At 37.6% G+C, this 60,948-nt stretch overlaps 2 protein-coding genes across 2 annotated transcripts; both read right to left on the bottom strand.

Moving 5' to 3' along the window:
- Positions 1–886: 886 nt before the first annotated feature.
- LOC145784630 (uncharacterized) lies at positions 887–8,876 on the bottom strand. The gene is made up of 5 exons (XM_082596499.1): positions 8,552–8,876; positions 6,983–7,155; positions 4,164–4,294; positions 3,512–3,849; positions 887–3,131 (listed from the first exon to the last, which is right to left on the bottom strand). The coding sequence occupies exons 1-4, from the start codon at positions 8,857–8,859 to the stop codon at positions 3,709–3,711; spliced, it is 753 nt and encodes a 250-aa protein (XP_082452625.1). The 5' UTR covers positions 8,860–8,876; the 3' UTR covers positions 887–3,131; positions 3,512–3,708.
- Positions 8,877–14,830: 5,954 nt separating this feature from the next.
- LOC145784084 (uncharacterized) lies at positions 14,831–33,946 on the bottom strand. Its single transcript, XM_082595836.1, has 9 exons — positions 33,678–33,946; positions 33,374–33,442; positions 30,834–30,875; positions 30,500–30,541; positions 30,168–30,209; positions 29,953–29,997; positions 23,289–23,457; positions 18,671–18,816; positions 14,831–15,032 (listed from the first exon to the last, which is right to left on the bottom strand). The coding sequence occupies exons 1-9, from the start codon at positions 33,907–33,909 to the stop codon at positions 15,010–15,012; spliced, it is 810 nt and encodes a 269-aa protein (XP_082451962.1). The 5' UTR covers positions 33,910–33,946; the 3' UTR covers positions 14,831–15,009.
- Positions 33,947–60,948: the final 27,002 nt, after the last annotated feature.

The raw sequence follows: 60,948 nt of genomic DNA, 5'->3' as shown, positions 1-60,948 counted from the left end.
CGTCTAACATCAACAGAAAACTCCAAAAGTTTAGTTTTTGATTGCGAACATGATATGACGCAATGGATCTCTAAGACTCCACGATCCGTCATTGCCATCCCAAGGAACAACGATAAAACATTCTACGATTCAAATTAACTGAATTGTATTTTACTAGCTCCAACAGGCTAGCGGAGAGAAAAAAAAGTCACCCATTTCCAAATTGGTAATCCAGGCATTGAAATCAAATATGATGAGTTGATGACGGTACTGCCATTTTGCATTCATCAAATGCTGGCATTTGCACAAAGGGTTGAAGATTTAGATGAATTTTTTCTTGTGCACATTTGTTCTTACAGCCATGAGTGTTGTAAATAGACATAACTTACTTTTCTTTGTGGGAATGTTTGGTTGCTTTATGAAACCGGATGTTGTTCTCACTTTGTCATCAATTGCTGCCTGCGTCGCCACAATACATCATTATGACCTTAGATTAATGTTGTCAGCCTCGCGGTGTACACGGTCGCTTACTTGTTAACGCCACCGCGCGGATCATACGTAACGTATAGGCTAGTCGTTTCCCCAGTTTCCATGTAGCCTACACTGACCAAAGCCTACACTAAAAAAGCTTGATCCAAGTCTCATTGGCCATCTTCGGAAACGAAGAGCGAACATCATCAGGCTACAGTTGTTTCCTCAGCTCTACAGAAGTTTCATTAAACTGTGATATCAAAGGTTTTGTAATTCTGCATTATAGGGTGTTATAACTTAACATTTCTTTCATTTCAACACAACCTGATTGCCATTGGTAGACCACCATATGTCAGTCTAACTGTCTAAGGATAAAGATTCAAAACCAAGCAACCAACCATGTTTAGTTATATTTGTTTGCTTTTGTCTAACCAGTACCATGCAAACCAATAAAGCAGAAACCAACAAAATGGAGTAGAAGTGACAAAACACGAGTAAGTTACTTGAAACCAAAATAATTAAGTTAAACAACTGACCAATTAATCCTCTTCATTCTGTGGTTCAAAGGACCAATCTTGAGGTTATACCAACAGCAATAAAAACATAAACAAATCTGAATCAATGTTTACATGAAGACGATCAATTTGTTGTTGATCTTTCTGAGAAAACAAAGTTTGTGTGAAACGAATTGATGAAAATACAGACGCTTTGCAATTAATTGCATTAAGTTTAATATTTTGTTTTGATATTTCTTAATCAGCTAATTTTATAGTAGACTAGATCAACTTTATATTTTCAAATAGCCTCAAAAGAATGTTGATTTTATTTGCTGATTTGTTTTGTACAAACTTATTAAGTTTTGAAATCCAACACTTTTGTTATCCAAGTAATTTATCATCTTGCAAAAGCATCTGCCTTTGATTAGTTTTCCTATTTTGAAGTAAGTTACTTTGTTTTTAAATAATGTTTATTTTATTTGTAAGCTCTTGTAGAAACGTTCGTTACTTGACACGACGCGCACTATGTTCTTATTTGAAGTTTGTTTTATTGTAAAGTTCTTGCTGACAGTATGAGCAATATTTCATCTTTATGTGAAGTTGATTGTTTTGTTATTTGAAACATATTCTTGTAGTACTCGTCTACACGATGAGCAATTTTAGTTACAAATATTATGTTTTGCTTCATATTATTGTACAGCACAACAGCATCTGTGTGAGGTCCATGAATGTGACCTTGCAGGTAATCGTGCATCGACAACGTGAAGGTTGGGAAAAAATCCAAGTTATATTTTTATTGAAGTAGCGACACTAATTTTTTTCAATGCGGCGGCAGCAGAGAAGGGTTACATTTCTTCCAGTTGCACTCCCGCTTTTTTCCAATTTAAGTGAAAAAAATAACTCGTTTTTGGAGATTTCTTATGGCAACAATGCGTGAAAAAATTAAGACAGAAATTACTCCACATTTGCAGGAAACATTTAGCCACGTTGATACCGACAAGAGTGGCACCAACACCAGTCACGGCTCGGAGGATGAATTATTTGGTCTGTTGGTGCCATCGCATGAAACGTAGCGACGGAAAGAAAAGTCAATTATGGAGGCTTTTTGTTATACAAAAACAATTCCTTGAGCTTTTCTAGTAGGCTATTCTATTTATAGTATTCATCTTATAGTATTCATATGTATAGTATGTAATTTATAGTATGTTATGTTATAACAAAAGTATGTTATAGTATATAATTCATATGTATAGTATTCGCTTTATGAAATGCAATACCCCCATGCCATTCCTTCCAGTGCTGCGGTGAGGAGACCTTTCTCCGTAGATGATGTTCTGAAGCCAAAGTGGGCAGGATTCAGCAACTAGCATTTTGAAATGCTCGTGTATTAGAAACAAGTGTAGCAATAAATTTCACTTGAAACGTGTTTTCTATAACGACGTTGAAAGCGAATGACATCCTGTGAGGACATTATTCGTTTTTAACGTCGTTTTGGCGTCACAAAGTGCTTCCTGTGTGAGTTTAAGAAAAAAGTAGCGGAAGAAGTAGCGGTAGCGAGAACTATTTTAGCCTGAACAGCCTAACAAAAGCTGATAGCGCACTACTTTTATCGATTGGTAGCGCGCTGCTTTTAAAGACGCCCGCTTTTGGAAGGTACAAGTATGAAACTAGCCAGAAGACTAAACGAGTTAAAAACAATTTATAACAAATCTATCGTCTTTCGCAGACAAGGAGCACCCCGTGTCAATGAAACTTCAAATCTACGTTAATTTGATAGAACTACAAAGCTCAATTATGACGTCATAAATGCTCTGAACTTGCTTGCAACACCGAAGTAGATGCAGGAGTCGCCAAGATTTCGGGTTAATCTGTGGTGCAAGAAGCCAACCGCCATAGGCGAGATACATCCGAGGTATGACGATGGGTATAACATAAAGGTATGCAGATTGCAGAGGCAGATATTATTTAAGATTAAAATGTTAAATTAGTATAAAAGTGTCTTTGATAAACGAAATGTGAACATGCGCTTGCAAACATCTTCTACATGATCGTCATCTACTAGTGCAGCGCTAGCACGTGCTTGGGTAGTCGGGGCAGCCATGAGCTGGCGATCATCTGGCCCTTCGGAGCATAACTTAGCGACTGTGTCAGAGACGTGGGTTTGATGCCCGACCACAATGAGACCTACAAGGAAATCAGATTCTATTCAACAATCAGTAAGTACTAAAGGAGAGCACGTTAATGTTCATGGGGTCCGTAATATCAAGAGTCAACCAAACCATCGAGTTCATTACCACAATTGTAATGCACCAGGTGATTGTGGAAGTTTCACTAACAACAACATAAAGTTTCCCTCATAGTTTATGTTCATCGTTGACTTGGAAAATTAAATCAATGCAGTTTAAAATCCACTCAGCCTTGTGCATAGAGCGGTTCCCTATCAAAGTCAATGAAACAGGAAGCAGTAACTTCAACCTCACAAAGTTGGCTGGTACATTTGGTACAAGACCCTAGGCTTTTGAAAGATTTGTCTAAATTTAGACAAATATTAAATAACGTCTCACCAACAATGCCCTCAAATTGACATCATCATCGATGCTCTTCCAACATCATGAGCTCCCTGGTGACGATGAAGGCTCCTCCAACATCATGAGCTTCCTGGCGATAATGGAAGCTCCTCCAACATCATAAGCCTCCTGGCGATGGTGGAGATTCCTCCAACATCATGAGCTTCCAGGCGATAATGGAAGCTCCTCCATCATCATAAGCCTCCAGGCGATAATGGAAGCTCTTCTAACATCATGAGTTCCCTGGCAACAATGGAGGCTCCTAAAGCAGGAAGGAAACCTCCGAACTCTTCCGTGCTGTGGAACTGAGTGATGTGACGTTGGTGAGAACTCGACTGAAAACAAAAAGTGGATGTAATAAATTCCCGGCAACACTTCACTCTGCCAATCCCGGTAACCGGGCCTGCATCTGTGGATAAAAGCCTCAACATTCTAGAAGTATGCGAAACTATACCAGTGGAATAAGCTATGAGAGGCCTTGTCAGTCTGAGGATAAAGATACAAAACTAACCAACAACAAACCACTATCGTTTATTTATCTCAACTTTAATGGGTGGGACCTAGCGTTTGTTCCCCCTGGCAGGGATACACCATACTAAGGACGACATTGATACCTTTATTGATTAAGTTTTGCAGAATTTTATCAGACCTGGGTGAATTTCTTGGGGCAGTGTGCGCATGCATACGGCTTCTCTCCTGAGTGCGCCACTAAGTGTTTGGTGAGAGAGGACTTTTCTCGAAAGCTCTTGTTGCAATGGATGCACTGGAAAGGTTTGATGCCTTTATAAAAATGGACAAATAAATAATAGCTTTGATAATTATTTTCCAATGATTAAACATACTATATCATAGTATATTATATAATACATTTTATGGAGAGATGTGTGCCTGGGAGGACATTGCGCCGTCCAGACACCGGTTTTGAACTTGATCTTTGTCTGGGATATCATCTTGTTGGAACACGGATACCCACACAAGCCTCCACACCACGACAAGGTGCCAGTTCACCCCGCACTGCTCAAACACTACATAGAAGAAGCACTTTGAGCAGCCGTGGATGCCCACTGCAAATCCAGCATCCAGGATGTAGGTCACCTTATCAAGGATTGCGAAGCACCAAAGACACTGTATATGAGATGTGCAGTTGTACAGTGTGCACATCAAATGATTCCACTACAGTACTACTATACCTAGAGCTCGACTGATATCACTTTTTCAGACCGATGCCGATATATTTCAACCGATATATATCAACTACGAAAAATTTGTTACCAACAAAGTTATTGAGCAACAAACCAGTCCAAGAAAGTCTATGCATTGGTTGCTGTAATGGAAAAATCATTCTTAACACTAATCACAAAAAAACACCAAACAAAAAAGAAACAACCAAATGCAATACTGTTTTGTCTTCAAAGTTTTGTGTTCAACAATCAAAGTTCAACAGTTTCAAATTGTAGTTCAAAAACATAGTTTCTCAGCATTCATGCCAAGAAGAGAACATCTTTTATCATCGTAAATCAGTCCAACACGACAGGAGTTTCTGCTAGGATTCGCACAAAGACCGGTGTCACCGCCACTAGCCCGATAAACAGAAGCACAACCAGGCAGCACCAATTGAATAGGCAGCTAGAAGAGCACAAAACAAGACAAGACATTCAAAAGCATACCCACTGGCGCCGACTTACGGGGTGGCCACGCCACCCCGTAACCGCTGTGGCGGGGTGGCAGCCACTCCGTTTAGGTTACATTACTTACTGCAAATAAATGTAATTTGAACGGACGTTTAAATCTTTTTTTGATCAATGGTTTTCGCTTCAAGTCAACGTAAAGCAAGAAGTGTACCAATATTATACAGTATTGCGAAGAAAATGATTGTTTTTGTCACAAGCATGATACTCGCGTAACATCAAGCAAGCTACGTGAAAATTACGCAACACGTGGCTACGAGTTTTTTCCTTGCTGTTGTTGCGATCGTTTTATTTGTTACTTGTCATAAGTCATTGTTACATTTGTTAGGTTTACAATGGGATTTATTAATCAATAAAATACGATCTTTCCATTGCCTCCCTCAAAAATCTTTTTTGAAAAATTTTAAACTGCTCATAATATCGCTATAAATTATGACAGCTATAAAATACTTGGAAATAAAATTATCTCGATGATTGATAGCTCCACCCCCTAAATGAATATCTATTTTCAAATTTCATTAAAAAAATACAATTTTTGAAACTTTTTGAGTTTTATTTAAAAAGTGCACTTAGTAAAGTAGCGGTTTTAACGTTCTGCAAATTTACACGTTTACATGATTCTATTCGAGGAAAGCTACACCCCCTGCCAATTCTCAACAATAAAAGCAACCTTTTTCAATTACTCAAGATTTTGCATTTTGAATTATTTTCCGATTTCAATTGGAGTGTACTGTCATCTACTTCATGCTTTAATTTCTACTTTGTTATCTACTTCATGCAGTAATATTGCGTGTCAATGCGTGACAAACTGTGAGGCGGGAATTTATTGGTCTGACATAGGAGTTGCTTGTTACATCATAAAAAAAATTACGAAAAGTTGTCCAGTAAAAGTTTTCGCCGACATTCCAGTTTTATTCAGCTTAAAGATGCCACCGAAAAAGCGTTTAAAATTGCAGCCCTCCATTGAGTCATTTTTTGTTGCGTCTAGTCAGAATTTCAGCCAGCATTAAAGTGACCAAACGCCTGAACGAAACGAAAGTGTGCCACTGCCAAAAGGCGTTAGCACGATCAGGGAGGTGGAAGAACCGAGCAGGATAATCGCTGTTGAAGGGAGAAGCTATCAAAAATCGTGGGAGAGCGAAATCCCGTGGCTTAAGTTTTTAGGTTGCCATATTGTGCTATCCGCCACCCCGTGCAAAAATAAAAGTCGTGCCTATGAGCATACCCACGACCACGTGCAAAAACGGCTTGTGTGCAGCCGCTTGCACGTAATTAAAAACGAGAGTTTAAATACGCGTTTGAACAACTTGTGTTTCTTCTAAGGGCATGTATGACTGGTTTTGGGTGTGCTTTTGCTGGCCGATGTTTATCGGCGAAAAATAGCCGATGCAATATATCGGCTACTTCTGATATCGGCCGATTAATATCGGCTGATCGATATATCGGTCGAGCTCTAACTATATGTATACATATACTATATATATTCACATACTTTTTTATGCCATATGAAACTCGAGCATGACTGTCTTGAATCATTTCTTGGGCACATATAGACATTAAACCAATATGCACTATCAGGATAAGTTTTGTTATTTTTCTAAGAGGTTAAATTAAAAACAAAAAATGGTTTGCAACCACCTAACTTGGTAGGCAGTTATTCAGGCGACTATAAAAAATCAGCACTGTGCATCTGTAAGCTAGGAAGCCATTGCAAGATTAAAGTAGTCTATAGTTCCATTGTTACAAAATGAATGGTCACCAACATTGAAACACTCTTTACCCAAGTGGATGTTTTCATGGTTTTTCAGGTTTTGCTTTGTCTGGAAACTTTTAGAGCAATGTCGACATGGAAAGGGCCGCTGGTTGCCAGGATTGTGAGACGAGCCATGGACTGACAATGCTTGCTTTGTCAAGAACGATTTTTGGCAAATTGAACACACATGAGATTTGACCCTAGAAAAAAAGTGGCTATGATTAATATAAATTTTAAATGTTTATAAAATGCGTTTCCACTGCAAACCAATGTTGCAGAATTGATGTTAAATTTTTGTAAATGACCTCTAATGACATCTCATAATTGCAAGAATTAAAATGGTGTCGGCAGCACCTAAAACTAAAGCTATTGATTGATTGAATCTTTATCCTCGGACTGGGAAAGCTTCTTGCAGAGCTTAATCCTGGCAGTTTCGCATACTTGTAGAGGCTTTGAATCACTGACGCAGGCCCGGTCACCGAGATTGACAGAGTTTCCAATTGTTGAAGTCATGTTGCCAGGGAATTATTCCATCCATTAGATGCTGCTGAATGGAGAGCAGTCCTTAACTTGTCCTGAATGGAGAGCAGTGATCATCATCGGTTCATCGCAGTTTAGTCTTTTATAAAAAAAACGTAGGCTATGCATCAAAATTTATAGAAAATTAATGGACTCCAACGAAAACAGCTAAATACAAATAAACAACAAGCAATCCAAGCTGCACAAACTGTCGCAACTATTGCATAGTTAACTTCAATGTATGTTAGTCTGCCAAACAGTGATCAACTAATCCATCACTATATTGTATGCCAGTAGCGTAGCCAGGAATTTTGAAAGGGGGGGGTTTTGACGACCTAACGGCGGGGGGTCTGGGGCTGTAAAACTGTACACATTCATTAGCGCACCCAGAAAAAAAGTTAGGGGGGGGGCTAATTCAGAAATGTTGGCCAAGTGATTTGCGATCCCTTTGATTGGTAATATTTAAAGGCACTCACAGCCAGTGGCGAAGCCAGGAATTTTGAAAAGGGGGGGGGGGTTGACGGCGTGTTAGCCTAAGACGACGCCCAGCAGCGAGAGGTCTGGGGGGCCTCCCCCAGAAAATTTTGAAAAGTTACTTTGAATTTGGTGCATTCTGAGAGCATTTTCAACAAAAATGTGGGTATGAATATTCCTGTAAAATGGTGTTGTCTGGTGGCATAGCAAAAGGATAAGATCATGTTTTCTTTGGCATTTTTCGGAAATAAAGCTAAGTCTCTATGTTTAACTTTTCTTGTTGCTAATTCCTGGCTGAGATGTTTGAATGTTTGGTATTGGCAAAACTCGCTCTTTTAATGCAGTTTTGTTTAAAATTAGGCAATTTTTTTTTAGACTGAAAGCATCATTCTCAAGTACAAAGAGACTGAAAGCATCATTCTCAATATTGTGACATCAAACGCGTGCCAAAGGGGGGGGGGTTGTAACCCTCAAAACCCCTTTTGCACTGTTTGCCACTGTTGTATGCAATAGCTGAGTTACATAATTGTAAAAAATTCCTCAATACGTTTAATTATATCTACAATACCACATCACAGCATCTACCTAGCTAGCACAACTCACCAATGTGTCTTTAGGTGGTATCGGTAGTTTGCCTTTTTAACAAAGACACGGTGACATGTAGAACATTCATAGGATCGTTTTGTTTCAGATGAACAAACAGAATCTTGGCATGTTTTTGATCGATCAATTATATCACAATTGTTTGACTCATGGCCGACATTGAGAAGTTTGTTTATCTGAGGTTGGAGATTAATAGAAAATTCAAAAAGTTGGTCAGCATCATAAACAGAATCTTCGCATCCCAGTGTCATCACTTTGCTAATGTCATTTGATGTTTGAACAGCACCAATACGGTGTGAGTCACTCATGCTCTGATCAGTAATGGCTTCACACACTACACGACTTGTGCCTAAAAAATAAGGAAGTGGCTATTTTTCCACACTTAATGTCATGGTTACAACCAGGTGTTGCCAGAGTTAGAATTAAAGTTAAGAAGGGTTAAGGTAAGGGTTAGATTAGTTAAGGTAAGGATAAGGTAAGGTAAAGATTAAGGTAAGGAATAAGATTAGGGTTTTGATCTTTGCCCAGGACTAAAAAAATTTCAAAATACAAGTTTTTGTTTTCAAGAACTTCAAACTTTTCTCAAATTATGGCAGAACTCCTTATCTGGCAACACTATTGAGACTATTATTACACTATACAGTGTAAATATAACCGCAGCCAAAAAATAAAGGAAGTGGCTATTTTTCCACACTTAATGCCATGGTTACAATTAGGTGTTGCCAGAGTTAGGATTAAAGTTAGGAAGGGTTAAGGTAAGGGTTAGAGTTAAGAATAAGATTTAGGGTTTTGATCTTTGCCCAGGACTAAAAAAAATTCCAAAATGCAAGTTTTTGTTTTCAATAGCTTTAAACTTTTCTCAAATTAGGGCGGAATTCCTTATCTGGCAACACTAATGAGGCTATTATTACACTATATAGTCTAGTGTAAATATAGCCACAGCCAAAAAAATAACTCCATTCAGCTAACACTTGTGAATGAAATTATTTGCATGCAATAACATCAAGAGCAAACTTCAGTCGCAAACACCACAGTCGCTTACGGTATTTTAGCACACAATCACATATTTTTAACGGTTGACATCTTTACCCTTGGATTTTCTTGTCTGAAAATGAAACTTTATACCAGTGGTTCTCAACGGGGGCGCTACCGCCCCCAGGGGGCGTTTTGATTTTACAGAGGGGCGGTATGATTACCTCAGATTAAGGGGGGCGTTTTGATTGTTAGGTGGCATTCTGGTTTAATTTAACCCATCTAGCCTACCGCCCAGCGTAACGATTTTGTCAAAGAGCTCGTATTTTCGTGGTAGCATTTCCTACCTCATACCTGGTGGAAAAGGGATTCAGCTATGTTGTTTTGCTACATAACTTTCCAAACAGCGAAGCCCAATTGACATAAGAGGTGATTCCTATGAGGTGATCTTCGAATGTTTCTCAGTGGCTTTACACCAGATGTGAAGAAACTGGCACTTTCTCACCAAGCCCAAGGTTCACACTGACTATCAGTAGGCCTACAGGCTACTGATATCATGCTCGCCAATATCTATTTGCTTTTATCAAATATAGTTACTAGTCTCTAAAACCCTTACAGCCTGTTTCACCCTAAAAGGGGGATCATAAAATGGTCCTTATTCTAATAGAAATAGAATTATATTTGAGTAATGACCTTCTGATTTCTATTTCTGCATTCTATTTCTATTAGAATAAGGACCTTTTGATGATACCCCTTTTAGGCTGAAACAGGCTGTAAGGGTTTTAGAGACTGGTAACTAGCCTATACTTGATGTAATTCGTTCTGCTTGGCTTTTTGCTTGGCATTGAGCACTTTTTGTTATTAATAATATTTATTGTTTTATATTCGCTTTTCGTAATTAATTGTTTTTGTTTAGAGGCGGTAAAAATTTGCCAGTTTATGACGGGGGCGTTGGGCCAAAAAAGCAGGGATATCTAAAGAAGGGGATATGAAGGCTTTTATTACGTCTGACAATAGAAGGGCTATTGTTTATCGTAAGCAATCTCTGTTTATCGTAAAATAACAATTGGCATCGATAGTAGTTTAATAAATCTTGTTATGTTAACCTGCATTGCGCTGTCAGCATCAGGCCTGGATACTCACTGCATGCTTATGGTTACTTGTTAATTCAACTACCCGTATACTTGCTGTACACTTAGTCCACCGCAAAGGCTTTGTTAAGAAAAACAGCTTTCTGGTAACTTTTCAACTTTCTTTCCAAAGAAGTATTCTTCAAATATGCTCTATGTTACATTTACTAATTGTCTTCTGTAGCTCACTGTATATACCAGTTGCACTACAAAACTTTCTGCAATTTTGAAAAGAACCGCATGTTTCACGCGCTGCAAACTACCGCCCTGGTAGTGTCACCAGAATAAGGCAATCGCTGTGAGCCTTCGTATCCCCTTCTCTAGATATCCCTGCAAAAAAGGTTGAGAAACATTGCTTTATACCAACAGCACTCAGCAGACTGTGCTTCTTAATCTCAGTGGCTTAACCCTTTTTGTTCATTCAAGTAGTGGGTTTGTTTTATGGTAATGACTGACCAAATGACCCGTTATAATCTTTTACTATTATCCTGATTATGCCATAATCTAACCAACAGCTCAGTTACACAATGCATTGTTTTGACAATTGCATTTACTCTGCTTGTTTGTTTATTGGCAGCGGCGCAGAGCAGAAGCTAATCTGACTATCTGAGGTAGTGTTGCCAGACTCCAGTTTTCTCACAACACCATTTCAACCTCCAAATTAAACCATTTCACCTAGAGTTACACCAACGCCCTAAATTTTCTCCGATAAATACAGAAGTGTTAGAAAAGTATTGCGAATAACAAAAATTGCATAGCAAAGAACAAAAATCACACAATGACATGTACAACACAGTATGATATTTAGGTGGAGAAACTTAAAATAAAAATAGTTTTTTAATAAATTAACATTCAATTGTTCTTCCAATAAACACAGTGCAAATGTGCAAGAGCCAAAAAGTCATGTCTAGGACCTTAACATTTTGCATAAAGAATTTTATAATTAATTAATTGGTTGGTTTTGAATCTTTATTCTCGGTGACCAGCCTTGATAGAGGCCCTAGTCTTGACGCAGGCCCGGTCACCGAGATTGAAAGAGTGAAGTTTACGATTGTTGAATTATTATTGCGAGGGAATTATTCCATCCATTAGGTGCCGCTGAATGAGAGCAGTCCTTACAATGCATTGCTCAAGCGCACACCCCGAGAGTCGAACCAGCGCCGCTTGATCTTGAAGCTTCTTCGTTCACGAAGTCACGCGTTAACTATCGGGGCGGACAACTGAGCTATCGGGACGGACTACTCATGGTGTAGCATATAAAATTACAGTAGAATTCGCCTATAACGGCTTCGTTTATAACGTCAATTCGCCTATTACGTCACATTTCGCTCGGTCCCGGCAGAATTCCTATCTTTTACGTACATTGTAGTTCGGCTACAACAGCATCGCTTATAACGTCAATTCGCATGTAACAGCACCCTTTATTGGTCCCCAGACGTCTTTTGTTCGTTTATAACGTCACTTTAAGCCATCACCTTCACCACGAACGGTCAGTCTTTTAATCCAGTTAGCGCTGCTGCTTGTAAAATGTCTTCCCTTTATTTTGCTACGTCGTTCGCAGCAGGGACTTTTAATTAACTGAATTAACTTTTTTCCCGCGTGAAAAACTATCACGTGTAAAAAGCAGCTCTACACCTGACCTTTAAACAACTCAAAGCAACAGTTGTACGTACAGTACTGTATAAACTAATTAACATTTTTTTCCCCGCGTGAAAAACTATCACGTGGCATAGTTTTTCACAATCTTACGCAATAAAGAAAAGATAATGTCTGAGTTTGAAGCAGGATGCAATCCAAAACTAAAAAGAAAGCGAAAGCACAACTTTGAAAATGTCGATGATTAATCAAAAGACAGTTTTGGAATAGTTTGCGGTAGTTCGTCTATAACGTCAATTCGGCTATAACGTCAGTTTTTGCAAATCCCCTAGAGGTGCCGTTATAGGCGAATTCTACTGTAGTTGATAAACGTAGTTCAGCAATAAACAAACACTCATAACTCAGCAAACAAGCAAGACACCAAGACTCAAAGCAACTGGGCAAAACAATTTAGCCTACCTTTTTGATGATCTGCTTGGTAATTTGTTTTATATCTCTTTTCTTGCACCTATCCAAAGAATTCTTGCCACCTTGCTGTATAAGTTTGAGTTCACATACACGGTCTCAGCACACTTGCTGTTTGGTGGAGGCTCATTTTCAGGATCAATGTTATGCAAATTGTCGTAGGCTCTTCGTGGCTTGCTTGAGCCAAAATGATGCATTTTACAAACATGTTCATTTTGATCGTTGAAATGTTCAACAACGTTAGATTTTCAATAAAGCCTTGCACCATAGGAGACAACAGATTACCAAAATGATCTATTTGGTTTGGTTGGTTTGGTTTTGAATGTTTATCCTCAGACTGACAATGCCTTGATTGGTTATTCCTGGTAATTCCGCATACTTGTAGAGGCTCTTGACCCAGGGCCGGTCACCGAGACTGGCAGGGTGAAGTTTTCCGATTGTTGAAGTGTTGTTGCCGGGAAATTATTCCATTCACTAGGTGCCGCTGAAAGGAGAGCAGTCCTGAAATGCGTTGCTCAAGCGCACACTCCGAGAGTTGAACTTGCGCCGCGTGATCTTGAGCCGAGCGCGTAACCACTGAGCTAACCGGAAGGACACTATTTGGCTGATTGAGATCAACTGCTTGCATTCGCCACTTGAAATTTTGTTGTTCACGTCAAATTCGCTAAAACGACATGACACATTTTTGCTTCTTAGCACTTATACCATTGACGTAATGTTGAGTGGATTGGTTCAATGCAGGAGTGGTAATTGTGAGGATTTTTTTATCTGCTTTTACTAGGCCTAGGCCTATATTGCAAATCTTAAGCATTATGCTTGCCCAGTGGCTATTTGACTTTTATTGGATAGCTTACTAAACTAGGCCTACCATATTTTCATCATTCAAATCTAGAAGACACCTTAATTAGGCACTCTCTCAGCATATATCCAGAACTGGCGACTGAAACTCAGCGAAACCAAAACTGTGGCAGCAGTTTTCCACCTCCTCTATAATCGGGAAGCTGATCGTTCGTGAACTACACGTCCAGAACAACGGAAAATCTCTGTCCTTCTGCACCGAACCAAGATATCTTGGGGTGACACTGGACAGATCGCTCACATACCGCCATCATTTGGTGTCACTGCGCAAGAAACTGACATCTCGCGCTGCGCTACTCAAGCGCCTGGCAGGCTCTAGCTGAGGGGCGAGGGATGACACTTTGCGTATAGCAGCCTTAGCTCTTGTCTACTCTTCAGCAGAGCACTGTGCACCTGTTTGGTGCCGCAGTGCTCACTGCCATAACATCGACACTGCCATAAACAGCGCCCTGTGCACAGTGACCGGATGCCTGCGTCCCACACCATTGGACAATCTCCCCATTCTCGCTGGCATCCAACCCGCTGAGCTTCGTCGCGAAAAAGCCTCTGTCGCTCGGTCGACGGGCACTGGAGCCTAACCACCTTCTTCACCACAAGATCTCTGCTCTCCCAAAGGAGCACCCCTGTCGACTGAAATCAGGACACTCATTCGTGCCAGTCGCTCAACTTCTTATCAACGAAGCTGATGTGCAAGACATCTCTGCGGCTACTTGGGCGGACCATAAATGGAGTTCTGAATGGAAGTCAACCGCCACCAGACTCTATTCGTTCATCCCCGACGCCGACACACGCCCCATCGGTCTAACACTACCAAGACAGGCATGGGTGCGCCTCAACCGTCTCAACCGCCTCAACCGTGTGTACCTTGTGCGCTGACTAAGCAGTTCGTTACAAACCCGATCAGTTGTGTGTTTAGTTCCCAGTCAGATGCTTAATTCTATTCTCAGTTATGTGCTTTATTTTCAGTAAATATTTGTGTTTTAGATGCTTCACTTCTAAGTTAATTAAAGATTTCAATAAAGTAAAAGTTCGTCACAGTTTCTAATTTGATCACTTTCTTAATTAGTCAGTTTCCCAGTAAAGACACAAAATCATTTGATTTCGAGTTATTCCTGTTTTAAATTTTATTTTTGTGTGAAATTTATTTCAAACAAGTTTTTCTGAGAACAATGATTTTTTTAGCTGGCAAGTGATGATATTTTTGTTTCGGCTACGTTTGGAGACGTTGAAACGATATAAATATTACATTTTAGCTGGCAAGATGGTTTGGCTTCCAATCCAGATGCCATTATAGCGACGTCCACGTACCAATCAACTCCTCAGGTAAAATCTTCCTAGAATAATCAAGCAAGGCGCGAGCACAATCAATTACGCCAAGAGCCAACAAGCAGCTCTGTGGCCCTGTGTGAAGACAAACGAGCCTTCGGAACAATGACGTCATGTGATGTTAGTATTGATGGCTGTCAAATAACAAAATATATTTAACAAAAGTCGCTATGGTATAATAACAAGGGCATTGTGAAATTGGTTGAAATAATAACAATAACCACATTTCTGCAGCCTTCTAAGGCAAACTTGGGTAGAGAGGTTAAAACAGACATAGCTCAGTAACAGCACGACATTTACCATTATAACACAGACATAAAGTTTGTGCTTCTGTGTGCTTCACTCTTTGGATTTTGTTTTTTTTCAATTATCTCGTTTTGTGCTTTCGTCCATCTTGCGCAATCTGCTTAGATACTTTTCCTCTGAACTTTTCCTCCATCAAATACTTGATCCGTTGTGTTGTGTAGTCAATTTGTGTGGGAGCAGGATAGGAAGTTTTTCAATGTTTAAATTAAATAATATTTTTGATGTTAGACTGTGTTTCTCTGGTACTTTTTTGTGTAATATATAATAATTTTTTTAAAACGTTTGATAAGAATTATACGTATAGCCAAAAACGTTCGCTTTACTTTTGTATTATAATTTTAAATCTCGTATTGTTTCTGAGCTGTGTCTGTTTTAAGAAAGTGATTTTCAAACTTCTTTGGACTACGGCACACCAAAGAACTTCGAAATCTACTGCGGCATATTCACTTACTACGGAACTGTCTTTTAACTTTTTGATGGAAGCTGAAAAACTATAGACAGACAATCGATAACAACTTAATAACATTGAATTGCATAATTCAAAATTAATACAGAAATGAAATAGATACATAATTTCGAACGTTTTCGGCAAAACTTTCTGCCCTCTTCAGGAAAATATCTTAATTCATCTAAACAAAACAATTATTCGTGAAATGTTAATAATAAATGACTGAAATTCAATAAAACTGCACTGACCTGCGTACAAGCAACAACTGACGAACAAACACAAAAGGTGGTAGCAATCTGTCATAATTATGCGGGAGTGTGGTCATGAGACGAGATAGTGAGCGGACAACATAACATAAAATAAACGTAAGCTAATACAAATTCAACAAAAAAATGCCCCTCCAGCGAATAATTGTTTGTTGAGCCTGGGGTTGTGCTGCTTTATTTGGAGTGCCTCATGAATTTTAGTTTCAAACTCCGATTGACAGTTGCGAATTATTTTGAATGAATCTAATGTAAATTTGATGTTGGAACAAATACTGCAGTCATAAATGTGGTCTTTGATTGCACTGTGCTTATTGATGTCTGTTAAATTTAGGTGTTCCGTTGCTCTTGTTACCAAGTGTCTTGTGGACATACCTATGTATGTCATGTTCGTGTCACACAAACAAGTGAATTTGTAGACAATGTTGGAACGAAGAGACTGCGGAACGGGAGATTTCAGCGAAAAATATCTACTGATTTTAAAGGTTTTGTACAGAGGAACAATGTCGATATCAAATTTACACTTAAAGAGTTTAGATAGTTTTTTAGCATATACGAGAGATTCCTTTCCTAAGAAAGGTATGGATATAGAGTTTTGGAAATTTATGACGTCAGTATTCGGTGAAGATACTGAATTGAAACGTTGTAGAACCTTATCAAAAAACTGCCCGGGATATCCATTCGCACATAACATAGATTTAATTTTGGCGATTTCTATTTCTATTTAATTTTGGCGATTAGATTTGATTTTGGCGATTTTTAGATGAATTAAGATATTTTCCTGAAGAGGGCAGAAAGTTTTGCCGAAAACGTTCGAAATTATGTATCTATTTCATTTCTGTATTAATTTTGAATTATGCAATTCAATGTTATTAAGCTGAAAAACTATAAAACAATTACTAGCGTACTTTACTCAGTGATAATAGAAATCCCGAGTGAAATATCATCGATTGTTACGTGAAATATTTGTTGATTAATTGTTACAAAATAATGGTTGTCAACAAATCTACTAACGAATGACAACGTTGAATATGGAACGTTAATTATTCAACGTTGTTATTCGTTATTAGATTTGTTGATAATTATTTCGTAACAATGAGTCCTCACACGACGACGACGAGTCGACAAATGTTTCACGTAACAATCGATGATATTCCACTTGGGATTTCTATTGTCATTTAGTAAACTTCCCTAGCAATTTTTTAACCCTTAGAAGGTTAGGTTTGGGCTCTTGGAGTCTTGCTCAGTTTGGGAGGGGAGGGCTGTCGATTCTTCTTAATTGTCACAATTAATGTGCAGAGCCTCGCGACGGGCTGCTTTGTATCTCGATCGAACGTGCTGTTTTGATTGTAAAATTCTTATGCGATATGTTATTATCGGTGACTGACCTGAAGTAACCTTGATTGCGAAACCTTTGTTATGTAACGTGCTTCCAGAGCATCTGTAACATGCAAATCTGGAACGTTCTGTTGTTTTTCACAATTGCCAAATGTCGCTTGTTATGTCGTCATAAGGATGTTTACCAGTGGATCTATGATTGCGAAATCTTTATTACGTGACGTGTTTTTAGAACATACTACCTTACGTGCGAATCTAAAAGCTTCTGTTGATTGCTTTTCATGTTTTGCTAGGTGCAGGGTTTATGACGTCACAAAGATGTTTACGTGTAATGCAATTTGACAGAACAATGAGTTCTGTAACATTACGTAACCTTCTCGAAGTTACTAGACCAAACAACCTGCTATAAATTTTGGTTTAATTTGCGTAATTATCATTATAAGAAATTATTATTGTAGTGGTGGCAGTTGGTAATTGACGCAAAGATTATTGTTGATCGAGAGTTGAAGTTATTGAATACGAGTAAAGCAAAGTTGATGCTAATATAATTTCTGATTAAAATTAGAATCGTATGAGAAGCTGTGAGGGAATTACGTTAAACTCGATTAATAGTTGTAAGCGTTGGAATCTATTACTGTGGATCGCGTTACTATTACTTTGATTAGTTGCTGGAAGTGCTGAACCATTCGTTAAAGTCCTTCGAGAATTTTCATTATCATTTCACTAGTAGAACTATTCGACATTTAATTGAATGCTTTTCGGTAATGACCCATTAAACTACGTCATTGAATCTTTCCAAGTCTCTTTCCTTGTAAGAGATAGAAAGAAACTGTGACAGAAATTTCTTCAAAGTTTGGGATTCACCTTGTAAAATTATTCATGCTGAGCATATCCGAAAATTAAAACTATGTGAATTTTAGAACTGCTTATATACGTTGAAATGTTGAGGTGACTTATGACTTTTGGATTATTTTGCGATTTAAGAAATTTTCCCACATGGTGAGAACAAAAGTCCATTCATACAGCCAATTCCCTTCACGCTGTGAAACAGTTAAGATTAACGAGACATGTGTTAGGGTTAGGAAAATGGGTGGGAAAATTTTGAACAATAGAATATGAAATATTTCAGGTGATGTGCTGAAAAATGCCTTATATCTCTCAATTTATAACCTTTACTCACTCAAAATTTTAGCTCAATAGAGATGAATAAAAGTTATGAAAAGTCAAGAAATCTCGTAGTCACAGCCTCAGTGGTTTTAGAGATACAACTGTTGATACAAAACAGTCGAATTGACACCCGCCCAACCTTCAAAGGGTTAATTCCATTTTTTTTCACATAGAGGTCGGCCAGTGTACGAGCATCGGATGTTGAGGCTGCGTAGATTGGACAAGTACACAGACACGCAATCCTCGTCACCTAAAATGTTTCGGCCTGGTTTTCCTTCTCCCCACAAACCATCAGTTACAAGATCGCCATTGATCCATCTCCAAGTTCCTGCAAACTCGATGTCATTCATTCCAATCCATATGCGGTTTCTTGGGTTCAAACCGTCCACGATGAACCTGACAACACAGTGAACAAAGTATGAAAGCGATGAGGCAGATCACAAATAAAATAACCAACCACTGCTTTCAATGTTGCATGTCATTCAATTGTATTTTGTGATGTTAAACAGTTACTGTAGATAAGTAATTGCTTAATATAAAATATTTCCATGGCTTCAAAATCTTACAATCTTAGTTTAAAAAGGTCAAAAGTCAGTTCAAAACAAGATTTCAAAACCGTGCTAGGTCGTTTAATTATTCATTATACAAAAGTGAAACTGAAATTTCCTAATTAATGTGGTCATTAAAAAATCAAACCAGAAAATTTACAATCAAGTGAAAAAATTGTTACCAGTCTGAAGCCATATTAAAGGGGACTTGAAATGAAAAATTAAAATTTTTTTGGTGATTCTTTAGTGTTTAAGCATTATATTTTTCAAATTTTTTTTTTGATATACCTTTTTGTTTGAGAGATATAACCAAATGAAAATCGGCCACATGATGGCGCTATGTATCTTGTGACGTCATCGGCGGGCAGCCAAGTAAACAGCTTCACGCATTTGCCTTAGAAACGTCGCATAGGTCATTGTATATTGAGTAATAGAAGGTCAGCACAAACAAGATGCCAGAAACTAGACAAGGATTTCTCTTTGAACCAAAAAGACGGCGACTTGACAGCGAAGAACATCATTCTGATTCGTGGTCTGACAACATCAGTTCGGACAGCAGTCGGATGGAAAATTTGCATTGGTGTAGGCCTATGTGTGGTAATTGTGCCATCATGCCGACAATAATCGAAAGCGAGTATTGCCAGGAGAATGACTCTGTTTTAGCCAAAACCAACACAATCCGCCAATGCATAATTTAGGTCAGCAGCTTTGAAAATATGTGCCTGCTTCGTACTCATAGACCTGTACTTAGGTCGATCGAGTTTTGTGGGTACTGCATTAAACAGTGGCTTTCACATATCTTGAAAAATCAAACACAGAAGGAACCGCTTCAGGGATGAGCAGGTGTATGGGCTTGGTGCCTTATTGTAGCTCTGCCTGTAGATCACGTTGGTAATCGTTGGCCAGAAAATATTGCTGCACACACGGCAGTGCTTGTTTACAGGTGGGTCTTTGAGTTTCATTGCCGAGATTCACTTCTTCAGCTTGTCGTCATTATTTAGAGGTAAACGATGAAAGGATACCCCTTTGACGATGAGAACAATGGCGCATTGTATCCAACCCTCCATACGAGGAAGGAACAAAATGATGATGATGAATACAAAAAATAAAAAAATTGTTGAAAAACGTTTTATTTCAGAAAGATCTACAAATACAAAAGCCATGTATTTTCGTTGCAGTGCACCTTTAAAGTGCAACTGCACGATGACTTTGACCGCACTTTATCTGAAAGACCATGTTTCAATCTATAAATACCAACCCTGCCCTTACATTTTTAAGGCTATATTTATCTCAATAAAAATTATCAAAACTATGGTTTTCCACGCGCTTGTATTTTTAGCCACGTTTCTGTAATGGCGGATTGCATTGCGCAACACGCGGATTATGACGTCAGTTGGAGTCAGACTGAAGCGGCAATCGCTTTTGCAAGTCCTTTAGTTGTGTCTGTCCTAAAGCAGGGATGTCCAACGTTTTATTATAGTGGGCCCTGGGCCGCATGTCACTTGAAATAATTCAATGGCACGCAGAACCTATTAATTTTCAAGAAAAATGGGTACAATGGTATAAAGTAACAATTAAAAACCATTAATTTCATCCTTGAAAATGGGAACAAATAACACACACATAGAAAAAACAAAGAAATTATTTCTACAATATCTTTGAGATTGTTTTCCTGCTAAGATGTTATCAACATTTGCAATTTACATTAAAGGACGTTGTCTTGATTCTTAGGATGTTTGCTAAGTGTTTGTCGGTCAGTCTGTTTCTTTCTGCAGTTTTTTATGTTTATCATGGATGAAAATAACTGCTCGCAACAATATGTGCTGCCCAACATGCGCAATAACTTTCTGAACAAATTAACTAAAAGTGCGCTCAATCCATTGCAAACCATTTCCGATCAAAGAATATTTTGACGGAAGAAAAGATGAAACTGTTCAGATAGCATCAAGAACAGGTGACAAGATTTCTGTTCGCAAAGTAGGCATTCTTTTTAACATATTTCAACGCAATGTCTCAAAATTTATCAGGAAAAAGGTGAACAGTACGGCAATGATTTAAGGATATGCTTTGCTTTTTGGTCAGTCTTGCCACGTGTTCTTGATGCTATCTTAACAGTTTCACCTTTTCTTCGTCAAAGTATATTCCTTGATCGGAAATGGTTTGCGATGGATTGAGCGCACTTTTAACGTTTGCATTTCGTAGATGGTCTTTTTCTCTTCTAATTTTGTTTTTTATCAATTCATTGAGAAGTCAGTTTATGTAACAATTCCGTGTGCACAAGAAGAGCACTGCACTTGTTATGAGCAGTAGCGTAGCCAGGAATTTTGAAAGGGGGGGGGGGGGGTTGACGGCAAATTTCGCTTATCGCGACACCAGCGGCGGAGGGTCTGGGGGGCCTCCCACAGAAAATTTTGAAAAATTACTTTGCATTTGGTGAATTCTGAGAGTATTTTCAACAAAAATGTGGGTATGAATATTTTTGTAAAATGGTGCTGTGCGGTGGCATAGCAAAAGGATAAGTTCATGTTTTCTTCGGCGTTTATCGGAAATAAAGCTACAAGTCTTTATGTTTTCTTGTTGCTAATTCCAGGCTAAGATATTTGAATGTTTGGTAATGGCAAAACTCGCTGTTTGCAGTTTCGTTTAAAGTTAGGCAAACTTTGTTTTAGAGACATAAAGAGACTGAAAGCATCATTCTCAATATCGTGACTTCACACGTGTGCCAATGGGGGGGGGGGGGTTGCAACCCCCATAACCCTCCACCCCTTGGCTACGCCACTGGTTATGAGCAAAAACTTTAACTGGCTCGAAGAAGCTAGTTCCGAGGATTTTGATATATATGATTACATTCCGCCTATACACCCGTGAGCTAGTCTATTGCTGTCGCCGATGATTGGATGCAAACCGTCTCACAAACAAGTCTAAATCGATAGATTTCGATACAGAATGTTCAAAGGCCATAAGCACCAAGTTTGCCAGTCTTGGTTGTAACATGCTCCGTCTAGTGGGAGCGTCAACCCTTGTTAATACTGAGAATCCACACTCACAAACGGCAGTGCTAGATCTAAATGTAGCAATATCTGCTGCAAGGTTGAACACTTTACAGATCAGAAAACTAAAAACAAAATTTATTTACACTGATTGAAGAGATAAAATAAACACTGCTTAAAAGATTACGGGTTTATATGTTTGTATATTTAGTATATACAAATCTTAAATATATCAGCTAAAGCTGTGTGGGCTAATAAAGCTATAGCCTAAATATATGTTGTTTAATTGTTTTCTGTTTTTTTGTAACATTTTCTTTTTTTATTTTCCCTTTATATCTTAAATTTTTCTGAAGGTGTTGCGACCGTGCCAAATTTCTTTCAAATCAATAACTTACTTCGGTCTCAAGCACGTTTTAACGTTCGCGTTTTGTCGCTTCTACCCTTTTCTCGACCTTTGCTATGTTGACGTGTATTGTTTTGATATGATGGTCAGAAATAAAAACAACTGAACTGGTATGCGTTGTCTTCAAAAACCACTTGCTTTACCACTGCACATTTTGCGATTTATCACTGCACAAATTTGGTTTATCACTGCACAAATTGGTTATCACTGACCCTTAGAATTAGGTATGGTACCGAGAATAGCGACAGCTGATATCAAATAGCCTAATTTGTACCGGTTTGTAGGCCTGCTGGAAAACCATTCCCTCTTTGTTAGGTTATCATTCTTTCCCAAAACATTTTAATTTTGCACAGTTTCTGACAATTTTTCTACCAGTTGAGGTTTCCAAAGGAGGGGGTAGGGGGGGCGAAATTGTTCAATTATCTTAGCTGTTAACTAAACAAAATAATTGTAGTTAATTGGGCCTAGGTTGGAGCTCTGCAACGGGAAAGATGGGCAAAATCATTACGATTGTAGCTGTTGCTCGAGAATGTTGGGATTTTGCCAGCGGGGGAGAAACTGTTTTCAGGGGGGGGGGCGAGGCCACCCTGACCCCCGGCTGGCTACGGGCCTGCTTTATTGTAATATCATAATGGAATGACGTCGAGAAATTTCCTCCTTCTTAGGGTTAGGGTTTCTACTTTCTGATTAGTCAATTCCTTTTAACAGTGCCCAATAACAACAGGTTTTACTAGTATGTCATTGTATGTGTTAGGCTATAGTGGGCAAGGGGCAAGGGCATTTCACTAAATCTCATGGAGTACGAGTACAAACATATTAAGAAACTCTGTTTTAGTCGGTTTAGCCTAGTTACAAAAGTATTTTCAATGGAGTAAATTGATTTGTTAGTAATCTTACAACTCTTGCAAGCAGTGCTTATAGCCTTACCTTCTATTCTGAATAGTTTTGAAGCCGTAAACTGCTAAATCAGCTCCAATTTCTTGGCAAGATTGTCTGCTTGCTGTATAATTTTGAAAGTCAAGTAATAGTTTGTATTGGTATCGATTGGCCAGCCCAATCCATCCGTCATCTAATCTTGCAAATCCGTTTCGGATTGCTGAGAAAAGAATTTTATAATGTTTAGTTGAGATATTGATGTTGGATCCACCAGATCTTCTATCTTGCTTGTTGCTTATTTTAGTAGAGCCGGGTCGTAACCACCAAGGGCTCGATGCGGTCCTACTACCTCACAAACAAAACAAACCATAACAGCTTGAATGGTTTATTGATATTGTACGATTGAAATCATACGATAAGCGAAATTGAACTTCTATTTATTGGCTGCTTTGGTGAGAATAAAATATCTTCTTGGTAGTAAGAGAGCTCGGACTACAGCCTGCACTTAACCGTCCTGTAAATCCAAACTAGGAAATGGCACAATGTAAAAGCTTTCCATGCAGCATCTCATTCCAACAATTATTGAGGTCCAGTACGAAAGGACGCGGTTTTTCTTTACACAATTGCCGTAATAAGTGTAATGAAGAAGCGCTGATCTAATTTTTACATCTGCGTCATCATGCAGGTCACGCCATTGAAAATAAAGGAAAAATAACGTAAAAATAACGCAACACAAATCCCAGAAGGGGCAATCGAACCGATGGAACAATGTCTAATATTTGTTCAAAAGTTGTTGAAAGTTATTTGATTGTTTACAGCAGGGGTGGGAAACCTTTTTAACACAAGGGCCAGTTATGAAAATGTAATGCCTACAGGATGGCCGCATATCAAGTAAACACTAATTCATATTTTCAGCATATTTTCGAAATTGTATAAATCGAGATAAAAATTCTTCACGCAATACTGCCACTCTTCGAGCATAACCATCCTGGCTCTCATTACTGCCATTGAAGGAAAAATATTGTTTTCGAAGTAAATACTGCCTTTTAAAGTGGGAAAATGGTCAATTTTGTGTTCTCGCATACTAAAAAAATATCTAGAAGATGAAGGGCAGCACAAAAAAGTAGAAAAGGGCCGCATGTGGCCGGCGGGCCGCACGTTGCTCACCCCTGGTTTACAGCCTTTACTGGTATTCAACACGGTTCGATGCAGTTTATTTTTGTTTTGTTGGCGACACACAAAATTGTGCGTTGTGTTTTAAACCAATCAACCACCATCTGTCCTCTAGCTAGTATTTCTACTGACACCAACGGAGGCTACAGTCTATTATAAATTTTACAGTATATTGCAGTTTGCAAAGGAAGATGGTTGTTTTATTGCACACTCCGGTGGATTTGTTGGGAAATGCTTTTGCAGCCTTTACTTCATTGATCACTAACGCGAGTGCCCTGGCTTAAATAGTGGTCCTGGAGTCCCAATAAATAGTATTATTGCAATATTATGATATTTGTCAAGGGAGTTTGTCTTCGATTTATTTATTCAGAATAAATAAGCCGAGTATTGTTGGGTAGTGGGGAATTACACTGATATACATAACCGACGACTTGGTATAAGGAGAATGTTATATTTTTCCGCAGGTGGACTTTATCATCAATGCTGTACATGAACAAATTCGATTTCTTCGTCCAATCTACAACGATCAATCTTCCATCGTTCTTATTAAATTTACAAAACTCCTTTTGTACATGTTAAAACATACTTAATAACTTCCAGCCGACGACGTCATTATGTCTCTGACCAGGAAGTCAGCAGGAAGTCATTACAGAATGCTCGATTCCGCACTTGCAATATACGTGCCCGATAAATGTCATTTGGCTGTTTATAACAGTTCTAATGAAGACGCTAGAGGTACACCAAGAACGTCTACTCATTTCTTCGTTAGTGATCCTATCCATCCAGTTAAATTCCATCATTCTCCGTAAGAACCAAATTTCAGCACTGTTGATCTTCTTTTCTATCTGTGGGCATACAGCCTAGAATTCACAGCCATATAGCAGAACTGACCAAACGTACACCTGTAAAATTCTTATTCTAGTCTTCTGAGATAGATTGGCTATTTAGGTGAAAACTTATTTGGATTGTGCAATTCTTGATTTGATATTACCCCAGCATCGCCCATTCGAAGTAACTATGGAGCCAAGATCGTTGAAACTATTTACTTAAGGGATGGGTGTATTCTGCATCGTGATTGTGCATACAGAAATTATTTCCTTTGCTGAAATATTCTTCCATGAGGTTATTGTTCCTGTCAAGTTACCTAATAGAGCGAGAGCCAGGTCAATTTATTTGACTTTCTGGGTCAGTAAGGTTTGACAAGTGTTTCTAGACTGAAATTTTGTGTAGATTTCAAAAATAAACCTCTTACTTGCACTAGCCTGACTGTTTCTGTTATATTAAGCATTTTTCGAGATGATACTTGTCAATATCGCTATATCCGACTAAGGGTGCACCATTTGCCCCCGACCTTTAGCAAAAAGCCTGAACATTTTTTTTGCTGATGAGGTTATCTTAGAAAACAACTTTTGCAAAGTTTCATTTTGATTGGACAAAGTTTAACCCCCCCACCCGGCCATTTTCTAAGGGGACTAACAGCATTTTCTTTACATTATCGCCACTAGATCTAGCTTCTTACAAGATGCAACTGCATACTTACTTTGGAAACATACCCCTCTTCATTCTGCATAATTTAAAACAAAAATTATTTGAATTGGCCAATGGGAACCAGAAATATGGGCAGTTTTGTACTCTCCCTTAGCGCAATACTGCCTCTAGTGGCCAAAACATAACAACAATTATCTCCTTAAATGTTCATCCGATTGAAGCAAAACTGGTGTCTAACCCCCCATTTTCAAGGGTGGTGAGTTCATTTTTGCTTGTAGTTGTAAAGATTCTAGCCACTAGGTGGCAGAAAACCTGCTTTTTATAAGTTTAAGCTAACGTAACCGCTTGGACTTGACTTCAAATATGCAAAGTTTCAACAAATGCAACTCATTGAGATGTATATCATTGAAAACAAACAAAGAAAGAACCGTGCAACATCTTTTGTAATTGTGATTGATATTGTACAGCAATAACCTTACACGAATTTCACATCATAAAGGTCACACAGGTAATGAAACAGTAAACTCGCAGTTCGATTGTCAGATTCCATGACGCTGAATCTATTTTCCTATTTCTTTGCTTTGGTAATTTTTTTGGGGAATTCTCTACTACTTGTAAAATGTTTTGGTATCGTTCTTCCTTGAGAGCAGTCCCATGAAAATCCAGGACCAGTTTGACTCCTCGCTCTGCTGTGTCATTAACCACACTGATGTTATTCACAATTGTTTTTGCAATTTTGTAAGTCTCATTGTCATCCCAGCTTTCGATAAGTTCACTTAAAAATGCTGAGTCAATTTTCAAGATTTTAAAAAATGACCAAGAGTCTTCTCCAATATAGTCCTGGAGATCTCTGGATGTGTCTGCTGGGAGTTCAGGGAAACAAGGTTTTCCAAATCCAGAGCCAAACCTTTTTGTGCACATACCGTCATTTTTAACTAAGATCATTTTTTGTGCCATCAGTTCTTTGGTTGAAGTTTTCACACTCTGACTGAAAAAAGCCAACGGTACAAGCTCTTCTGTCAGATACCACATATGTTTTCCAAAACTTTTCAGAGCTACACTCACAATGGCACCATCAATTGTTTGATAATTAAGGAAGGAGTGAATGAACAGTTGGTCATATTTTGAAGCAGTTGATCTTCAGGAGCAGGTAGCCACGACCGGATATAACAAAATACAACAAATTTCACAAAGCGGCGAAGTTTCAACAATGACCTCTTCCAAAGATTTTTCCTGAACAATAACATCATTTATTCATAAGAATATGCTTGCAGTACGGTATCAAATGTTAGTCTAATACACAGATAAATTTGCATAAAGAGTAAGGTTGTTACACTTTCTTGTCTGTGCTGATTTAATGTTCGTTTGGTGTTGTTTGTCTAATTAAACAATTTCTTAATTAACCATAGACACTGGACAGTGCTGTTTCGACCTTTCGGGTCTCTTCAGCATGGTGAATATGACCTAGAAGCACAAATGCACAATTTCTTAATGTTGAAGGTCACTTACCTTTCATATTATCACATATTTTGGATCCCAATAAGTCCAGCTTTATAGCGTATCAGAGCTTAGACATCCACCGCGCTTTGTGCAAAGCACCAGATCTGTTAAATGATTTGAAAGTTTTTTTGTGTTATCATCAGCAAGGTAAAGAAAAGTTAATAGAACCAACTCCTTGTAGTCTCCTCTGCTAAATGGGTGTTCAAGAAGTCTGTTACATATTTCAACAATTTCTTCTCTTTTTTCAGCTAACTCATGTGAAATATCAAAGAAGTCAAAGTTTTTGTCTGCTACTGGAATGGCAGAGAAACATTTCTTAAGCCTTTGGAAAATAGTAAGTTCAGGACTCTTTGATGATTAAATTTGTAAAGTGTTTCAAACATGGGTCAACACAATCTCACCAATATGGTGACGACATGCAAACCAAAGCAAAGGTTTTGAAATAATCTTTTGCAAAGCCACACATGGAGCTGTTTTAGCTCCAGTGTTAGAGCTAGTGGTGTCAAACACCATTCCAGACAAGCTGCTTTTACAGTCCCATACCTTTATGAGCTCATTGGGTGCTTTGGCAATGAGCTCACCTACGGGGTCAGAAGATTTGTGTGGGATAGCTGGTACCCCTGGCAACTTCGTACCTCTACCCTCTGACAAAAGGATTGACAGTCTTTTTACATTCTCATTCCCTTCTAATGTATCCATAAGGTTACCATCCCAATGGAAGTTGGCAACTGATGGAGGTTTCCAGTTTCCTGCAATCCTTTCAGAGATTGTTTGAACTGCTTTAACCCGATATCTCTCAGTGGTAGTGTAACTTAAGTTTATTTTTGACATATCACCATCTGCTGTATCGATGACTGCATGCAACACAGCAGAAGCAGCAGAAGAAAATTGTTGAAACTTCGCCGCTTTGTGAAATTTGTTGTATTTTGTTATATCCTGTGGTGGCTAACTGCTCCTGAAAATCAACTGCTCCAAAATATGACCAACTGTTCATTCACTCCTTCCTTAATTATCAAGCAATTGATGGTGTCATTGCGGGTGTAGCTCTGAAAAGTTTTGGAAAACATATGTGGTATCTGACAGAAGAGCTTGTACCGTTGGCTTTTTTCAGTCAGAGTGTGAAAACTTCAACCAAAGAACTAATGGCACAAAAAATGATCTTAGTTAAAAATAACGGTGTTTGCACAAAAAGGTTTGGCTCTGGATTTGGAAAACCTTGTTTCCCTGAACTCCCAGCAGACACATCCAGGGATCTCCAGGACTATATTGGAGAAGACTCTTGGTCATTTTTTAAAATCTTGAAAATTGACTCAGCATTTTTAAGTGAACTTATCGAAAGCTGGGATGACAATGAGACTTACAAAATTGCAAAAACAATTGTGAATAACATCAGTGTGGTTAATGACACAGCAGAGCGAGGAGTCAAACTGGTCCTGGATTTTCATGGGACTGCTCTCAAGGAAGAACGATACCAAAACATTTTACAAGTAGTAGAGAATTCCCCAAAAAAATTACCAAAGCAAAGAAATAGGAAAATAGATTCAGCGTCATGGAATCTGACAATCTAATTGCGAGTTTACTGTTTCATTACCTGTGTGACCTTTATGATGTAAAGTTCGTGTAAGGTTATTGCTGTACAATATCAATCACAATTACAAAAGATGTTGCACGGTTCTTTCTTTGTTTGTTTTCAATGATATACATCTCAATGAGTTGCATTTGTTGAAACTTTGCATATTTGAAGTCAAGTCCAAGCGGTTACGTTAGCTTAAACTTATGAAAAGCAGGTTTTCTGCTACCTAGTGGCTAGAATCTTTAAAACTAGCAGTAAAAATGAACTCACCACCCTTGAAAATGGGGGGTTAGACACCAGTTTTGCTTCAATCAGATAAACATTTAAGGAGATAATTGTTGTTATGTTTTGGCCACTAGAGGCAGTATTGCGCTAAGGGAGAGTACAAAACTGCCCATATTTCTGATTCCCATTAGCCAATTCAGATAATTTTTGTTTTAAATTATGCAGAATGAAGAGGGGTATGTTTCCAAAGTAAGTATGCAGTTGTATCTTGTAAGCAGTTTTATCTAGTGGCGATAATGTGAAGAAAATGCTGTTAGTCCCCTTAGAAAATGGCCGGGTGGGGGGGGTTAAACTTTGTCCAATCAAAATGAAACTTTGCAAAAGTTGTTGTCTAAGATAACCTCATAAACAAAAAAATGTTCAGGCTTTTTGCTAAAGGTCGGGGGCAAATGGTGCACCCTTAGTCGGATATAGCGACATTGACAGGTATCATCTCGGAAAATGCTTAATATAACAAAAACGGTCAGGCTAGTGCAAGTAAGAGGTTTATTTTTGAAATTTACACAAAATTTCAGTCTAGAAACACTTGTCAAACCTTACTGACCCAGACAGTCAAATAAATCGACCTGGCTCCTGGTCTATAAGGTTCTCATGTTGCTGAATCATTATGTCGAGTAATATCAAAATATCAAGTATTAGAATGACTGAAGAAGTAGGCTTAATAACAGATATAAAGTCGAGTCTATTTGTGTTTACCTGTATATTGGGACACCAGTCTTCCTTCTAGAGCCGCTAGCTTGTCTGAAAAATAAATAAAACTGTTGCCATATTTAGACACAAAAGAAATGGAGTAATGCCAAAAAATCATCGAAGTTAAAATTAAAATATTTTAATCACTAATAATTTAAATTAAATTTTGATTAAATAATTTAAATAGTCTAATCAAAATTGAAATACAGACTTGCATTTACCTGAATTGTTAGTGAGTTGTTCATTGAGAGACGATATTGCATCTGAAACAGTGAATCAACAGTACGAATTCAATAATCATCACAATTATATTAACAATAGCAGATGAAAGTGTGCATAACAATTACATAGAAAATTTGGTTAATTAATCTTAAATTTTAAATTTAATAAAAATTGAAATACACATGTGAAGACAGGTCGATTACCCTTGTGGCAAGAATACGGTGCGATACTGATGAGCCCAGCCTCACGGGCGAAACACGTGTCTATCGCTGCCAATTCTTGCTACAAATCGGCTGCCCAGAAACTTATTGAAATACAGATTTGTATTTACCTGAATTGTTTGTGAGTTGTTTATTCAGAGACGATATTGCATCTGAAACAGTGAATCAACAACACGAATTCAATAATTATCACAATTATATTAACAATAGCAGATGAAAGTGTGCATCAACAATTACATACAAAAGTTTGGTTGATTTCTTTTGAATGGATGGTTCACCAAGTAGTTACTTTAATAACATTACTGTCAGAGTGCTTGAGCTGAGAACGGTAATTGAAAGTTAATACGCACACTGCAAGTTAATACATACACAGCAATAATGTCTTTTCACACAAAGTTTTTCATTGTTTTAAAAAAAAAGTTAAAATAAACAGTTTCTATTCACCTGATTGGTTGGTGAGTTGTTCCTGCAACGAAGATATTTCTTCTGAAACAATAACAACACGACATTAGTAAACACCACATTTGTATCAACAATAACAAAATGAAAGTGTGCATCAGCAGTCATCTATGTCTACCACTACAACCACAGTGCCGCTGCCAGAGTGCTCGAGTTGCAAACGGTGCCGAAGTGTCAGCATACCCGATAAATTGTAGCAATTCAAAGAAAAAAGTTTGGTAAGTTACTTTTACAATAATATTTCAGTTCTTTCATACCAACCCGGTCATGCGTACAGTTTTGCTACAAGGAAATGATTAGGTTTGCTGTTGTGGATAGTTTACTATGCATCAGTGCAGGGTTTCCCAAACTGTGGTCCGCGATGCTTACACAGGTGGTCCGTGGCGATATGACAAGAAACTAGAAAGTCACACATGTACGTTGTACAGCACGTACCCTGTCAAAGATAATTGCCGCAGTTCTTTACGACTGAAATGATTTCGAAAGCTTTTGCTATCCAGTATCGTAAATCTTACTTGTTGCACCTTCGTTGCCGTTAAAAAGTTGTTTACGAAATATTCTCGAATTCCTCAAAACAAAATCTGCCCGCCCCAATAGCTCAGTTGGTTAGCGCGTGACTTCTGAAAGGAAGAAGCATCAAGATCAAGCGGCGCTGGTTCGACTCTCGGGGTGTGCCCTTGAGCAACGTACGAAGGACTGCTCTCCATTCATCGGCATCTAATGGATGGAATAATTCCCCGGCAACAAGACTTCAACAATTGGAAACTTCACTCTGTCAATCTCGGTGACCGGGCCTGCGTCAGTGATTCAAAGCCTCTACAAGTATGCGAAACTGCCAGGATTAAGCTCTGCAAGAAGCTTTCCCAGTCCGAGGATAAAGATTCAATCAATCAAATAACAGCATTCATAAAGAAACTCAACATATGGAAAACAAGGATAAATGATAATGTTGTGGATATGTTTCCTGTTCTGTGTGACTACATTACCAACAAACCCTTAATTAATACAGAGTTGATTTTCTCTGATGCTACACAACATTACAAATTCCTTTCTGCACCCTTCAAGAAGTATAGCTTTGGTAGAGAGATACTTTTTGAATACCACAGACAGATAATCGATAACAGCTTTATAATTATGCAATTCAATCTTATAAAGCTGCTATCGATTATCTGTCTGTGGTATTTCAAGAAATAGCCTACTTTTTAAAAGAGACATATGAGAATTTTGATTGGATTTTAAACCCTTTTGTTGTTACAAAGACTGATCTGTCCGGAAGCGAAGTAGATGAATTAGCCGATACGTAGTTTCAATCAAACAGCTATTGCATCTTTCTGGTTGAGTGTTGTGGAGGAATATACATTGCTATCACCAAAGGCAACTAAAATTTTATTGCCTTTTGCACGACATACATGTGTGAGACAGCATTTTCAGCTCTTACCAACATGAAGACAAAAATAGGTCCAGACGTTCCGTGGACCCTGACTTACGAGTTTGCCTTTTACAAATAACTCCGAGAATTGATGACTTATGCAATCCCATCCGTCCCATTAATGATGTCAGTTTTTTTAAATAAACAAAATTTGGTTTTATTTATTTTTACTTTTGTATTGGGGTCCGTGAATAAACAGAATCACAAATAGTGGTCCGTAACCCAAAAAAAATTTGCAAAGCCCCTGCATTAGTGCATGTCCATTCTTCACTCATTACATAAAAAGCAAAATATTTAGTCACAACGTAACCAAAAAGTTTTGCAATTTAGGTTTTTAAATTCAAAATTAGGAATTAAGGAATGTGGAGATTTGAAAATTGATCATTGGTGTTTCAATACTTTACACAGGGATATCTAAAGAAGGGGATACGAAGGCTTTTAATACGTCTGACATTAGAAGGGCTTTTGTTTATCGTAAATAATCTCTGTTTACTGTAAAATAACAATTGGCACCAATAGTAATTTAATAAATCTTGTTATGATAACTTGCATTGCGCTATTAGCATCGGGCCTGGATACTCACTGCATGCTCATGGTTACTTTTTAATTCAACTACCCGTATACTTGCTTTACATCTAGCCTACCGCAAAGGCTTTGTTAAGAAAAACAGCTTATTGGTAACTATGCAACTGTCTTTTCAAACAAGTAGCCTATTCTTTAAATATGCTCTAAGTAACATTTGCTAACTGTCTTCTGTAGCTGGCTGTTACAGCTGCACCACAAAACTTTCTGCAACATTGAAAAGAGAGGCATGTTTCACGTGCTACAAACTACCGCCCTGGTAGTGTCATAAGAATAAGGCAATCGCTGTGAGCCTTCGCATCCCCTACTTTAGATATCCCTGACTTTACATCATACATTTGATGATAATAAATAGGACAACAATGCTTTTGTGACGTTCGTTTTTATTTTTGTTTTAACATTGAGATATTTTATTTGAAAGTGTTTTTGCAATAGAAAACGTTTTTTTTTTAATTACAAAAACTGTTAATAAATTTCAATCTTTAAATTAATAAGCTTATATCAATCAACTCACTTCCATTATTATTGTTTTTTTCACCTTTACATTTTGATTCCAGTCTTCTTTCCTGGTCCACCAACTTATCTGAAAGGTAAAGTTGATTGCTAACATTTGGGAAATGAAACGAACGGCCCATACTTGTTAACTCCTTTTATCTGTTGTTCATCACACAAACAATTTCTATCATCTAGAAAATAACTCGTTTAATAATAATAATAAAAATAATAACAAAAACATTAACTAGAACAGTTGACGTAACAATATGCAACTCAGCCAGCAAATCACTATTATTCAAACAAACACAAAAGCAACAATTTACCATTGACGATCTGCTCAGTGATTTGCTTTATCTCTTCTTTCTTGCACTCATCCAAAGAATTCTGTCCACCTTGCAGGATGTTTGAGTGCACATAGACGGTCTCAGAATACTTGTTGCTTGGTGGAGGTTCCTTATCAGGACCAAATGTTCTGCATAGAGTCGTCGGCTCTTCATGGCTTGCTGGAATTGAAAGGCAAAAAGCTAAAACTGCGCATTCCACAAATTTGTTCATTTTGATCGGAGAAATGTTCAACAACGTTAGATTTTCAATTATGACTTGTACCTTGAGATAACATATTGTCAAAATGATCTATCTGGTCGATTGCGGACAAAATATATCCGCGTTTCAATCCATGTATGAATTTAAAATTGCTTCATTTGCGTCACATCCGTTAAAAGCCATGAAGGTTATTTTGCTTCTTTTAATGATAATCACGATTGTCATGAGAAGCACTTAGGCCTACCGATGACGTAATGCTTCAGAAGATTGATTCAATGCATGTGTGGTAATCGTGGTGAGGTTTGAGTCTGCTTTCATTCCATTGCAAATCTTTGGCAATCACCTCACCTAATAGTTAAGCGGCAATAACAACTGCATCCTCATTCAATGTTATTTAACTGTATTGTACACTTATTAAACACTAATTTCAATTCATCTTTGTTTTGTTTTATTTTGGAAGCAAACCTGTTCTAACCTGCTGCTGCAGCAGCTGCTGCTGCTGCTGCTGCAAACCTGCTTTGATTTGTCAATTATTCGTTCATAGAATCACAACAACAACCAACTTTGGAAATGTTTTACTTCAACAAAAGCTTCTTTCCCTTCACTTTGTCTCGTTTGAAATTCAATCTAAGCAGTGGTGGATCTACAAAAAAATCGCTTTTAGATTATTGTTTGACCAACACATTGCACCACTGTGCGTCACACTCGTTATTTGGACAAAATCATTTAATCAAAATCTAGATTTCTGTAGAAGTTAGAGTTAGTCCATAGAAGCTTTAAGCTCAAGCAGTGCTGGTTCAACTTTCGGGGTGTGCGTTTGAGCAACCCATTAGAAGGACTGCACTCGATTTAGTGGCATCTAATTGATGAAAAAATTCCCCCGCAACAAGATTTCAATAATCGGAAACTTCACTCTGTCAATCTCGGTAACCGTCACTGTGACATCACTGCGTCAGTGATTCAAAGCCTCTACAAGTTTGTGAAACTACCAGGAATAACCTGCCATGCCTTTGTCTCTCCGAGTATAAAGATTCAAAAGAGACAAAAAAACAAAAACAAAAAATCTCTTGGTTTAAAACTGTTTAAAACTTTATTTGACCAAAGTCATTTAATCACAAATTAGATTTCTGTAGAAGTTAGAGTTAGCCAACATGGTTTGGTTTAAAACTGTCTTGATTTAAAACTGTCTCAAACCATTTCCTTTACAAACACAGAAGTAATTCACAAATTTATTTTTAACGAAATTTACATCAAATTTTAATTTACATCCAAGCAAAATTTAAAACTCCTTCCGAAGTGTCCCCGCCTTTCTCTATAGCAGGGGTGGGCAACCTTTTTAACACAAGTGTACCCACCTTTCTCTATAGTACGCATGATTTACGTATTTCACTTCATGCTTCCATTAACACAGGAGGTGCTGTAGGTTAGTTTAAAAGTCAACTCTTTACGTTAATAACAAACCGAACTGAATTACTAGTGATGGTCAGATCACTCGACATGCGACAACTCAGCAAGTGACTCATTACCAGTTGGGTAAGCAAAAAGCAATGTGTTTACTTTGGAACCTAGAAATAATTTTGTTATTTTGGACCTGTACAAATTTTTTTATCATCCAAGTCTAAAAACAAACGAGCTTTCATTTAACAAACTTAGTTATTGCAACGATCTTCACAAAAGCAGTTTGTAGAAGTACGGTTTTGCCTTGAGTGGAAGAATAAATAAACTGCAGACGACAATGAGACAATACACAACTATTGAATGAATACATAAAATTTGCTTTATGAATGTAAGTTTGAAAAAAAGACATTTTTTTAATCAAAAATAGAAAAATCCTTCTTTCTTCATTATAACGATTTGAAGTTAACAGAATCAAGACAAACGAATTTCGGCCAACAGGAAATTTTGTTTTTGGATTTGTGAATCAAATGACCATCTGCGAACATTGACCAGTCAAAAAACATACAGTTCAAGGGAAAGTGTGAGTTTAAAAACTTTCAAGTAATTTATTAAGTTTAGATTAATTACACATTTAACTTAAATTAGTTAGGTATTAAAATTAATCAACTAAGATAATCAATCCAATCAAAAATAATGAATCCAAACTGTAGCCTAGATAAACTGTTCATAGCATTGAAGATGAAAACAGTTTAGTTATTTAAACTTTTTCTGAGCATGAGTTCAGTGCCTACATTTTGAGCTCTTTTTCGATTAGGTTCAGGGGCGGCTCGCTAGTGTGTGCTGCGGTGCTGCAGCAGTGCAGCACTCCCACAAAAGATTTCACGAAAAGTTTCTCAAATATCTTAGCGTTTCTTCTGCCCAAAATGTAGTTTATGTTTTCTGTTCACAAAATTGCTGACTGTGTAAATTATATTTGGCAACTCTGCGTGCTATGAAATATTTTGCACAAGGTTACAATAAAAGAAACACTGGATCGTGACGTCAACAAGCCGCGTGTTTTCTTGAGTTGCCAATACAAACTAATAGCAAAAGCTTGTGCTGTGTCACAAACAGCACAATTCAGGGTTGCCAGGTGGCATTTTTTATGTTGTTTGGCATGAAAAAATCCTGTTTGGCATTTTTTCAAAATTTGGCAGTTTTTTAGCCTTTTTGTTGTTTTTTTGTCCAAAAAGTTTTGTTTGGCATTTTTTAATCTGGCCTTTTAACCCTTTGACCGCCAGCACTCATATTTGAGTGCAAGTCTAAAAACCACAACATCTTGCAAACGGTGGCATCGTTGAAGCTCATTGACCTTTTAAATCAAAGATAAAGCAATGGAGAAGTAAAATATATATTAAAAAAATATGGTTTGTACTTAGACTTTTTGAGATTTTTACTGCCAAACTTGGACAAAAATTTTTGCTTGGATTTTCTGCGCTCGCTTCAAACGAGAGAGCGTTACCGTCGCGCTAGAAACTGTTTTTTTCAGTGTTGCCGATAATATTTCAAACATTTTTATAAGTTTCAACACCAAAAGAGCTGAAAATTTAGCTTTTATTTGGGGTTGAAGTGAGAAAAGTATGAAAAAAAATGCAGATAACTTTGCGAGGTCAAAAATTAATTAATATAACTGTATAAAATAATCTTTTTACATTTTTGAAAAGAGAAAGAATTGCTCTTCGACATTCATGTGAAGGTTATTGAGGGGGGATTCATACATGAGGTATTTAAGGCCAACAAACTCGTGATCACTCATGCGTGACGGTAGGGTAACATTTTGGTGGCGGTCAAAGGGTTAAATGTTGTTCACATGACTAACCACTTGTTTGGTTTTAAGCTTTGTAGCTGTTGTTTATGACTGACCAGTCAGGCCTGCCGCCTGTTACTGTAATGAATATTAATATTTCACTAATACTAACATTGTTTCACCATGTGAGTTACATTACCCTGTCGTGCTCAGATGCTGTGACAGCACAATAGCTAGAACGTGTTAGTCACATTTGTTTGTTGATCATCCTCTTCAAAATATTACTTATTTGCGAAACTCTTAAATAAGCCAGTTTTATCTTAAACCTTTATCACAATTTAGAGCTGAAAATACGCTTAGAAATGACCTAATCAAATGCGATTTTTCAAAATTTTCTAGGGGGGATCCCCAGACCCCCCTGTTGAATTCGTCTTCGGCGAACACGCAGCACCCCCATTTATACAACTCACCAGCCGCCACTGATTAGGTTGACCAGGCGTTTCAACCATTTTGCTTCTAATTGGATCACTTTCTCAATTAGTCGGTTTCATCTAGTAAAGACACAAAATCATTTGATTTCGAGTTGATTTTGTTTTTAATTTTATTTTTTGTGTGAAATTTATTTCAAACAAGTTCTTCTGAGAAAAGAGATGGATTTTTTTAGCGTAGACACTTTGCAAAAGTGGGTTAGTGACTCAGCTTTACGATGGTTTTTAAATGTTTTCAGAACATTTAACAAAACTTAAGAAAGTAACACAGCGTGATATTGTTACGATGTTTGTTTGAAACCGAGCTACAGTCTGTGCAGAAACGCAATCAACTCGTTTATTACTAAACAACCATCTTTTTTACTGTAGCGATCTGGCAACTCTTCAAACGCAACTTCAAAAATATTGCACGAACTAAGATATCAACTGTGAACGAAAGCACAAATCTATACTGATCGTGTGACGTCATTTGATTACTGTCCTCTCATGACGTATTCCAACAACCTAAAATATCGGCTGGATGCAAATATTTTAATGATCCATTGATCCAATGTTTAACGAAAACGCAACATTTCTTAAATTTGGTGTTAAAACACCAATATGACCTTTTCAGGCCTCATGTTGGACGGCAGCGTTTGACTTCCAGTCCAGATGCCATCATAGCGACATTCACGCACCATTCAACTCTTCAGGTAAAATCTTCCTAGAATAATCAAGCAAGGCGCGAGCACAATCAATTACGCCAAGAGCCAACAAGCGGCTCTGGCGCTGCGTGAAGGCAAACGAGCCTTCGGAACAATGACGTCATGTGATTTTAGCATTGATGGCTGTCACATAACAAAATATATCTAACAAAGTCTTTATGGTATAATAATAAGGGCATTGTGAAATTGGTGAAAATAATAATAATTAACCACATTTCAGCAGCCTTCTAAAGCAAACTTGAGAAGAGAGGTTAAAACAGACATAGGTGAGTCCCATACTTGATCCAAGCATCGGGGAATGAGAAGATAAGGTTCTCATTGTACTAAGCCTTCGGCACTAACGAGAATATAGGGTGGCCAGTTCCTTTCTCTCGGCCGCCTTTACTTCAGCAACTACGCCCACCCAATTTATTACACCCTGGGTAGAGGTGAGCGGTGTTTTTTTTTCAACAATCAGCTTAAGCCGGGAATCGAACCAGAATTGCATGATTGGAAAGCGAGCGCCTTATCCGCTGCACAATCCCACCGCTAGAACAGACATAGCTCAATAACAGGCTATTAACAGCACGACATTTAACGTTATAACACAGAAATGAAGTTTGTGTTCCTGTGTGCTTCACGCTTTGGATTTTGTTTTTGTGCAATTATCTCATTTTGTGCTTTAGTCCATCTTGCGAAATCTGCTTGGACACTTCTCTGAACTTTTCCTCCATCAAATACTTGATCCGTTGCGTTGTGCAGTCACTTTGTATGGGAACAGGATAAGCAGTTTTTCAATGTTTAGATTAAATAATATTTATTATGTTAGACTGTGTTTCTCGGGTATTTTTTTATGCATTGTATAATTATTTTTCTTAAAAGCTTGAAAAGAACTGTACTTTATTAGATTTGTTGATAATTATTTCGTAACAATGAGTCGACAAATATTTCACGTAACAATCGATAATACGTTCCACTCGGGATTTCTATTGTGATTGAGTAAAGTTCGCTAGTAATTATTTAATTTCTTTTTTTTTCACATAGAGGTCGGTTAGTGCCCGAGCATAGGGTATCGTAGCCTGTGTAGGTTGTACACAGACCCGCAATCATCATCATCTCCATTGTAACTGTCTGATTATCTACTACCCCACAAATCATCAGCATCAGTTACAAGATCGCCATTGATCCACCTCCACGTTCCCTCTGCCTCGATATCATTCATCCCAATCCACATGCTGACGTGTGGACGCTTCAAACGGTCCTTGATGATCCTGACAACACAGCGAACAAAGTATGAGAGCAATGAAGCAGATGGGAAATGAAATAACCAACCACTGCTTTCAAGGGTGCATGTCATTCAATTGTATCTTGTCACGTTAAACAATTCCTGTAAATTATTTTGTAACAATGAGTCGAAAGATGTTGTACGTAACAAGCGATGATATTCCGCACGGCATTTCTATTGTCATTTAGTAAAGTTCACTAGTAATTGTTTAATTCCTTTTTTTTCACATAGAGGTCGGTGATTGAGCATAGATCGTCGTAGCTGAGTAGGTCAAAGGACACAAACACGCAATCCTCATCATCTCCATTGTAACTGTCTGGTTGTCCACGTCCCCAAGCATCAGCATCAGTTACAAGTTCTCCATTGATCCATCTCCAAGTTCCCTCTTTCTCGATGTTATTCATTCCAATCCACATGGGGTTTAAAATGTTCAATGCGTTTACGATGAACCTGACAACACAGTTAACAAAGTATAAAAGCGGTGAAGCAGATGGGAAATGAAATAACCAACCACTGCTTTCAAGGTTGCATGTCATTCAATTGTATCTTGTCACGTTAAACAATTCCTGTAGATAAGTAGTTGCATATATAAAATATTTCCATGGTTTCGAAATCTTACAATATTGCAACAATATTATGAATTCAGAGAAAATCAGATTTAGTTTAATTGGTCAAAGGTCTGTTCAAAAGAAGATTTCAAAACCGTGGAAAGCCTTTAAATTATTCAATATACAAAAGCGAAACTGAAATTTCCTAATTAATCTGGTCATTAAAAATACAAACCAGAAAATTTACAATCAAGTGAAAAAATCGTTGCCAGTCCGAAGCCATACCAATGTGGATCCAAAAGATGATGCGATCTATGACTCAGCGATAAAGTATTTATTGCTACTGCAGATTCTTCTATGCATCAATAAAGTAGAAGAACTAATTTCCAGGTGCAGACTCGGAAACAAATTTAGTCTAAAAAACTACAAATGCTTTTTACTCAATTCATTTCTACCATATGGACTTTCGATATGCTGCAGTTTCATCATGCATGTCAATCAAAATCAACTCTTATTGACTTTACAAAACAGTTTTGCCAGAAATTTTTAACATCATAACCCAATTCAATATTATTCGGTAACTTTCACCAGTAAATTGTTGCAGACATTTTCACACTTTGCAATCTCAATTGATTGCTTCCCAACAGTTGGTAGCATTTCTATTTTTTCTGTTTATTTGTCGGTTTGTGCATAAAAATTGTTTAACATAAACAGGGCCGTTGACAGCATTTGTCGGGCCCAGTATCAATTTATTTTTGGGCTCCTTTCATCGACAATGTTATAAATATAAAGGTTGCTATTAAAATAAGGATTACATATGCCGTTCAAAGTAAAAAAAATAAGAGGAATAGAGCACACCCGATATACCAAAATCATGGTTGTTTAACAAATCTTGCGCAATCTTAAAATTTCCCTAACCGCAAAACTTGCTATCTCTATCTAGCGGTTGATTTTTTGAACTTTTATCTGTCACATGGCGCTAGAGTATTACTACCCGATTCCATTGATATTTCACTGGTGATTCTAGGCTCACCAGAAGAGAATTTACAGCAAAGTTAGTGCAGACGGTCAGAAAGTTTTCATTTTGATTTGGGAAAGGTTTTTAACATTTGATGATGCTGCAATCTGAAAAGCGGTTTTGGTCTAATTTTTAGTCCAGAAATAGGAATAACAATCTTCTTACCTGTGCCAACTCAGTTTTTGAGTTTAAGCAAACATTAGCTTGTTTATTTTAAAATTTGTGTTTCGGGTTAGATCTCACTACATATTCGTGGTTAGAGAAATAACTATACTAAAATAAACTAAATTTTTATTTTAATGTTTGGTGGCTGAAGTGGGCCCGGTACCCAGAAGGGGCCCAGTAATTTACCATCGGACGGCTGAAGTGGCTGTTTTAACCTCTGATGGTAATTCCTTTAGATCTGATTGTATTAAGATCTTGATAATGTTTGAAGTCGCGGGGAATCTTTTAAATCCTGGCCCCTTAAATATTTCGGGCCCGGGTCCAAAAGTACAAACTAGATCCCCCTTTCAACGCCCCTGCACAAAAAACCTAAGTAAAGAAGTATTTTCCTTCTGTTTGCTGTATGTACTATAGATTTAATCACTTGTCAGGTTGAATAATTGGCAAATCGTTTTGTATTTTCAGTTTAAAGCTTGCGCATAAAGATTGTTCTAAGTTGAGCAGAGTTTTTTTTACGTGTTGTTTGCTGTAGATTTAATCACTCTTCAGCTTGAATAACTGGCAAATCGTTTCGACTTTACAAACAAACGAAATTAATTTTCTTTAAATTTCTTTTTTAACGCAACAAAATATTTTTGTTTGGTCAATGTTGATATTGAAATGAACACTTCGTTTCTTTAGTCCAGAAGAGATTCTTAACCAGGCGTATCTGTAGCCTACTCATTTAGGGCAGGGCCTCCGAAAAGAAATCAAAACTGGTCGAGAAACAATGCAAAAATGGCCCCCTCTCCAAAATAAAACAATTTTTAGCAAAAATTAATGACAACGAATTTGTACCATGTTTTTATTGCCATCATGCTTTGATTGCCATTTTGATCCCAATCGTTTTCCTCGTTTATTATCATCTCCATAAGTTCTTCTATGATGAAGTTCGCATTGTATCGCTTTTACATCTTTCATCAGTTTTCTGTTTTTCCTGCATACCAACCAAAAGTCATTTTCAGTTTTATTTCCACTTGCACTGAAAGTCACATTTCTTCCTTCTTCTTTCCTAAACCAGGTTTTCGCAACACACAGGTCCCTTTTGTTATAGAACTCAAGTAGGCTAGTCGCCTTCCATCACGATTTCTTTGCCATTGCTATGTCACTTTGTCTAAAAACCTCTACAACATTTTATATATAACTCTTTCTTTACTAAAATTCCAACTCCTCTGGTGCCAATGTCAGTGCCCAACCACCACAGCTTGTAGGCCTATCTCATTTTTTTAACACCCAAAAACCTGGATCCTTTGCTCCTCCATTGAACTTCGTGTAAACATCAAACATCTACCTTCCTCATTCTCATATCCTCAATCACTTCAGTCCTTGTAGTGTAGCCTACAACACAAGCTTCCCACATTCAAACTTCCCAATCGTACCCCTGAATTCTTAACAGCATTGTCAGAAGTTTTGATGTTGGTTCATGATGAAACTAAGCAAGCCATGACTTGACACGTCGAAAGTCAACAAAATGAGTTTAACAAGCGATGATTAAGCAAGTCTGACGTGAGCACGTAAATCTCATTTGCTGGCTTTGCAGTAGCTGAAATGTAATTGCTGAGTTGTCGCATGCCGAGCGGTCGGACTACCCTTGCACAAGCGGCAAGCCTATGTCTTATAGTGCATGTTGCATGCAAGTGAATTTGTTGAATTGTTTTCTTTGCTTCATATGGGTCGCAAGTAGAGTTGTAAATGCAAAAAAAAAACTTGGGCCAAAAAAAACACGCGTTTTTTGTTTTTTTGTTTTTTTTCATATAATTCTGGAAAAATTGCAAATTTTTTACAATTTGCAGCTTAGTTTCATTATAGTGCTCTTGAAAAACATTAAACTAGTAAAAATGGTTTTTATGGTTGTGTTAAAATTCCTAAATGTTTGTGCTTGGCATAGTTGGCAGCATATGTTTTTTGCATAGTCCTACGTTGTTTCGCTTTCTTCTTCATTCTCAGGCGTGTTTGTGGCAGTAAACCTGACAAACATTGAATTAAAGCAATTTGTTACATGACATAATGTAGATGAGTTAATTTATTTTTCCTTTAATGGAAGTTAGCCTACTATGTTAGTATACCGGGACTGGTTATTCTTGTACACACACAATGAGTTGACGAAATTTTGGCAAAAACAAGGTGGCAGTATTCAGAACACACATTACCTTGTTTGTGGTAATTTACTAATGCAAGCTATTGCCAATAGCTTGTTTAAACATGTTTTTAACTGATAGCTTAACAACGATGAATATGCTTTATAAATGTTGAAACAGAAGTATTCTTTTCGTGTGTTGTAACTTGTAAGGTCTTAGACACTTTGTCATTGATGCTTCTTGCAGATCATTTGCGACATAATGCAAGACATCTTATCACTGATATTTTAGCTGTCAAAAGTAAGTGCATTTGTCAGAAAAGGTTTAGGTTAATGTTCCTTTCAAATGCCCACCACCCATGTTGACTATTGCTAGTATCTACCAACCTTAAATGAAGAAATTTTCCCTTTAAAGTGGAATTTTTTAGCACTGCTCAGTGTTCACGTAGTGAATAAATGCTTCATAATACTTTTCCTGACAAGTATAAAGTTTTACCCATATTCCCGCAATGCAGGATAAAGTTACAAAACAAACACCAAAGATGAAAACTTATTTTATTTGGGAACTAGGCCTACTACTTTTTGAGATAAAAAAAAAATTGACCTCTTGTCGTTGCTCACCAATCAAACCATAAATATTTTTTTTATTGGGTAGAGGAAAGATTGACGAACAGTTTGGCAAAAACAGAAAAGTGCTAAAGTCTCAAAGTCCTGCAAACTAGTTCAAATTGGAAGGATTAAGTGCAAATATATTTTTTTAACCATGTGTATGACAGCACAATGGTGTGATTAAGGGAAAACAAACATGACTATGACATCACAAAGGAGTATTGCCTTTTTCAGGGAAAATAAAAAACATTAAAATGTTTCATCTTGATAAAGTGAATGTCTTCTGAGACACCGAGACCTAACCCTGGCACGCCGTCAGCAAGAAGCGGTTGACTTGATCACATCGAAAATTTTGTTTGAGAATTATTAAAATAAAGTTCAACCAGCCTCATGTTTAAAAAGAATATATATTTCGCTACATAATGAGCATCTTCAGTTCTTATTCAAATAGAAATCTCTCCATCTTTCACTACATTCAAATGTGATTTGGGCTAAAAGTTGGGACTTTAGCACTTTGCCAAACTTTCATCTATCTTTTCTCTAACCAATTAAAAAAAAATTTTTTTTTAAGTTACGCATCATGGTTTTATCGGTGCGTAACGACAAGAGGTTAATTTCTTTTTCTCTCAAAAAGTAGTAGCCAAAACTTCTTTTAATGTTCATAAACAAATAGCCCACCCAGAAAACATGGGGGTAGAGCTAAAAATTATTCAAATATGTTGAGCGGTTCTTGAGATATTACCGTTTTTCTATCGCTCCTTATCTATGAAGCCACCTAGTGGCTAAGGTTATTTCACTTATAACTCGAGAACCGCTTGTGTGGTTTTCATCAAGTTTGCACTAAATGCACATCAACTGGAACAACCTCTTGACGTTGTACTGGAAAAGGTGTGGTGTACTGGCCAACAGTGCCATTGTAAAGCAGAGAAACAGGACATTGATCACTTGGTCCTAACATGCCCATTACCTAAAATCCCAGGTGGCTTCGAAACTGCTGTACACGAGTGTGGTACTACATTTAACAACTGGCTGGACCAAATTACGGACAATACTTGAGATGTGCCAACCATAGGACAGTAGGACACTGTTACTACTATTTGAGACGATGAGAAATCTTAATGGCTCGTGTGTTGAGACTTGAGATCTACAAAATTGGAATGAAACAATATACCAGACATATAGTCTGATTTGAAATAAGTTATACAAGTTATGAGACTGTTTGTTTGTTGAAAGAGACGCTATTGCAATGAGTTTACCCTAATTGCTGCATATTGTGACATCTAATGTCAAAATAGGTAAAAAAAACAAACAAAAATCGCAAGGTCTGAAATAAAAGCTTAATAAATGAATACACTAAATAAAATTGAATTTCATTGGCCATTAGGAGTCTTTTGTTATGTGGCATTGTCTTTGCCATAAGAATCTTACAGTTAAGATAGGCTAACGTGTGAATGAAGAATTGAATCTACCTAAAAGGAAGAAAGAACTATGTTTATTTCAAAAGAATGTGAAGACTTATCCAGAAATTGCAATTTGAAAACTTCCAAGCCACCATGATTTTATTATTCGGCAAGACGGCAACACACAGCGTTTTAAAGCTTAGCCTAATAGTTGGCCCAATTTTAAGTATTTTCAATTTTAAACTTCTTCCACTGTTGCAAGATGTTCTTCAATTTACTAGTCAGCCTAAATTGCGATTAAAATTAGTTTAATTTTTGCAAGGACAAACCAGGCCAAAGTTGGAGAACTTGAATTTATAACTTAGCCTACATTGCGATCAAAACTAAGTAGGCTACGTCAATAAAATCGGTTCTTGCCGCTATAAACAATACCAAAAATTGTAAAACTGTAACTATATTGTAATATCATAATGGAATGACGTCAAGAAGAAATTTCCTCCTCCTAAGGGGCGTGAATCGCTTCCTGGTTTCTGATTAGTCAATTCCTCTTAATAATACAATTTTGGTAGAGAGATGACTTTCTTTAACCATAGACAGATAAAACCAAGCAACCACACAGCATTTAACGTCATATTAAAGTGAACATAAACTATAAACTACGAACGTTTTCGGCCATACTCAAGTTAGCCCTTCTCAAGTAACGAAAATAACTGATTTTACAAGAACATCTACATTTAAAATAAGTGATCTACACAATGCATTGAAAAATAAAATGCACAAGAATGAAACTACAAAGCAGAGGAGAAAGGCACATCACATGGCGGTTAATTACGCGAGGCAAAAAGCGCATCATACAACGAATTATGAAAAAACGTTTAGGAGATAGAAAGCACCTGTGGCAAACAATTGCGCATTGAGGCGAGGATTGCAGGAGTTTATGAGCAAAGCCTCCTGGATTTTCGTATCAAATTCAGTGGAACATTTACGGACAACTCTAAAAGACTGTCTTAAGTCTGTCAACTCTAAAAGACTGTCAATGTAGGCCTAGATGTTATTGTAAAATCAGTTATTTTCAATACTTGAGAAGGGCTGACTTGAGTATGGCCGAAAACGTTCGTAGTTTATAGTTTTATGTTCACTCTGATTGCATGATGCTAAATGTCGTGTGGTTGCTTGGTTTTTATTTGTCCTCTTAATAGTGCCCAATAACAGCAGGTTTTACAAATACCCCTACAGTACGACACCAATTTTGAAAAAATGATGTAATTAGAAACGGCCTTGTGTAGAAAAGTTTTTCTTCTACACCATCTCACATTTGGTGTAATTTGGAAAATATTTGCTACTTTGTGGTATTGAAGTATATTTATAGTTGTGTTGCATTTATAAAAGTGTTTGTCCGTAATCCTAATCCGTAGCCTACTTTTTATTCAATTCATTTCTACCATATGGACTTTCGACATGTTGCAGTTTCACCAAGCAATGCATGTCAATTAAAATCAACTCTTAGTCTTATTGACTTTACAAAACAGTTTTGCCAGTATTTTTGTGACATCATAACCTAATATTATTCGGTAATTGTCACCAGTAAATTGTTGGAGACATTTTTACACTTCACAATCTCAACTGATTGCTTCCCAACAGTTGGTAGCGTTTCTATTCTTCCTTTTTATTTGTCGGTTTGTGCATAAAAAATTTTTAACATAAAACCTAAGTGATAAACCAAATATACACAAATTCAGCCTGTTTTCTTGACAGTTTCAATTAATTCGAACAATACTGTAGAGAAGAATTTTCCTTCTTAATTTTTGCTGTATGTACTATAGATTCAATTGACCAATGTTGATATTGAAATGAACACTTTGCTTTTTTAGTCCAAAAGAAATTTTTAACCAGGGATATCTGTACTTATTTAGGGCAGGGCCTCCGAGAAACATTAAGACTGGTCGGGAATCAATGAAAAAATGGGCCTCATCTCAAAAAAAAATTTTTAGCAAAAATAAATACAGCGAATTTGTAAGTTTATCGCCATCATTCTTTCACTGCCCGTTTGATCCCAATCGTTTTCCTCGTTCATTATCACCTCCATAAGTTCTTGCTATGTTCTTCCATGTTCTTTCTCACTGAAACCAGGTTTTTCATCCTTTCCTTTAATACATCGTCCACCATCCGCGCTTTTCCCATTCTGCATCAGAACCTTCATAATCTTGTGTACTTCGTTAAGACTGTTTTTTCATTTAGTCAATTACTGCTTAGCTTCTTTTTTTCATGGCTTAGGCATCTATTTTCTTTGCTCGATTTTTCAATTGCTTGCAGGCTACCTCGGCTTAGCTTCTTCTGATCTATTTCTGTACCAATCCTTGTACAGTATGCGACATTTTCTACCTAATCACTTCTCTCACTTCTTCATTCCACCACCACGTATCACCTCGATCCATTCTTCCTTTTGTTTTCCCACAAATTTCATCACAAAGCATGTACAACTCCATTCTTGAAAGATGCCCATAGATGGTATCCGGACAACTGCCCCCGTAGGACAATTGCTCCCCGGACAACTGCCCCCACTGATAATGAATACTAAGAGAATAATAAAATTTAACTCATTTACTGGTGACATTGTTTTGAATGAATCAGTATTGCATCATCATATTCCGATTGAATCATTTTGGACTTGCTAGTAGTTGTTTAGGGTCTGTTTCGGAAGGTGCTGATAAATATTTGAGAACAGCGTACTTTTTCTGAATTTTGCGAAAGTTTGAAGATTGTTGAAAAATGAGAAGAGCCGGAAGAGGTGAAGTGAGGAAGAACATGCATGTTTTATTGCCTATTAGTAATAGATATGAATTATGTATCTTCATAGTTTAACATTTTATAATATTGTGCTTCCTACTACACTCTAATTTGTGTAAGGTTTTTCTTGTTTTGTTTGTTTATTTTGCTATTTATTGTTGCATTTTAAAAGGACACCGGCCATGTAGCCAAATTTTTTGGCTGTTTTCAGCGTTTCAATTGTCAATCAAGAAAAGTGTCTAAGACTCTAGGCTACCTCTGCGCCGGCCCTCGCTTCAATACGCTATAATGTGCAAGCTCACGTGAGTGGTCTAATGCCATTGCTTGACCACCTGTCTGGAAAATTATTGGTGGAACAGGAAGCATTCGGAGTAACCGTATTGTCAAAACACCCGCACAACAACGTGTCGTTGGTCCAACGTTAGACCATCGGAAACGTTCCGTGGGCCCTCCGTTGGTTTCCGACGTTGGCGCGTAACAAATTTGGCTAGCGGGCCACCTTGGGCGAATCGTCAGTCACAAAAATCGGTTGGTTAAACGTCGATCCCCCGGTGGCACACTGTTGGCCAACCCTTTCCCAACCATTTGCCACCTGCGACCAACCTGCGACCAACCTGCGACCAAACGCTTTCGTTGGTTCGACGTGGGATCCACGACGCAATTTACAACTGTCCTCACTGTGCCGAAAAAAGGCTTGGCTAATCGTAGACCCAACGTTGATGCACTGTTGGCCAACCCTTTCCCGACCATTTGCCACTTGCGACCAACCTGACGACCAAACGCTTTCGTCGGTTCGACGTGGAATCCACGACGCAATTTACAACTATCCTCACTGTGGCGAAAAAAGGCTTGGCTAATCGTAGACCCAACGTTGATGCACCGTTGGCCAACCCTTTCCCGACCATTTGCCACCTACGATCAAACGCTTTCGTCGGTTCGATGTGGAATCCATGACGCAATTTACAACTATCCTCACTGTGGCAAAAAAAATGCTTGGCTAATCGTAGACCCAACTTTGGTGCACTGTTGGCCAACCTGACGACCAAACGCTTTCGTTGGTTCGACGTGGGATCCACGACGCGATTTTGCCTACAACTATCCTCACTGTGGCAAAAAAGAGTTGTTTAATCGTAGAACCAACGTTAGTGCACTGTTGGCCAACCTACGACCAAACGCTTTCGTTGGGTCGACGTGGAAGACGCAATTTACAATCATCCCCTCTGGCGAAAACGATTTGGTTACTCGTGGGCCTAGCGTTGGCCATCATTTGCTAATCTACGACCAAACGCTCACGTTTTGCTCTGACAAGGGTTAGACATTACGACCTCACCAAACCGAAAACGTTTCTTAACTTTGACCACATGGTGGCGTGTTGTTAACTCACTTTTTTCGAGTTAATCTGTGCTGAAAATGATGACCACGAAGACGTGGGATCGAGGCCTCAATTCGCAGTAAACCTTATCACTTACCATACTAGCATTCCACTCGGTACAACATTGCTAGAAAAGGCACTCATACAAGCAAAGAGTAGGACAGATGGCAGTTAAGTTTGTTTTTATTTCTAACCATCACAGCAAAAACAAAGAACATGCTAAATATAACAGCGGTCTAGAAAAGGGCTTGAGGCAAATTAAATCAAATTTCCTGTCTTCCTCTTCTCAAACTTCTCAATCCTCATCTCTTGCGTATTTCAGCCAGTCTGAAATAGCGCATGGATATTTCAATTTGTTGCTGTGGACAAGTTATGGGTTCTTCGTACTCCATCTAAAAATAATAATGTCATTGGGATAAATTGCCAATAGCTGGTCCAAACCAATATGTCTAGTGGAAAAGGTTGGTTGCTGAAGCCACGTAACTAACTCTAACAAGCAACTTTTTCCCATAAACAATGAACTAATCACACTGAAAAAGCTCTGAAAGTATCTCCCATGGATAAACTCAGAATTACATTGATTACAACAGTCTGGAAAAGAAAATGAGAATTATCCTGCTACAAATAAACTTTGAAATCATTTCTTCAAAGATTTTGCGAATTACTTCCATTACAAATACAAAATTATGATTTTTCTTCACTGTAATAAACACCTTTTTCATGCAACCTTGCATTAAATTAACTAGAGAAGCTTTGTCTGTAGTTATTATTCATTAAAAACTGAAAGTTTGCTGAAAAAGAAACATAAGGTAAAGGGGTAAATGCTTAAGCTGACCATGCTTGTGCTTGGAGTGAAAAAGGATTATCGACATCTGATGTAGCCTCATCATCATCCGTCATCACCATCATCCATCATCATCAGCCTATTCCTCACAAATAGAGCAAGTTTTCATCGACCTGAATATTCAAAACAATTTACTTTAAAATGTGAAAATGACCTTAATGACCTAACAAAAACTTGACCAAATAATTTAGTGTTTTTTTAGATTTTATGCTAAAACTAATTGCTTTTAATCAATTAGATCGTACCAAAATTGCAAAATTGCGATGCAAGACAGTAGTCTGAGCCACAAAACTGGCGACATAAAAATAAACAAATTATTGAGGGTGAGCTTTTTTTATCAATGTAGGAGGAAACACTTTGCTTACCAGTGTCCATTTAAAACAAACTGACTTAAAATAAGTAATGGTATTGAATTGACTTTTCATTGATCTATTAAACAAGCATCTGGAACATTTTCGTTACTTTCAGAATCCTTACAAAAAACGCACCGCGCAAGCTTGCTACAAAAAGTTGACTTCATTGAAAAAACAGGAGATAAGCTATTTAGTATTATCGAAACTAACACAAAAATCAATGCACTGCACAGTACACACCCAGGTGTGTCCTAAAATCTAAATTTATGAATAATTATGTATCGGTATTGCATTATAATTAATTATAGTACTACATTGAACTAATTGAACCATCTCATGCCGTATCAAAAATGCTAACAACAATAAAAACAGCGATATGCAGTACCTAGTATACACTCACCAATGCTTTTCTAGGCGACTAATGATATTATTCGAGGCTGGAGCTTGTAGGCTTAAAATCTTTCGCAATTTCATTGGTTGGACCTTGCTGACATACCAAAGCACCGCAATATTATCTTTGTAATTCGTACAAGCCCTCAAGCCGTCACAACTCACTGTGAATAAATTTGAAAGCAGGGCAGCATGGGAAAAAAATGAAAAAAGAAGAGGATGACCTAATTAACACCAATGCATGACCTAATTAACAAAGAGCTGTTTATTGCCAGCCAGCAAAGCATGCTTTTGTATCAACATTTGTGAACGTTGAATCAATGAAAATCAATTTCTGCTCTGTTGTCCGGGTGAATCTAGTAGTTAAACTTAATTCAATTCAATCAAACTTTGGATTTAATTAAACCACAATTCTATTTGGGTTAAATCACTGGCGAACAAAATCAGGCATTTTACATTGATTCAACGTCTTCAAACATTGGATGAATGTGAAAAAATTGGACTTTACTTTTCAAAAGAAACTTTTAGGTCGAAACGAAATACTTCGAAAATTCGAAGCAAACGAGATGAGAACAACAAGTTTTGTGGCTAAAGGAAGTAATTTGTACTGAACACTCGAAAGTCTGAATGGTTGAGAAATAGTTTTTGCCCACCACAAACATTCATATGATCATTTGTAGGCTACTTTATGGGGGATATTTGCGGTTATTGTAAAAACATGATGAAATCATTGTTTTGGTCCAAATTAAATTATTTTATTTTGATGTAGTTAATTCTAGTCAAACGTTAAATACGGCAGATGTAGGCTAATGAAAATCCTTATCCTCAAACAAGACAAAATTTTTGCATTTTGAGTTTTCTTGGTTGTATTTTCAACAAAATATTATTTTTATAAGAATTTTTGGCGACGGCTTATATTTCATTTCCAAAAATTTCCGATATCCAACCGATTTACTGACTTATAAACTATTGAAAAGCTGTAAAAACGTTTATCAAAAGATGAATTTCTTTAATCAAATTTATGCAGCATTTGGTCATGCAACATTTTAATATAGGCTATTTGTATGAGTGATTGTAACACTTTGTTTCGTGAGACTTGTGTTTTCTCTAATTGAAAACTATTTGATTCAATTGCGTAGGCTAAGCATTTTGAATTCTATGGACTTTGAGTCTGATAGCAAATAAATAAATAAAATAAAATTAAGATTTTTTGGCAAAAGGTTTGCTCACAACCGAATGCCCACGGCGACGAACGCGCTGTGGGGCTCACCATTGGCTCAACGTCGCTTCAACAAACTATTTTTATATAGCGTTTTTGTTAGAATAAACCTTTGTTCACTTTAATTTCGTCAAATTGTAACATATACTGGCCAATACTTAGAATTATTTTGTTGTGAATACAAAAAATGATATTTGTTGTAGAAAGGTTGATTCACAACCGAATGCCCACGGCGACGAACGCGCTGTGGGGCCCACCATTGGCTCAACGTCACTTCAACAAACTATTTTTTATATAGCGTTTTTGTTAGAATAAACCTTTGTTCACTTTAATTTCGTCAAATTGTAACATATACTGGCCAATGCTTCGAATTATTTTGTTGTGAATACAAAAAATGATATTTGTTGTAGAAAGGTTGGTTCACAACCGAATGCCCACGGCGACGAACGCGCTGTGGGGCCCACCATTGGCTCAACGTCGCTTCAAAAAACTATTTTTTATATAGCGTTTTTGTTAGAATAAACCTTTGTTTACTTTAATTTCGTCAAATTGTAACATATACTGGCCAATGCTTCGAATTAATTTGTTGTGAATACAAAAAATGATATTTGTTGTAGAAAGGTTGGTTCACAACCGAATGCCCACGGCGACGAACGCGCTGTGGGGCTCACCATTGGCTCAACGTCGCTTCAACAAAATACTTTTTATATAGCGTTTTTGTTAGAATAAACCTTTGCTCACTTTAATTTCGTCAAATTGTAACATATACTGGCCAATGCTTCGAATTATTTTGTTGTGAATACGAAAAATGATATTTGTTGTAGAAAGGTTGGTTCACAACCGAATGCCCACGGCGACGAACGCGCTGTGGGGTCCACCATTGGCACAACGTCGCGTCAACAACTATATTAGTCATATTAAATTGGCTGGCAACCGAATGCCCACGGTGACGTACGTGACGTTGGTTCTTCGTTGGTTCAACGTTGTGTTAACAACCTATTTATGATATTGACGTTTGTTGAAATAAAAATTTATAAAAGCTTCAATTCACAGAATTGTAATGGGTACTTTTCATTATGTAAGATTATTTCACCCGGAATATCAAAATAAACAATCGGTGGCTGGAGGTTGGTTTTCAACTGAATGCCCACGACGACAAATGCGACGTTGGCCCACCATTGTCTTAGCATTGTGTCCACAACCAAGTTTTACACAATATATATTTGGTAAAAAAAATGTTTTATGTGGTTTATATCACCAAATTATAACATGTTGTACCCTTTTTTACTGATTCTTTGTCCAGTTAAAGAAATAATGTTAGTTGGCAAATGGTTGTTTTGCTGCGAAAAGCCGACCGCGACGTTCGTGACCGTTGGCCAACGATCAGCCGACATTGTTTGCTGTGCGGGCAACACTGACCGATCAAAGTGAGTTGAAGAAAATGCCACGTGGGTTATATTCTTATGCATCCCATCCATCAGGAATTTTGCTTGCGAGGTGGCACTACAACAGTATAGTGACACTTGCATTCAAATGCATAGGTGTTGCTCCGCTTTGTATGGTACAGCAATGGAGCCAAGGCGAAAAAAGGAAGATAGATAGCCCTCAACCTTATTTGATTCAGACATGGGCGGAGTCGATCGCATTGATCAAAACATCGCCAAACTCCGAATCGGGATCCGCATGAAAAAATGGTGGTAGCCACTGTTTTCGTGGTTACTCAATGTGTCAGTGCAAAACGCGTGGCAAGTGTACCGTGGAATCAGTGAAGAGCGAGAGCTTAAAAAACTGGACTTATTGCACTTTACACCATGGGCTCTTTCCAAGAGGGGGTGAGGGGGGTGATCACCTCCCCACTCATTGAAGTGGGGGTAAGCAATGCAACATCACCCCCACCCCCTCACTCATGTTCGAATTAACCCTTTAAGGGACATAATATTTCTAAGAAAGCTTTCTTCCAAATAAACATGTTTTGTAGTTTAAAATGGCGACTTAAATTGATTTTAGGATTTTTTTTTTTTTTTTTTTTTATATAACGGTATGGTACACATATGTACCATTGTCCCTTAAAGGGTTAAAAAAAAAAAAATTTCGGCTGTTATCACTTCTTTGATTTGGTGACCCTGAACTACGAAACAGGCGTTTACACTGGGGAGTTTTAACCTAGTTAAATGCTTACCCAAAAATGCCATTTCCGATCGAAGCATACTTTGAGAAACCATTAGGAAACCCCCTGTGTACGTTGATGATCAATGAAGCTGATGCTAGAATGGGAGGTCTGGGGGGCGTAGCCCCCCAGAAGTTGAAATGACTATGATGATTTTAACCCACTGTCCAAAAATCACCCCCCCCTCCGAATTCTAAAAGTGGATAGAGCCCCTGCTTAACACGCAGAATTTCTCAGTGCTATCTAGCTTTCCATTCGTTCAAGAAGAGAAGTGTTGCGGTGAGATCAGAGGTTCTAACAGAAATTCGTTAAGACGAGCGGAATCACCTGATAATATCCTTGCAAGGCTCAAGTGCGTTGTGCAGTCTGCAGTGGGAGAGTACAGCGGAAGTGTAGAAATTGTGACATTGGTTTACATATTGATTGCTTTGTACCTCATCACAGCAAATAAAAGCATAGTCTCAAGTGCTACCAGCACAAACGTATCATTGTTATTACACAGTAACGGTGTTGATTCGCATTATATGATGCTTGCTAATTATAATGAAATTTAAATTTAATTTGTAAACTGATTGAAAAAATGGGTTGTTACTGTCAGTGGCGTATAGCTAGGGTTCGTGCCGCCCGGGGCAGACGATGATTTTTCCACCCCTGATCGCGTGAAGTTTGAGCCAGCAAATAGAATTCGATCCGAAGATTTCAAAAAAGATTTTTACTATGCTTTTTCGTTTGCATGTAAAAATTCCGCCACTCTCAAGCTACCGACCGGGGAAGGAGACTGCTCACTGGGGGAGACCACCCTTCCACTAGCTATGCCGATGGTTACCGTGAATATAATATGTTGATACAATAATTTTGAAACGTCCTTCAAGAAAGATCTGACAAATTTCTACCGAAGCAAACACCTGCCTTTGTTAAAGTATCGCGAGATTTATATTTGACCATGTGACCGGTGTCCTTAAGGCAAACAAAAATATGCATCAAAAACGAAAAAAATCACCAAATTTTTTTGATCTAATGGAAAAGTTATAACAATACAACTTTGTGGCTGAAATTTCACCTAAAAAGAGCAATGGGAACTTGTGACGGCTTTTAATGGGTTAATAAGGCCATGTTCAACTTAATTCTTTTGAGACAGCAGATTGTTGATCAATGATTTACTTGGAAATGCAAACGTTATTCAGCAGTCTACCACCACTCCCAGTTTTGCAATGACTGTGATTATAAAGAATTACGTAGTTGAATGAGTTTCGCTTTTAGCAGCATGATCGTTGCTTACTTCACAGTGTCGATTCAAACGATCTGTTATAGCCTGATGCTGCGGGTTCTTTTTGGCAATATCAAATTACACTAGCTTTCGGAACACAGTTCCCTAGTCATGTGCTATGACGAATGGTGTTGAAGTCAGTGAGTGGTTTTTTAAAATGGTTCTTTGTTTTAGCTTGAGGCTGCCGGCTGTTGAATTTCTGTGCTGTTAGGCGTTATTGCTGTGAGGTTTTGTTGGATCAGTTGATTAGTAGATTAGAAAACCTCACAGCAATAACGCCTAACAGCACAGAAACCCAACAGCCGGCAGCCTCAAGCTAAAACAAAGAACCATTTTAAAAAACCACTCACTGACTTCAACACCATTCGTCATAGCACATGACTAGGGAACTGTGTTCCGAAAGCTAGTGTAATTTGATATTGCCAAAAAGAACCCGCAGCATCAGGCTATAACAGATCGTTTGAATCTACACTGTGAAGTAAATAACGAATTACTATTGATTACAAATGAAAAAAGGAAGAAGTTCTTTGCAACGGTCGCAAAATTTCTACCGTAGGCTATTTTCTTCTGATAAAATTTATAGAAAAATATCAAATGAGCATATAGATTACTAATTGTTTGATCCTGTGTGCCAACATATAGCTCATAACATAATTTCGTCAATCTCATCAATCGTCAAGTGCGTTGCGAATTTAGCAAATTTCTCTTAGTGTGCTGCTTCAAAACTTATGTAACATATGATATAACGATTAATGATTAATGATTATAATTATATAGGGTGTAAGGTAGGGTGTACCAAAAAAAATAAAGTTCTTTGGATTTTTTAGCCTATTTTCTAAAACTTGCATTTAGGGTCACAATTAACTTTACAACAAAAATTTTTCAATTTCAAAGATGTCTGACGCCGGTATTCTGTGTTTCCGTGACGACGCGGCCAAAAATTCATATTTTGATCATATATTTAGATCCGTACGTGCTAGAGACTTCATTCTTGGTGCAATGGATGCAGAATGTCCACTTTCCTATCACCATTCAATACATTTATATAGCCTGAAGCCTTTACTTTTTGAGATTTTTGCTAAAAACTAATTTTTGCCCTGTTGTCATAGGGATTCATCCATAAAAAATCTTAAAAAACAGGAAGTTCAACAAAAAATTCATGGAAATAGGAATATTTATACTGATATGTTACACCAGTTTCTGGTATTCAGCTGACAGGCAGTGATTACTATAAATCAAAGAAAAGAATTAGCTAATGAACATACATGACCCAATCAGTTATTTACTGAGTAACTGAATGTACCATTACATTTACGAATCAATGTCGCATATACCAAACTACATTATTTCATACTCATTACTCTAGCATGTGATGTATAATTATGTTGTTTAAGCACTGATATGTTGCAGTAAGCTAGTTACATGCTAGCAGTTCAAACTTGTGGCAGAACATCACAATACTGTACACAAAATAATGGACTATTCAGTGTATAGGATAATACCATATTATGAGACATTAGTTTTACATACCAACTAAAATGTTTTGAAAAGAAAATTGGAAGCAATTAACGTGCCTAAAAAATAGTTAAAACTAACAGCAACAATGCAGAATAATCTACAACTTAACCCTGGAGTCCAATCTGAATAACACAACTTCTATAAAACTATACATACATAGCATTATAGTAGTCTTCAAAAAGCTTATTGTGTTAGAAGCTAAGCAAAGTATTTGATCATATTGCGTTTGGTGAATTTTTCGGAGGATGTTGCTGTAATAGCTTGTTCTTTTTGAAAACTGTTGGATTATTTTGTATAAAAACTGTTTCTGTTGCTTGTCTGTGGTGATGAGGTTGCTGTGGAATTTTGTCAACAAACCTAATGCTCTTTCACATGAATCATTAACAACACAAATATTGTGAACCATTTCTTCATTTTTCAAGAAATTGCTGTCTTCTGCCCATTTTCTTGGATGGCTGTTTAGAAAATAAGAGTCTATTCCCATCGTGTCCAGAAGAATCCATGATGCTGAGCCAAATAAATCTCGCAGCTGTGTGTCCTTGCTGATGTTTTTGGGCATTTGCTGTTCAGTTATCTGGTTTATGCTGACGTGTGGTTGTTGTTTTTTTTTTCATTTTATAAGGATTTTCTCAAAGTAGAGTTTTCCGTTGTAGTTACTTTTTTGCCAAACAAGCTCATCACCACCAAGCGTTCAATTAGATACCAGAGATGGCAGTCTAGCTTCTTAAAATTTTCTCAGCAATGTGACTCAATTGAGCAGGGAGATAAGATGCACCATTCTTCATTAATGGAATATCTTTACTCAGCTGCTTGTACAGCAGTAAGTCATTCAGTGCGGCATCGCATGCATTAGTGCACTCTAACCAGCTTTTTACATAACATAGAGAAAGAAAAATTGCCAAAGAATACACCTTATTCAGAACTTCTTCATTGAAAACACTTTTTGCTTTCAACTGCGATTGAAATAAAGCAATTTTAAAAGTGTAGAGAAGCTTTGCCATCCATCTAGCATAACTGGTGGCACCTGGAGCTTTAAATGCAAAGTTCTCCTTTTTTGGTAATGCTCCTCTGAGAAACACAACAGAAAGCACAAGAAGTTCTGTATATTATGATATAATCCTTAAGGAATTTGTTTGGATACTCAGGGCCAGGTAACAAAACATCAGCACATCTGGTCTTAGTCCATCGTGGCCAAGCACTGTTGTCACAAATATCGTAATCATTACAGTTCAGTGATGGCCAGAGTTCCTTTAAAGCATTAAATGTGCTGTCTTCTGGAGAGGATGTCCTCCAGTCCATAAATAGTTTTGCATGCAGCGCCACATGCTAACTCAAACATGTGGTGCCGGCAAGCAAATAGAAGGAGGTTTTGTCTAAAATATTCTTTAAGACGAATCACAATAGGCTACCTTTATTACAACCGGTGTTCACAGAAGTGGTATCAAACACTAGACCAACAATTTGGGATATATCAACACAATATTTTTGTAATTGTTGAATTATCGCATTAAATTCAGAGTCACTATTTTTCACATCACTTAGAAACAAGAGGATCTCTTCATCTTCAATGAGCCATTGCAAAAGTATAGCCATGTGTTGCGTTTTTGTTTGTTGCTGTATTGTAGGATGCAAAAATTGGCCATCCCATTGTACAGTAGATCGTACCGCAAATGTTGAGCATGTTTGAGAGTTTTTCACAGTTTCTCTAAATTTGACTACCCATTTGAGTTCAAATTTTATCCCGCGTTTTTTTGGTGGTCATTACAGATATACCACATGTACCATTTTCTGGTTCTTTATGATATTGTTTAAGTATGAACCTATTGCAAATACAAGTTGTGTTAATGGTCTAGCTATGGCTAATTTGATATTTGTCTGCAACAAGGCAAACATTCTTGTTTTTAAAACAGTTTGTGTTTCTTGCTTTGTAATATACATAACTGGCTTATGCCGGTTTGTACTGTGCTAATTATACCACTTAAATTGCATTGTCTCAAAAAACAAGTGAAAAGCAGTTAGTAAAGCAGCTGGATTTAAACTATCATACATACCGGTACCAGAATAAATATGCACATTTAGCATGAATTATTTGTTGAATTTCATGTTTTTTAAGATTATTTTTGGATAAATTCCTATGACAACATAGCAAAAATCAGTTTTTAGCAAAAAACTCAAGAAGTAAAGACTTTAGGGTACCGTATATAAATGTATTGAATGGTCATAGGAAAGTGGACATTCTGCATCCATAGCACCAAGAATGAAGTCTCTAGCACTTATGGATCTGAATATATGACCAAAATATGAATTTTTGGCCGCGTCGTCACGGAAACGCAGAATACCGGCGTAAGACGTCTTTAAAATTGAAAAATTTTTGTTGTAAAGTTGATTGTGACCCCAAATGCAAGTTTTAGCAAATAGGCTAAAAAATCCAGACAACTTTATTTTTTTTGGTACACCCTAGTGTAAGGGTTTTCATGAGAGGTAGCACCTCTGTTCCTACCAGTCGCACATCTCTGATGTAGGTAGAGAATTTTGGTCTTCCACTGAATTCCTAAGTCTCACTTATGGCCCCACGTAGTTGGTAATGCACACCAACGGCCACACCCTGGTAACGGCTCGACTGCCGGACTAAACTAAGTGAGGTGCATGTCTAAATGGTTTGCGTTTGGCATGTTTGATTGGGAAGTCAATCCCATAAAGTGCATGGATCGGCTGGAGAGGCAAATGAACTCATTAATCGGATCAATGGCGCTAAGGGCGTAACAGCAAAGCGATGTGACTCGCTAGGGCGTACTCTTGACAAAGTGAGTAACGGCCAGTCACCTCGAAAGAGATTGGAGCCTCATCGAGTATTTTTATCCGTAGTCTACAATGAACGTCAGTAACAATGAAGTGAGATATAAGGATCGATCCGTGACCCCTGCAGAGACATCCTTCAATTGCTACAGGGAAGGAGCATCTCTATGTACCAGTATGGACAACTATGATGATGACGGCACATGCCCAAAGCCTTATGGACGGCATGAGCCTGACGAAAGCTGTCTGAAAACTAGAGGAAAGATGCTTAAACTAGCAACATGGAATGTACGAACATTGCATGCTATAGGCCGCAGGGATGGCGAACCTTTTTTAGTGTATGGGTGTTCCAGACAATTGTTCACCTAATCAAACGTTATATAAAAACCGTTCAGGTCTACTGAATCTTACGTCATGGAAATTCCTAAAAATGAGCCAAAATTGCACCGTCGTTCGTAAGACTTGTGTCAAACCTGTTTAAACAGGAAACATAGCATCAGCCTCTTTGAACAGCTGTTTGAATGACTTCATAATTGTTTTTCATTATTGCGTCACAGAAACTGCTGACGTGCTTTTGAAATATTGCAAATCATTTGATCATTCGTAAAATTGTTTGTTGGAAGTCGGTCGCACATTTAACTGTTGTGCCTATTGCTTGCTAGCTGGACAAAAGTTCCGTCTTTTATCCAAGTAATCTGTTCTGTAGTGACAGTTTTAGAGGCGTACGGTGTTGCGTCTCATTTTCGATAGCCGCGGGCTAATTTTACAGAAATACACTTTTGAATAGACGTTTCAAAAGAGTGTTTATTTTTCGGTCATTACATACAGACGAACGGATCCGG

The sequence above is a fragment of the Aplidium turbinatum genome, chromosome 15, assembly GCF_918807975.1.
Source record: "Aplidium turbinatum chromosome 15, kaAplTurb1.1, whole genome shotgun sequence".
NCBI lineage: Eukaryota > Metazoa > Chordata > Ascidiacea > Aplousobranchia > Polyclinidae > Aplidium > Aplidium turbinatum.
This window is presented reverse-complemented; position numbering and strand designations above follow the sequence as displayed.

Coding starts and splice junctions, on each gene's coding strand:
- LOC145784630 (XM_082596499.1), bottom strand. CDS start 8,859: ATGAGTGACTCACACCGTATTGGTGCTGTTCAAACATCAAATGACATT. Junction 7,156..8,551: donor TACCACCTAAAGACACATTG/GTGAGTTGTGCT, acceptor CTTTTTTTCTAG/GGTCAAATCTCATGTGTGTT. Junction 3,850..4,163: donor GCCCCAAGAAATTCACCCAG/GTCTGATAAAAT, acceptor TTTTGTTTTCAG/TCGAGTTCTCACCAACGTCA.
- LOC145784084 (XM_082595836.1), bottom strand. CDS start 33,909: ATGAACAAATTTGTGGAATGCGCAGTTTTAGCTTTTTGCCTTTCAATT. Junction 23,458..29,952: donor ACTGGTGTCCCAATATACAG/GTAAACACAAAT, acceptor TTCTTTTCTCAG/CAATCCGAAACGGATTTGCA. Junction 18,817..23,288: donor AAAACTATTCAGAATAGAAG/GTAAGGCTATAA, acceptor CTGTGTTGTCAG/GTTCATCGTGGACGGTTTGA.